Below are 50,627 nucleotides of genomic sequence, written 5' to 3'. Positions count from 1 at the left end.
TCCTTTTATGAAGACGTGCAATCGGCAAAGAACGCAGTACAATGTAGTAGTGTTCGACTTAGGCAGGTGAGAAGCAGGCCGGAGACCAGGTGATCGGTGGCTATGGAAGTGGCTACAAGAATACCACGGGGGAGTTATCCGGGTAGTTCGAAGTGAGAAATAATTTACGGATCATGAATACGTTCTTTCGGATACGAAAGAACCGGAAGTGGGCGTGTAAGAGTCCCAATGTCGAGACTAAAAAAAAATAGACTTAATGCCTTGGGCGCACCCTGGTATCCTGCAGCATATGGAGGACTTCGAAATGGCGCTTTGTAGAGACAACAGAATTGTAAGGTCACGAATTAGCTTTGGCCGGAATATGGAATACAACAAATTAGTGCAGCGGAATCCTAACTGTTAACGAGTTAGCTGTAAGAGGTAAGTAGAGGGATTTAGGTTATCTCTGCAGAGCAGATATTCAGTTCTAACTGAGGAAGACGCAGTTAATGTTTAAACAACGAATGATAATGTCACAGCTATAATTACGCACTGCGTAGTAGAAGTAGGCGGTAGGATGGCTCGACAGGATACCAGCGAGCTATCTCAGGAGACAAAAAATCTGATTAAGGAACTTAAGGAATGAGAGCGTCTAATCCTATGGATAGAATAGAAATGGCAAAGCTATCAAGGTGAATAATCGAGAGGCAGCCTACATAAGAAAATTTATTATGGAGAAAATCGAGCACGCTCTAAAGAACGGAGAAAGCTAAAAGCAGTGAAGAGTAAACTAGGCATAGGAAAAAACCGGCTTTATGCGCTACGAGACAAACAGGGCAATGTCAATTTGAATAAGATAGTTAATGTAACCGAAGAGTTCTACACAAACCTATACAGTAATCTATAGAGCTAATGAGATAACGAGATAGGCAGCAGGGCGCAGCAATGTGACATGCCACCACTAACCAAGGAGGAAGTAGAGAAAGCTTTATTAGGAATGCAAAGGGGGAAAAGAGCTAGTGAGGATTAGGTAAAACCTCTTGAAGGACGGAGCGGAGATTATGCTAGAAAAACTAGCCACACAGTACACGCAACGCCTTACAATTCGGAGCGTACCAGAAGCTTGAAAGAGTGCTAACAGTAAAAATCACTGTGTAGTTTCATCCTCACTCCTGCCTTGGCCATCAAAAGAAGCCTCGCAGTATTGAAGAACTAAAATAAATGAATAAATAAATTACCTCTGGTCAGTATGGCGACATGGCATTCATCTGACTACGGGGCAAAGCAATGATAACGCCTACACCAAAACTTTTTATGCTGCGTTTATGCTTCAGCAACTTTCACAGCTTAAGTTAGGCGGAACCGGCGCTGTGGTTCAGGGCGGGTGGCGCAATTGCGAATATGATTGGCAAGGTATGTTATTTTTCTGTGACTGCGCGGTTCTGTCCAGGTAACTGCCCGCTGTGAGGCTTCTGCGCTTGTGGCACACTTTTTTCTAAATTTTTTATGACACCTACGAAAACATGTCGCAGCTATCCCCCCCCCCCCCCCCCCTTCCCGATTGCACCCCCCGATCACCCGATCGCACAAAAGAGCTAGCGAGGACACGTGATCAGACGAGAGTGTGGCCGTAGCCAAAAATGAGTCAGGAAGCGCGAGGCAGATGCAAGAGCTCGTAATGTGGAATGTGGCTGCACCATCGCCAGCACCGGCACCTCTAAATCCTCAACTCAACCACTAACAGCTCCTTTGTAAAATACAGTAAGTACTGCGCCCGAAATACGTGTATTCTACACAAAAGATATCGTAGGGAACTAAGTTGTCTGCACTTGATTTGTGTTTGAACATAGGGCATTACTCTTTGCATCAAAAAAGGCAAACACCAGAATTTTATTCCTGACTTTAGAAATAACCGATTCTTCAAAGCATTTCTTAAGGTTATAAACCCGAGGGAGCGGCTAGAAACGTTAGCTCTACAAATCTGAGATGCATTTGATGGCTGAGGACAGTTGTCGTGTTTTAATAAGAAGAAAGCGCATGGAATGCGAGATTCTTGCCATCGAACCACGCCTGCTATTTTCTATTCGCATCCTGAGCCTGGTAGAATACCTGCACGCAATATACGTCATAGTTTACCCAGACTTGTGCGGCTGCGCGGACTCTGACGGCGAACAAGTGACAGAAAACGTCCCCTTTACTCCTGTGCCTAAGAAAGAACGCTGGAAAACAACGCAAAAGTAGACGTTCCAAAAAGTGCACCATTTCTGTCAGCCGCTGACGTCTAGCAATTTCCAAAGGAAGCGTTCACTGAAATAAGATAGATGAGAAACTCACTAAAGTCGACCCATTCTTTGAACAGCTACCAAGTGTACTTAGTCATCCGTGCGGCACGCAGCTATTTGCTATCCGCCAATTATTTCTGAAACATGAAGTATTTCTTTTTATGAACTCCTTAGCTTAGCTTCTTCAAGAGAAATACCTAACTTTTAACAGAGAGGCAATAAGAATTTCAACGACAGCTAGCGACTGTGCCTGGAAGCGTATGTGATGCAATGTAACCGAAGCTTTTTTATCCGTTCGTTCATAATCATCAATATAAGGCGGCTTTCCAGCGTCGCGGATGCAGCAAGTGTACAGGAGTCTGCCTAGTGAGAGGGGAAACGCTTGACAGCACGAGTGAGGCCACTGTGATTCTCATTCTTGCTAATGATCTTGCGGAGTTGTCATGACGTCATGTGAAACGTCACTTCGCAGGTTGTATTGCCGACAGTAAAGGCCGCATGAACAGAGAAATATGTCCTATAATACGTAAACAAGCTCATTCGGCCATAAAGCTGACAGTTGAGCAAGTTGGCACAACACTGCACGTGGAGCAGCGCAAAACAGACGAGAGACGAAGAGTAGACAACACGGGCGAGCACAGCTAACAGCTAAAAAATTAAAATTAACAGCTAAAAAATTTTAATTAAAATTAAAAATTAACAGCTAAAAAATTAAAAAAAATGAAGAATATACACTAAGCATACAAACAGAAGCGCATGCGCTTCCCCGACATGATAGAGAATGCATTAGTGATATGAATCCAGATACATAGTTTCACACTCATGGATAAGAACAGAAGGAGTGTTCACGTGTACGCCGCTTTTCTTGTGATTATGATACGCCTCGAAAATTTCTCTCGTTAACTAGTCTTTATAGCTGTACAGAACTTCAGTTTTTTTAAAGAGACTAATGCATGTATTTTACTCCAAGAAAAACAGTATTAAAATGTGTCAAGTGAAACAAGAGTTGCAGTTTGCACGATATTCTGAAGATGTGGTTTATGACATTCCTTTCGCTTGCGGCCCTGACTATGTAGGGCGAACCAGGAAATGCTTGAACACGCGACTACGCCAGCACAACGCATGTTTGAAAGCAGCGTTTCTTCCAACCTTGCTTTACACTACAGAGATTATTGTCGTAATAATTCCACTTCTTCGATTAAAATGCACGGACTCCTCTTCTTTAATAAAATTTAAGTTCTGTATAGCAATAAATATCAGTAGACAAGAGAAATCTGCGGGGCATTTCACATTCACAAGAAAAGCGCCAGGTGTGTAAGCAATCCATCTGTTCGTACACATGGTTGTGAAAATCGGCATCTGCATTCGCATCAGTAACGCGTTCTATATCATGTTGGGGAAGCATATGCACTCCTAACTATGGACTGAGTGTATATTATTCATATCCATTTTAATCAACTTTCAGTTGTTAGTAAGCGTTCATCCGTGTGGTTCTCTCTTCCTCTCTGGTCCGTTTTGCACTGTTTCACTTGCAGCCCAAATGAGAGATGTTGCGTGCTAACCACACGGAGGGTGTTACCGTAGAGGGAGTAGGGTATGGTGACAGTAAAGAATTGCGCAACCGAAGGGTCATTGCCCGAGAATCACTCGCAGAGTGGTTACCATGAAAGGAGGAGACAGCGTAACGCCTCAACAACTGCCGTTGACTCTCGCTTTGCAAAGCGCTAAATTTTTCTGCGAGTTGTCAGCGTTTTCTGAGAATGGCGAATGCTGTCCAAAAATTTACCAAAATAAAACATTGGATATGCTCCTTTTGTCGTTGGAGCGAAGAATAAGGGGCGATATTCGCACAATACTCCGCTCATGCAAAATGCCCAATGTCAACCTCCACCATATATTCTAGGGTAGGCGATTGTTCGCTGCCTTTACTTCGCGGACCGCACATCGTTTACAGCTTAGACCTGTTCTTTTTAGGCCCAGAAACCGTTCTCTGCATGAAACAGCTAAGCGCAGATGTTTACTCCTGCTACATGCTGCTGCGAGAACCATGGCAACAAAGGCTCGAAAACAGCCCGCTTTGTTTAAAAAAAAAAATCCTTCTCGTCACTGCTGCAGCGATTGTTTTCTTCTATGAATTTTTACAGTTGAACTTTGGTGGTTCAAGTTCATGACCGCTTGATATCGTTGATGGCTCCTTGTTAAATTGTTTTCTACATCATAATTTCTGGGAACAACAGTCTCCCTAGCAGTAACTCCGGCACAAAATACATTGCATATTTTTGTTTAATTCCGAGAACTTTGCAGCATATTTCAGCTTAATTCTTTGTTCTTAATATGTATAAATCTTCACGTTCGAATGAAGGCTCACGCGGGCCAGACAGCAGACAAAGATTTCCAGGAATTCTTGTTCGCAGGCTATTTGTTACACCCATATAGATTCGCACAGAGTCCACACAATGAACAATGCCGTTCGAGTTTCATGTACATGTGAAGCTTAAACCCATTTTTTCTCCTTTCTGCAAAAGCCATATGCAAATGAGGTGTCGGAGTGGTCTTATAAGTCAACGAAGAAGCAGCGACATTACATAAGGCTACTTCCACTTCGAGGCGAAACCATGGAAATGTACTCGGCATTGTCATTTTTTCTTTTTTTAGGGCTTTGCACTGCAGCAAGCCGATCCACGAAAGGTAAGCAAATTGCTCTGTATAACACTTCAGAGAGAGCAGTAGTTTCCAAGCGGTCAGTTAAAAATATGCGGCTTGAACGAAATCATTTACATTTCTCGTTATTTATATAAATAGCTGCAAAAGCTCTCGAATCTTGTTTCATCCTTTCGCCAGTGATGCAGAGAGCTTGACAGACGTCTTTGTGGCACGCATGTTAATTGCTGGAAAATACTAACCATGTTGCTGTGTATTTAGTGTGACCTACAATAGTGTTTGGATTTGGCTTCTTGCATTTTGTTATCGTGCTAAACGACTCAGTGAGACGATGTTACGAAAAGGAAGACTGACATTAATGGAGAGCAACTCTGAAACAAGCAGAGTAGTCGAAATTGATAAACTACGATAGGGTTGTGAAAATTTAAGCGCAAAGATATTCTGAACAGCGTGTCGAACCCTTTAAGGAAATGCGGAAAGAAACGCTTGTTGAAAAAAAAAACATTTTTTGCGTTAGCTGTGAAACTTCTAAAAAAATTAAGGATTCCTTATTTGGATCCAGGCAAAAAGACGCTTCTGCCGCAGATATAGGTCAGGATACCAGAAATTTACACATAACATGTTTGGCAGAATTCTCATTTTTCAAAAAGGTGCGAGAAAAAAGTTCTCGTAACAAGAAGGAGGCTGCCCACTAGCGCCCTCCCTTAGCAGGGCAGAGCGTTCTGCCGAAGCCATGGTGTAAATTTCTCTCACTAAACATACAGACTAAATTCTGATTGGCAATGGAAAAAACTTCCTCTTCAAAACATGTGAAGTTCTGGCAGATTCAAAGAATTTCGACCAAGTTTTCAACCTCTTCTATTTGGTAATCTGAACGCCCTCATTCTTCCTCCCATTACTAACTGCATAAATGTACTACGCGGTGTAGTGGGAATATACCTCTGTTGTCGAGAGTAAGCATTCAGTAGATGAGTAGAGTTGAACTTTATTTCCTTTCATAACAAGGAGGAGCCGGGACTAAAATCTGTGTCATCAGCTTCATAAGGATCCCGGGTTCTTTAAATAACTGACCGCACAGGACTAAGACGGCGGTTGCATAGTATTACATAAGATTTAAAAATAAGAACAACAATGGTTGTACAGCAGGCGTTATGCAGAAAACTGAACGACAAAACTTTTCCCCACAGTAATGCCAAATTATGAATTTCGATTTACAGGTTACATTAAAATTGTCCTTGCTTTATCTGTTTAACAGAACTGGAAGGTTCTGACATAAAAATTTATCCATGCAGTAAGCTCTTGGTGTTGGGTTAAACCAAACTTCTCTGTGTCTTGCGCCCCGGCAGCTACTGTCTTCTTTACGTTGTGCAAGCAAAATGAAGGGGTGATCGAGGTGTTCGAAATGAGCTTGATAACATAACTGACGCCGATAAGAATATAACGCAAATATTGGAAGAATATGAAACTTTGTAAAAGTATTTCTGCTAGTAAAAGTTAACGATACATTTGAAATGCATCGCACAGCTTTTTTCTGGAGAAAATGTAACTTGCAAAGATTTTTTATTCCTGTTGTGCCCCGATCTATAGTACAATATTAAAATGAGAAAGGACTAACGCGTTATAAAGCCTTATTTTTGCTCTTACGGGAAGAATGTGTCTAAACCCTGCAAGTATACCGACAGCTGAGGAGACCTTTGAACGAATGTACTCTACATGAGTATTCCACGTTAAATTGTTATAAAAGGTAACTCCCAGTGTTTTTACCGACTCATGGAGCCCTATAGGTTTATTACTGAATAGGACTTGAATAGGTCTTGATATCGTTTTCCCTTAGGAAGGCGCAATAAAATTACAGTCTGGATTTATTCGCCTTTAATTTGCTTCTGGCCATAAACTAATTTGAAGAAAGACAATATTTTTTGTTTAATAATCGAAATCTTCAGCATCATACCCTGCGCTTCTACTAGAGTGCGCTAGATGAGAGTTTATTCTTTTTTTTTATTGGTATATAAGCGTACTGGTATTTGTCTTCACTGCGCTTTCAAAGGATACTATGCAACAGAAATGGTTGGCGAGACAGCTTCCGTGTGCTAAGCCCAATTGTCAGTTCATGTAAGTCGGCTCGTCTCCTGCTACTTTGGCAGAGCAACCGGAGGCGTCCGCACGTCGTAATAAACGTTGTGTAAAGAGCGAGGTACAAGTAATGAGGAAGAAAATATGAGTAGCTGATAGAGGGGGTGTGGGTACACAAGAACTCCACGTGTCGCCGAAACGGCAGGTATTATCAGCGGACTGTTGCAAGGCGGAAAGGTACGTGGGTGCACTCAGTGGCAGTAAGGAAGTGAGCCTGTGCGAAGAAATACCACGGCGGCTGCTTTCACATGCAGGATGGCATAAGCTAATGTATGCGGTAGTCGCACTGAATTAGTTACCGTCTTTATCAAAAGTAATCGGGAAAGGGTGCTTTGTTTCTTAACCACGTAGCAAAGGACTTATAGCAGCTCTTAAGCTCTGAACCTCTATAGAGTAAGGTGAAGCGCTGTCCTCACGTTTTTACACCTTTCGGTGTTTAGGGGTGCTGTAAAAGCTCCGTCACATGGTTGAGAAGAAAAAAACCTGTTGATCGGTTACTTTTCCCAAAGGAGTACGTGAGGCGCAAATGCCGGTGTGGCTGCTCCGTTACAAACAGGCCTTAGCCTCCTGTGCCTACATCGACCTATTACGGGCTCAGCTGCAGTTGTTGTACTCGATAACTGAACAAATGGGTTCCGGAAAAACACCGTGCGAGCATCACATTTGCCTTCCCAGTGTGTTTATTAAGGGATACGCGTGCTGTCGCGAATAAGTTAGCAGAGATGGCTGCGCTCAAAGATATACGTTAATAAAGAGACCGTATAACGAGTTCTTGATAGTGGGAAACGATAAAATTGCTCTTGATGAGTGAATTGGTAGGGACCAAGCTTGGCATAGAAAGGCTGTGAAAATAAATCACAATGAATAGAACATCGACAAAGTGGGATAAAAATAATACTGTAGTGTACAGAAAACGCACAAGTGTGTTTTTTTTATGAGGCAGGAGGCGACATGCGGAGCATAATAGAGGACAATCGATCCTTCGTTCATACTACTTCCGCAAGAAATTATTAAACATCCAAATTATATTTATCCAGCACAAACACCGCCTCCTGGCCCTCTAGCTTTGCCTACAGCTCGTTTTTCTCTGTATGCTTTCAATGAGGGCCTAGGACCTGAGGGTTGACCTAGAATCTGCACATATTATTCGTTCACACGCGCTTCACGTTGTGTTTGCTGGTATTCAATACCGGAAATGGTGTTCACTTCCGCAATTTTAATGTATGAGAAACATACATTACGCAAAAGATGGGTATCTTCTCAAACGCGCGCTCACTGTTTCCTTCTCAAATCAACTTTTAACTATGACTCGCCCACAAAAACAGCTTCGAGCAGACGTGAAAGGTTACGTGAAACTTTCAGACAGATCCTTTTAGTTTAAAAAAACCTTCTACTCTATCTCTAGCCGTGGGGGTCAGATAGTAATGCTATACGCAAAAAAAAAAAATAGGTGAACATTTTCTTTGCGGCAGTGATCGCCAAGTCGCACCCCCCTTTTCATGCCCCCGTAAACTATTTGCTTTCAGCCGCTGACAACCTCTGTACTTTGTAGTTGCTCGTGTTAAGATAAAATAAGAAGGTTCGTTCATTTCCACACGCCAACGGATCCATTTCGTTGGGTCATTGTACTCACTACCCGGTATTAGGACACGGAACAGGTTATCAGAGAAATTACAGATCAAAAGGGGAAATTAATTTAAATATTTTGCTAGAAAAAATGGCAGACAAAGGTAGGAAACCAGGGGCTGGTTATCACACACGTATGAACCAGGCCAGGAGTCATCGAAACCAAGGAAAGCGTATATGAATGTTTTCTATAATTTCTGGAGTAGATCTATTGGAAATCAGTATTCAGTTTTTACCCGAAGGAGAATTGGTTTGACGGAGGACGAAAAAGAACCAGGTGCTGCAAATCGGATCCCAACCCGCGACTTCCGCGTCTCTCTGGAGGCTGTCCAACCTTCCACTTTGAAGTATATTTATGTTTATTACAACCCTATATTCACAGTATTCACTGACGCCTCCCTCGCCCAAAGCGACGTAATTAGAGCACCATGCAATGCCACATGTTCCACTAGAAACATGATCGAGGGCGCAAGCTGTGTGGCCACGCTGTACTTACTGCATAGCTTCCAGAACCGAGGCCCTTGTTCAGCGATCAGCACACAAGGATAGAGAAATGGGGAACTCATTGTGACATACGTGTTAAGGAAGGCAAGAGTCACAGGAAGGAAAACCAACAAGAACGTGTTTTTTGTGAGGTTAATAAATTAAAAATTTCTAGAGTACTTACTTTATACCTGAAAGCTGAATGATTAAAAAAAAAGGAAAATACTATCATATACCGCTGATGCAAAAACAGAACCCACGACGTCAGATGCCGCCTGAGGCATCGAACATTCTCAAGGTTAGGTTACACGCAAGATAAATGCCATTAAAAGTAAAAAGTTTGAAAGCCACCGCCTAGACCTCTCGACAAAGTACCTTACGCGCCGTGTGGGGGTCGTTGGTTTCGGATCCTGTTGGCAGTATGTAGTTGCTATTTGTACATCCTAATCAATTTCTTTTGTATGTAAACTGCCCTAATACCAATTTCAAGTTCATCGTGCCCACAAAATGAAAAAAACTGCCGACATTCTTTCCGTAGTTTTGTCGATTGATCGCTTCCAACATGTGCCAGAAATGACAGACACTCCTACACGTTGAAAAAAGTTACTGGCAATGACAGTTGCAACGAAGACAGGAGCATTGACTTTCCGACACGACATTTCAGAGAAGGCACTCAAGGTTGGTTGCAAGCACAAGCACGCGGTGATAATTATGTCTTCAGATCTAAAATCAGGCACGCTTGTTGGAAAAACTAAAGCATTTAAAGCAATTTGTTTTCTAATATTCACGACTATGTTCACCTCACCGGACACGAAATTGCTTGCAACTACATCTTATTTTCGATCTCCCATAGAATGCAAAGGAATATGATGGCTTCCGTGCAAAATAGTTTGTTAGCTAAAGTACTGGGCCCTCAAGGCGAGGCTTTAGGATTAATTTTTAAGATATCGCCGCCTGGATAGTCTGTCTAATTTTCGAAGGAAGCCTGGCCTACTCATCCTTACAAGATATATCCGAAAACCGCGCAAGATGTGCCCACCTTAAGTTTATCGATCTTCTATTAACCAGATGGTTAGTAATTTTGGCTAACCATGACGTACTCTTTCCGACCTCTCCCAGCACTCGAGCAAAACTTTGTGTACAAGCAGAAGACTGAAATTATTAGCCACAAAATGTTCTTAAATGCTCCTCTCTGAATGGCTTCCATCCACCGTTGTCCAGCGCCATCTAGCTGCGGAGCGTTCTTTCCGCTTTCTAACTCTTGCTTTTTTCTAACCTTTGCATGTCTGTAAAGTTGAGATCCTTTGCATCTTGCGGCTGCTACTGCTTCTCGTTGTTCTTCTGCAGTGCCGCCTCGACGTTTACAAAAGTCGATATAAGTATATACATGCGTTAAATTGAGAAATATATATGAAATGCATGCCGTATATATATAAATAATAGCGCGTTAAACCAAACACATGACTCTTCAGATGTGAAGACGTCCTTCATTTATACCTTTTGGTGCCTATCAGAAGAAAGCAGCGTCGGAGAAAACACTTCAGCTGCGATATACTCTCTTTGTTAGGAGCGCGCACCACCTGGCGCCCTCTATAAAGAAATCCATCGATGACAATCTTAACGACTGTTTAAGATCCTTCCCCTTTACAGCGACTAGAAAACAACAGGAAGGTAGCGTAAACTCAGTGCAAGAGAATCATAATAAAGGCTTTGTAGAAAAACCCCAGAACTTTAGGCCATTGTAGTTGGTGTTATTCATTCTTAAAGTAAAAACACGCTGCCGGCATTCGCAAACGGCCAGGTTGGCAGATTTAATCAGGTTCCTTTCCAGAATATTGTGCCCTGCCACAAAACAGCGCTCAAAAGAAGGTAATTCGGAGAGGTGTTCTATCAAGCACAGAACGTAACAGGCCAGTTCCTGCTCATGACCATATTGACGAAGTTGAGTTGGAAAGGTTAACAAGTTAGGCACGCTGAAGTGAATTTTAAACAATGCACGAACGCAACTTTCCCTTTACTGCATACTATACAGCAGCAAGAATAGCAGCGAAGATGAAATTAATTCTTGTACGATCAGATAATTAGCGCACAGTCAAAGTAAAAACAGGTGGTCAAAAAAAAGCATTAAGTGCTATTAAAAACGCAAAAACTACCAGGACGAGCGTTGATAGCCTGAACTTATCGCTGTGTAAGATATGAATATGGTAGTCAGAGACGGATCACTTATGTGTACGTAAAATGTTATGAGCTTCAGACGAATATAAAAGTAACGCTGAAGGAATTCAAGGGCTGCTCCCTGATCTTTCTTACTCATAGACTTGGAACAAAGTTTTTATGTGGTTGCACTTCAAACTGTTGTCCTAAGATATTAACGAGCTTGCTGAAGTCTCAATAATTCGTTGTTTTGAAAATTGCGGTTTCGTCACAATCTAATGACGCATTCTGTACGTAACTAATTGCACTTCGATCACTTCTAAACGATAATTCAGACACCAAATCCTTTCTGTTGTCATCATCCTCTCTTCCTCTGCAATTTCCCTGACACAGCTTCTCTTTAGTGACTGGTTCGGGGAAGAAGCAGCTTTTCGACTTTCGTGCAGAGCTTATCGTCACTGTATCGAGCGAAGCGAGTGTTTGCTGCACTCTAGCCCAAACATCACTGCTGTCTAAACCTGCTTCAGCGAGAGGAATCCGAACTTTAACTTCTCTTCTCAGTGTTTGATGGGTATTTGATTAATATTGGCTCGTTCATCTATTCTCCTTGCTTTGTAAGTTGTTACTTTTTCTTTCTATTATGGCAAGGTCCGGGTGCGTATTCTCTAATAAAAAGAAAAATGTCGATAAAATCAAAATGAAGTGACTGATGCCTCGGTAATGTCTTTTTTATGCACTCATGCAACAACTGTATTCAGGAAACAATTTGTGATATATGGACGCAGCACCGTGTTTCTAAACACAGGATTTCTTTAATATCACCCTTTGGTTTCGCGGTCCTTCATGTGCACTATGCTTCTCTGGGAACATTGAAACAGTGCGACTATTTAAGTCGAGTACGGTTCCCTGAGCCTGCGATAGCAACGAAACGATTCCGTTTCCAATGCAGTGTGGTGTAGTTTTAGGAGCCGCACAGCTTAGCGCCTTGACTGTACGTTGGAGCCACTAAGCTTGCAACGTCGATGTGGTACGACATATGTCTAAGATGTTCAACGAATACGATTGGTGATACATATTATTTCATATTAAGAACAAAGTTGCTTTAAATTGCTCTAGAAAAGACTTTCTGACTTTTATGATAATGCGCATTAAAAGGAAAAGAAGTGAAAGGAGATGCAACGTGTTTCCAGGGTACATGCGCCTCGCCAATATTTCTCCGGCTAATAAACCATGCCAGAAAAGTTAACTTTTAGATTTCTGCGCTTTTGGTCCGTTTTATCTGCTTCTGGTGTCTCTATGCTACAAAAATTCGCAGCAGGCTCTTATTTAGGATGCGGCAACTGTTTCACTTTTGACACTTTGACCGCACTCTCCTTCGTTCTTACAAGTGCGCGTTTCTGATTATTGCTCAGAGATCTCTTGTGCATAACACCCTGATATTTTAGATAATAAAGTGACAAGAGGTCGCACATAAGATGTCGCACATCCTACTCTTGGTTTAATATATATTCTCTTCTTATCTAAGGGAAAGAAATGCTTCATTATTAGTTCTGTGCGGGACAAACGACACTTTCAGGAACTCAGCCACAGGAGGACTCTTCCTTTAAAAGCCAGAACAAAGAAGAAAGTTTGCCGTCACGCCTTCACACTGGCCTCATTTCAGATCCGAGATGCATCTCAGACCAAGCAATCATTACTACAAGAGGATGCCCCACGCCAAGATGGCAGTTCAACTTTATTAACAGGACATGCATTCAGACATGCAACAAGGATGGCCCGTTCGATAGCAAGTTAGCTTGCGATGGAACCTGCCGTAGCGGTGAGTCCAAACGTTTTGTTCGCTTCTCTCGCCTTGTTTGTGTTATTTTAGTTCGCCGGAAGGGCGTTCTAAAAGCGAGCCCAGGATTAGGGGGTGGATGCGTCGCGTAAGTTTAGATGTAGATTTTGGCTTGAATTCTCCTAATTCGCTCACACCGGAAAAGTTCACATTTCTGCATATTTGTAAATATATGTGTATTAAAGATGTATAAAACGTTTAAGCCCAATACTTGGCGTTGCTGCCGTGGAATAGTCGAAGGCTGTTACACGGCAGACAATTTATCTTGCTTCTAACAAGAATATACGTTTTTACTGCAACTGACTGCGCCTAGAAAATTTCTCGCTGGAATACTGTTGCAGTGTATGTATATATCTAAGTATGTTTGGTTTGGTTTATTGGGGTTTAACGTCCCAAAGCGACTCAGGCTACGAGGGACGCCGTAGTGAAGGGCTCCGGAAATTTCGACGACTTGGGGTTCTTTAACGTGCAATGACATCGTACAGCACACGGGCCTCTAGAATTTAGCCTTCATCGAAATTCGGCCGCCGCGGCCGGGATCAAACGCGCGTCTTCGAGCCAGTAGCCGAGCACCATAACCACAGAGCCACCGCAGCCGGGCCGTATGTGTGTGTGTGTGTACACACACACACACACACACACACACACACACACACACACACACACACACACACACACACACACACACACACACACACACACACACACACACACACACACACACACACACACACACACACACACACACACACACACACACACACACACACACACACACACACACACACACACACACACACACACACACACACACACACACACACACACACACACACACACACACACACACACACACACACACACACACACACTCCGGAGGGATCACACCGCCGTCACGTTGCGAGAGAGGGAGAACGATGCCATCCACGTAGCGCAGACGCCGGAATGTCCATGAGCGGCGTTCCCGCGCATTTCATGCGTTCGAACGTGCGTTCGCACTCGGTGTAGGGGAAATGCTAGCTCAAAACTTCATCCGGGCAGACGGACGCGGCTTCCTGCGGGTAACCAAGGCGTTCACCCAATGTGCGTTTCGGGGCTAGTCGGCGTTCCGCTGCAGCCATGCCGTTTTCTTCCCGTGGGCGAAACGTAACACCGCCGGATTGTGAGCAAGTGCCCAGCGCTCCAGGCGGCAGTTCAAAAATTGCCAAGCCGCAAGAGGTTGCTCGGAAAGAGCAACTTCGGTCCCACAAGCCCCACTGGGGGCAGCACCTGCCATCGCACGGGAGTGGCGCATTGCTTAACTCCTGCCCCACTGCGTCAGGAGCAGGAGTCGTATAAGGACTCCCTACGATCTATGAATCTAATCGCCTAATTCAACTAAATAATGAAATAAAACTACGCACAACTTCTGCGTGTGCGCTCCTGTCGCAATTCTCCTTACCAAGCTCAGCCGCACGTCATTATTTTTTAATTTGCATAAAGATTGTGAAACGTTAAATAATTTACCAAACACTAAGTTCTGTTTTTATGGAAGGTACAATAATTTATAATAGGTTTTTTTCTCAGAAACAACTATCTACATCACCGTGTACTTCGAAGGCTGTGCATGGGGAATTAGAGAAATGCGTAAGCATTACTTGTCAAATTTCACGCCACGCTTCATTTACAAATTTGGCGCCACGCGATGGCTCCGCGCACACTTCCGGTAACGTGGTGCCACACTTTCGGCGTTTCAAGTTTGGCGCCACTATTGCTTCGGCGCCACCAACTTTTTAGACATTTCTGGCTCTAATGAATTAACTAACTAACCCACCTCATCCTCTTGATTTCCTATACGGGATTTTCTGATGCTTTATTCTATGGTACCATTTTTTTTCGCATAAACCCATCCGGTTAGACGTAATCGTGCGGACAAGGTCGTAATGACACGAAACCGCCCACTTTTCAGACATTTTTTTCTGTAATTAATTAACTACTAAAGCCACCTCAACCCCTTAATTTCAGGTACGAGTTTTTTTGATGGCCTATCTGAATTTATCATTCTTTTTCGCATAAAGTCATTCATTAACATGTAATCATGCGGGAATCTCCGCAAACATAACCATACAATGCTAACGCATTACAAATAACAGAGCTACCAAGTGCGAATCGCCATCAGACTTTGAAACATTACTGTCTCAAAGCCACAGAGAAGACTCCTAAATAGGGACTCCGTCAAAGTCGCAAAGAACATAGGATTGTCAGATTTCATTATTTTCGGCTTGATAAATCGTTGTCACATAGCTAATACTATGGAACCGTAATATTATTGAAGCTTGGACAACCCTTCTGAACTAGGCTCCCGCCCCGCCTCGGTGCCTCAGTGGTTACAGCGCTCGGGTGCTGACCCGAAAGATGAGGCTTCGATTCCGGCCGCGGCGAACGAATTCCGATGGAGGCTACATTCTAGACGCCCGTGTACTGTGCGATGTCAGTGCACGTTAAAGAAACCCCGGGGGGTCGAAGTTTCCGGAGCCCTTCACTACGGCGTCCCTCATAGCCTGAGCTGCTTTGGGACGTTAAACCCCCATAAACCAACCAAACCAACAAGGCTCCCATTTGGAAAATAAAAAGATCAAGACAAGGTGCAAAATGGTGGGAATAGGTAGTACACTGGGATTTAAAATATGCATGTGCTAACGCTTACACCGGAAGTTTCAAATGCCGATTTAATATTTTTTAAACCCTCTGGACGATCATAGATGTGTCTGGAAAGATCTGCAGACTGATGCCCGAAATAAACCACGGACGTCGAGATCCCCCTATGCAGCTTGACGCTACGTGTATTACACGATTCATCACTATATTACGGGACAATCTGAACGTATTTAAAAAGGCTAGTAAGCACGCGGCTTATGTTCGCGCGTAAAAGAGTGGTTCATAACGTATTATTTCGTTTTGGGCATATTGGTTTGGTTGGTTTAATTTATCTGCTGTACCGTTACTTCATAATGTATGTATATCTTTACGCTGTGTGCGTCTCTATGTCTCTTCCTGCGGGTCGTCCGTGTTTGCGCAATCTTCACCTTAACAGTAGGAGGCGGTACGCGTCCGGGCTCCTCTGGTTAACTCAATATGCAATTCCAGCGTTAAAACTGCCTTGAAGTGGCCTTGAAGTCAAAAGAAGTCTTCTCCCTACCAGAAAAAAGTCAAACCTACCAGTGCTGCTAAGCTGCTCAGAAACAAATCCGTTGTCCCCTTTGCAGTTTACAAATGTACGCGCACTATATAAGTCCTTTTAAAAAGATATTATATGCGACCTTAAATATTCATTTCAGTGCTGAGGTCAACCAAAGATATGTGAATTTTTTTTTAAATAGCATGAAAATATTTATACAGTTTTCTAATCACAAAGGGAACAAGGGGAGTTTTCTTTCCTTTACGTTTAGACAAGTGGACCTGCCTTCGTCTAGGAAAAGCGTTCATCATTAACAGGGTTAACCGGGTTTAATTTGGGTCAGCCGCCGCGGTGGCTCAGGGGCTACGGTGCTCGACTGCTGTCCCGAAAGACGCGGGTTCGATCCCGGCCGCGGCGGTTGAATTTCTTTGGAGGAGAAATTCGAGGCCCGTGTATTGTGCGATATCAGTGCACGTTAAAGAACCCCAGGTGGTCGAAGCACCAGTGCAGATGTAATAACTTCGTTAAAATCAATAAATTTCGTAAACTTCTATCATTTTCCTTGACGACCACCAGCTTTAAACTGTTAATAAATACAACGTAAACACCATATGTACAGATGCCAGCTGTGCACTCAATCTTAAATTACAACGCTAAAAAATACCCTTCCAGCACTCGCAAAAAGTAAAACTATCGATTTGTTGCCGTACTGAAGGGAGCATCACATCATTACAGTTCATTACACTTATTTGGGAGCTGCATATCGTAGTTTTCAATTTCTTTTTTAATAGACTTGGTAATCTAACATTCGGCACTGCTAGTGGTGGCGTACTCCGTCAAGGGTCACCTCGCGCTGGTTGTGGAAGAAACATGCTAATGGCGCCACTTACTTGCTTTAGCACGCGCTGCTCCACGGCCGCGCTGGCGGACTGCCGACTACGCCGACTCCGACAGACAACGGTGTGCGATGACGCTTTAGCCTGCCTGATGAGGTTTTTTCGGCGGTACATCTCTCTCGCTATAGAAGCTATGCGGTATAAGTGCGACAGATTGTGGAACATTTTCCCTATCAGAGAGCCGGAAGGGATGCCGCGGGCATGGTGTGGTCAGTGGCAGCGCCACGTCCGGGCCAGGCAGACCTGTGATTGGGTGTATAGTTCCTCACCTCCTCTTATTTTTTCATGATTGAAATTGCGACGAAATGAAAGGAAAACAACATAAAACGACTTAAATAGCGACCCCTATTGATAGTTTAGGACAGGTTTTCTAACGGGGTTCTGATATACATAACTGCTCCTTCGAAGAACACAGCAAAAAAAGTAGCTTGTTTTGGTCAAGTTCTATTAACGTGCGAAAGATTAATAGCATGATCTATAACGACGGCGTCGTCTAACAAAACAGGTAAAAACAGCGCCAAAATTAACTAAACCACATAGAAAGACGGACAGGACAGCGCCCTTCCTCTCGGTCTTTCTGTGTGCTGTATGTTAAATTTAGCGCTGTTTTTACATTTTGTTTGACAATGGTCCACCAACTAGCCCAGCAAGATATACTGCTATAACGACGGTGATGACGACAGGAAATTCCATGTAAGTGTCTTTGCGCCGCAGATGGAAGTCCATGAAGACATGTGCACTGCACAGCGCGAGAGTGTGTTGCATTTCAACACGAGCCGTGATCGGGTGCATTATGTTCATTTGCGATTGCTTTCTACATTGTTGTTTATATATTTCATCTACACAAAGCATTGAATCACTGGAATAAATACAATCTTCTTTATAAAAAAAGCGACGACCGCCTGGTGCCCCCGCGCACTGGCTAGCAAAGCTGATCTGTAGTTAGTAATGATGTTTAGTTAGCAAGTTTGCGGATATATTGCTGCCGTTGGATCGAAGCGCAGGCTATAAGCTGCTAATTGTCGTTATGCGATATTTCAAATGGAAAAGATGAGCTTTTAGTTTACTTTTAAGAGAATACGCTATCTCATGTTACATATCCCTTCATGTGGTGTGTAATGTGCAGTGTGTGCAGTTCTTCGTCATCCTCCATAGTTGACCTGTAAACTAGCTTCCTTCGAATGTGATTTCTGGGTTTGTGAATGTTCGAACAAAAACTGCACGTTCAAATTTGATCGAACTGCTCTCGGACACAAAACTCATTTTATTGATGCCTTGTTAGAGAAGTAAGCCAAGGTGTTTCATAGTTTTTTTCTCTTCGGTGAAATCCACTGGGTTTATTTGATGATTTCAAGGACTTCAGCTGCTTTTATTGTAACATATACTCCACTGTGAAAAACTTAACACTCACCATAAAATTTGAAGAACAGGGTAAAAACAAATGACCCTAGGATCCCTTGTACACATAACAAAACGAAAAACGGATCGGCCGTGTTTATACATATGAAGGTCGCTGTAATTAGCATGCGTATGCTGCGTACCCTGTTCTTCAAATTTTTTGTCGAGTGTTAGGTTTTTCACAGTGATGTCATTTCCTCGCAAAACGAGTTTTTTTCGTCGAACTCTGGACTACAACATGTACTCCGTTTGCCAAAAGTAACCAAGCAGCTGGTGTTTACTTCTTAAACGCACAATGGACCTTTTGCGGCAACTCTAAAGACCAAAATGTGCTAAAACATGAGGACAAGGGTTCATCCTACTTTACACAGATTCACACCTTAAGGGCTGCCATAACTGTTTCGCTACTCTGCCAAGAAACAAACCATCTTTGCCAGGTTACTTTTGGGAAAGACGGTACATCTGTGATGGCTTGATAGGGTGCCCAGAATTAAGCATTACAACGATGATTGGGAGCTCATTAACCCTATGTCTTTGTTACGTCAACTAAAGCTGTTTTTATGGAGCAGGATTACAAAATAAAAAAAAACGGTTTGCGTCGTAAAACTCGTAAGTTTTATGTTGGGACGAAATGATAGTGGCCCATGTACTCTGTTATAACAGTGAACATTGAACAACCTCAGCTGGTTGAAATTATCCGCAGCTCGAACACCATGGCTTCCCTCGTGCCCCGTGTCGCTTTGGAACGTTGAACTGCAAAAACTAAAGCAAGTAAACTGTGATCTTTTTATGTTTCGAATTCCAGTCGATGTGTGCACGGCTCCACGTGCTGTGTCTACCTGTGCCGGCGATGTCCACCCTGTTTACTACTACGATCCGAATACACGCCAGTGTCACAAGGATATTGGGTGCATATACTCCGGAAATAACTTTCCTACTATTGCGGAGTGCCAGGAGACATGCACGAGACGTAAGTTTACTTTATTTGAACTCATTGCTCTAGCATTGTTGCTCCAATAATTTCGAAGCTACATCTGCGGAATATAATAAGCATATTTTTAATCAGTGGGAACTAAACGAAACTAGGCAGCAGTGTTAAAATATTGAAATCAGTGCTCATTTCTACGTTCCACGTTTGTCACAAATTGGTAGAAAAACGTGTTGTAAGTCGAACCTCACGCTGTACAACGAGCTTCAATAACAGACAGTGCGTTGATTTAGTTATGACAGTTGCATTAGGGACATTATACAAGGCTACAACATGGCCATCAGTGATTCCATTGTACGACGGTGCATTCAAACACTCTTCATTCTCCTGCCGATAGAAACCATTGCTGTCCATGGCGTCTAAACAGTATTTCATCCTACGAATGACCCCTCTGTGGTCGGCCGCTCAGTGTAAGCAAGGCTGTTAGCCGATAGCCGACTTGAGACTGGTACTTTCATGGCATAGAACGACGCGATGCAGTCGACCTTGACAGTTCATCGGACAGAAAACTGGATAGTAGAACAAGCGGCCTGTACGCCAAATATATGCGAGCAAATGCTCGAAGAGAGGGCCTGTGTTATCGCATTTTTCTATATCCCGTGCCGTGTGCCACTCTGACTCATCGGATATACTTTTCGCTGAGCTGTTTAGATGGGGTTCCTAGCAGATGCCGCAAGAAAAACGTCATTTCGAATGGCACAATATGACTGCAATTTTTGACCCATAAAGTTTGCATCGCGAGATCGATTGCCCCCAAAGTCTTACCCCTGATACTGCGCAACTCAGGTGCTTGAGCGAAAGCAATATGCCGTAGGCTCTTAAAGTTTCACTACACTTTCTTGAATTTTACTCTCTGGTTCAGACATTGCAGCTTAAGTCGGCAATATATTCTTTCAGAACTGAGAATTCCGATAGAGCCTATTTTTCTCCGAGACCGCGGAGTAATGCTGTAGTTCACAAATTCTTTTGTTAGGTATTTGGAAATTCAATATTCCCATGACACGTATCACAATTCAAAGAAAACTATGTGAGCGCATATATGTTGGCAAATTGGCAAAAAAAGAAAAACAGAGGCGCAAACCTTTTTGTTATGCTCACATTAATTGGTCACGTACTTATGTTGAAACTACGCGAGGTCTAAGCAGCAGTAAAGCGGCTTTGGATTTTGCATAACCGAGTTGTGGGCTCTACCTAAATGATAATAAAATGACCTCAAATGACACAAGATTTATAGTGATAGAGGTGTACCGTTTTCCAATCCACCTGAAAACAAAAATTCAAGGGGGGCACTTTGTTGACCTAAAGTGCGGTGAGGCGAAAGCCTTAAGCGCGGTGATCTGTTTGTGTCATGCGTTGTTAAGATAGGCTTCGCCTCCAAGAGTGCAACGCGACAGCGTCTTGCAACGCTACCAGGGAGTCCATAGAACGCCATCGCCCGTTCGGTTCTGCGTCTTGCTCGTCGGTTAATTGGTTTTTGAGGAAAGGAAATGTATCTGTCTCACATATATGGTAGGACACCTGAACCTCGCCGAAACGGGAAGGGAGGAAGATGAGAGTGACCGAAGAAACCGTATTCACTAGACGCGCCATTGTTCATTGCAAACCATCGAGCTGGCATGGCGTAGTGCACGTGCCGAGAAACTGTGGGCAGGGGAATCGCCAACAAAACGAGCATTTGGCGGTGAAAAATGAACGCTTGTCAAAAAGAAATACGCCAGATACAAAACGGTGACGAGGTATCGGTCGATAGCGTCATTATCAAGGGCGTAATCAGAGACCATTTCAGTGACTTGCTGGGTCACACGCGAAGGGCGGAGGGCAGTTTCCATAACGATTTCCTACCATTTATGCCAAGACTCGTCGATGAAGTCAGAATTCGTCTTGAACAGCCAATAACCGTTACAGAGCTAGAGGAAGCAATAGATCAACTGCCATTGGGTAAAGCACCCGGTCCTGGTGGTTTAGGAGCCGCCTTTTACAAATATTTCAAGTCGGAAATCGCCCTAATTCTGCTGAAAGTTATTGTCGAAGCGTACGAGAAAAAGCGTACGCCATTGTCATTCACAACATCGCACACTGTACTCATACCGAAGTTTGCTGAGCCAGAAGAACGTCTGTTGGTGGGGTCTTATCGCCCGATAAGCCTCACCAACGTAGATTATAAGATATTCATGAAGGTTCTGGCAAAGCGAATTCAGGGTGTCATAACCATGCTAGTGGGGAGTCATCGAACTTGCGGTATCAAGGGTCGGAGCATAGCCACTAATATACACATAGCGCGAAGTGTGCTTGAATGCTGCGATGCACTAGGCGACAGGGTGGCAATAATGCATCTAGATCTCGCAAAGGCCTTTGACCGTGTATTTCATGAGGTTCTGTTCAGCTTGCTAGATCAGGCTAATGTGGGCTGTGTAATAACGGAGGGCGTACGAATGGCGTACGCGAACTGCACAACGCGCGTCTTTGTTAATGGGGAGCTGACTGAAAGCCTACACGTACGATCTTCAGTGAGGCAAGGATGTCCTTTGTCACCCCTCTTTTTCGCAATCTATCTTGAGCCCCTTTGTCTGGCTATACTAAACTCTGAGTGTATAACTGGCTTCAGGTCACTGTCAGCGCATGTTAAAATCTTAGCTTATGCTGACGACATCGCCGTGTTCTGCTCAAGTAAACAGAGTATCTGTGAAGCCACGGCTGTTGTTGAGAAGTTTCGCAAATGCACCGGAAGCGCAAATAAATTGGGAGAGGAGTTATGGACTCTGGCATGGTGACTGGGAGGAAACGCCAGACTATTACTCCCGACTTCGGTGGGCCACAACTCCGACAACGTATCTTGGAGTACCGCTGAACTCTTATAGCAACCCCGAACCATACTGGAATGAACAGGTGGCAATAGCAAAGGAAAAGGCCAGTGGGTGGCAGGGGCGACCACTATCAATGTTCTCGCGCGTCACTGTGTGTAACCTGTTCCTCATCTCCTTGATATGGTATAACATGAATGTGTTGAGCGCCTCGCGGATCAATATTCAAAGGATCCATCGGGTTTTTCCTGTATTTATTTGGGCGTCGACATGGGAAAGAACTAGTCGAACAAACTTATTCTTGCCCATGAAGAGAGGAGGTCTCGGTCTTGTTCATTTATTTGTACGACAAATCGCGTCCCGCTTTATGTTTCTTCGCGACCAGAACGATATTTTTCTTCGCACAGTTATGCAAGTTCGTTTATGTCGATCGCTACCAGGAGTTGTAGTATGCTCTGTTCAAAACATGCGTGGTACAGTGAGAGGTTATCTGCGTGAAGTTGTGCTTGCGTGCAGGATGTTACAAGTGCGATTTTCAATGCAGTACCTCTGCAATGTCACTAGAAAAAATCTGTATAAAGATTTAATTGAATCAATGCTCCCTGTACCCATTTACCGATTGTCAAACTGTGGAGGCCCAGGAGCAGATGTGCTCAAAAGGGTTAAAAGAATGCCAGTTTACCCATCTTTGAAAACTTTCTTCTTCAAACTTCATACCGGAACTCTGTCAGTCAAAACATGGAAGCATGGTAAAGGACTCTTTGTCCCTTGGTCAACAGATTGCTTTCTATGTAAAAAACCTGAAACAATAGATCACGTTTTTTTAGATTGTTGGGGTGAGAATTTTTTTCTGGGATGTGCTTCAAAGAACATTAAAGAAAGATTTACCGCTACACCCGCCTGGCATCAGGTTCTTACCGGTAGGAAAACAGGACATCCCTTATGACACTATTATGCTCCTTGGCCTCCATAGTTTATGGAAAACAAGGACACAATTCAACAATGCAGAAGTAGTTGTGAGATCTCCACGCGAGCATTTCATTGAAGGTGTCATACGTCTGAGAGAAGTGTATCAGGCACTGCCTGATCAGCCAACTTGGTTAAATGTGTTGGATGACTTGGTTGAACTGATAAAATTTTAACTTGCTGTGTCAGTGCAAGTGTTGCTGACAAGTTTTACATCTTTCTACCCGTTGTGAAAATGCAATAAAGAAAGAAAAAGCTGACATGGCGTAGTGGTTAGCATGCTCGCCTCGCACTCCGGAGACCAGGGTTCGATTCTCGAACTCGACTAATTTCCTACTCAGTTTGATTTATTTATCTTGCATGACTAGAAGGGCTAATTGGGTAATTAAGCTATTAACTAAACTCAGTCCCACTTACTTGGAGCATCATTATACGATCCCTTTATTTGGTTGCATGGTTACAAGCCAAGAACAATTGGCCCCGTTTGAAATTCGCGCACTGTGACATCACGACCGTTTCGACCAATTGAAAAGCGTGACATTTCTGTCAACAACTCCTGCTTACAACGATGAGGCATTAAAGGCTTCCGCCTTAATACATAGCTTGAGTGTGCTTGGCGGTGCAGCGATGAAGGTATTTCTTAATCATCTGAAAGTTTATTATACCTAATTTTTTGCCGAACGATACTTATCTCATTGAGATATAAGGATGAGCGAGCATTTAATGATGGGCGGTGGACGAAATTGTCAACTCTTTGTAATTTGCCAACATGACTGCATTAACACGCCGAATGAGGTACTGGTAGCTGAGTTGTAATTTGAATCTTCATGTGTTTCTCCACAGGCCGACCAACGCCTCCAAAGCCTCAGAAGTGTTTTCAGCCTCCTGGTCAAGTACTGCCTTGTCGCAAGGGTTACCGCTTACTACGTTTCTACTACAATTATTACACCAACCAGTGCGTACCTTTTGTGTACCAAGGTTGCGGAGGGAGTCCAAATAGGTTCCGCTACTACGAAGCCTGCATCAGACACTGCGCAAGTAAGTCCACGATAAATGGCCATTTCAAAGCATCGAAAATTGCAAGCGGTGGCTCAGCCTCCTAGCTGAATCATAGAATTTAGTACTGCTGACACTAACAATGCTGCAGCTTTTGGCTGAACACGGTATACGGTTAAGCACTGCACTGAACAGTTAAAACTATACTTCTGTCTGGCAGATTTTTTATATTTTATTCTTCTATTTTGCACAATACCTAAAGCACCCGCATGAGGGCATGAGTGTAGGGAGAATTATTATATATAGCATCAAACGTATAGTATTTAGAACAAATTAGAAATGATGCAATTTGCAAACTACTCAAAAACCCATGCAGTATGGGATCCAAAGCTAAAAGCTAAAAAGAACTGCTATGGAAAGACTAACACACATACAGTCGCACAACCATAACAGTTCAATAATCGGCACAACTTCAGCAATAATCAAGAAAATGAATGAAATGCACGAGGACGAGAAATATTGCACTCATATTGCCAGGTGGCTTTAGCAAAGCGGTCAGAATGTATGCGGGAGGGGCAGTAGCGGTTTCTGCACGCAAGCTAATTCAATGGCGTACTGTTTGTAGCAAACAATATTTCGAATAGCTTATTCGGCAAGAGTACTCGCGATTCTTTAGTGTATTGCCAGGGCGGGCATTAAGGTAGCTGGGGCCATTTATGTATTTAATTCCGTAAGTATATAAAATAAATACCCAGAACGGAGCTGACAGAGCACCTCCTGTATTCTTTTGAAACGCCTTTAGAGGGTGGCGGCTGCACGACATACAGAATCTGTGCTGCAATGTTTGGTAAAAACAAGGGCAACACATCAAAGGTTTCAGTACGAATTGAGTGAATTGCCCCCTCATTTGGGTCATGTATACGTGGTGATCGCTAATCATAAAGAAAGATATTACAGCGCTTTCCAGGCCCGTGGATATTCTAGCTGCTTAACAGAACTGGCGAACGCGCTTTCATCTGTCGACCTCAAGACGTTTTCCTTCCGCCAGTGTGCCGATTTACAATTAACAGCAATCCCATCTCGAACACTAATTGTGTTCTTGGAGAATCGTTCGGCACGAACACTTCTTTTCTAGTACCGTCACTTCTTCTCGACGATAGGTCAAAACTTTTGCGTACACGTAGCAATTCACAGGTAAAGCGCCTCTTGGCTACTGCGTGCGTGACATTGTATATACGTAACAATTTTTAAGAGGACCTCTTTGTTTAGAAATGCGTCCAAAAAGTGGTACAAAACTTGCCACCAAACAGAGTGTAGATAGTTGTTTTCTTTTTACAAACATAACGCCGTCAGAAAGCATTCCTAGGCATTCGTTGTGTTTTAACAGCTGCTAAAGTGCCTTCCCGTTTTAACGTTGCTAGGAAAGGTAGTGTGACTAGACGCCGATGCGTATACGCGATTCTTCCTTGGCCGGGCCATTATGCACCTTCCACAGCTACATAATAATATTAGGAAAAGCGAATTTTTACAGTTTTTAATGTCCTACTTTGCATGTAGCAGCATCACAACGAAAGCGCATTTCCTCGGTGGGCTTTGTACCTGAGTATCTGGATTTCTGGTAAAGTTGCCTGAAATATTTTTACCTTCATGATTCTTACCTATTTCAGGGCACTAGAGGCTGCTTGATGTCCCCGATTTTTTCCACTGATATAAGGTAAGATGAATTCAAAGCTGCCAAGAGAGCGTCTGGCTGCCTTTAGGACCTTTACTTCTTTGTGCTTGAAAGTCCTAGTTTGCAACGGATCCTGGAGCACATGTGCACCAATAACCAGCAGCCAGTTTTGATATTACTTTTATTTACCTACCCATAAGAGCAACATTAGCTGGCAGTTTGCATGCCGATGATTAAATTTTAAGAATTTCACTCGAATGCCTAAAAAAGCCTATGATACTACTGAACCAGTCATCAGGGCTACTTCTATATGGAAAGCATACACTGGTGGCCAGGTGAAAAATATTGCTAGCCTATGTTACTGATAAGACACGGTACAAACCATTAGGTGCATTGCACGAATTACATGTAACATTCTTGGTCGAATCCCTCGCCAAGAGGTTGGCTGCCACAGTGATGCCTGTTCCTCCGCTTCCTAAGAGACGTTCAGCGGCAATGCTGGTTTTGCCCAATAGCCCTGCGGTAGCGTTCGTTCAAGGTAAAAAGATATATCTTAGGTGCACATTTTAGCGGCACTAAGCGCACTCGTTTTCTAGGCGTTACGCGTCTGCTCCTCCTTGATCTTTAACGGGGGCAAAAACAAAACATTCATACCGCAAGCGTCCTCCCACCCTTCCCTCAGTATGCGTGCTGTTCCTGCACCGGGAATTCCGAGTAATATGTGTAAGAAATCGCAACAGCACGTCAAACGCTACGCTCTATCACCGTTGTCCTCTACGTCACAATCAGTTTGGATCCTTAGAACGCTCAAGCAGACCCCTTCCATTAAATGTGCACCAGTTCCGTTTGTTTGCAACCCAGTTGGTAACATCCTTATCAGCAGCTGCCTGACTACGCCCACTCCAGGCAAAGGCCTCCCTGATGTCCCTCTAATTAACCTTGTCCTTTGCTAGGTCCGGCCACCATATCCCTCTAAACTTCATCTCATCCGCCCACCTAGCTTTCTGCCCTCTCTGCTACGCTTGCCGTCTCTTGGAATCAACTCCGTATGTTCGGCCTTGGATCCGATGTCACATTCGTCGTCATGTTACTGACGTGAGTCTTCAGAGGATAGAAGCTATAAGAATTTTTGCCTTCAACCACGTTGAATTTGCACAATGTTCGTCGCTTCCTTGTTAGTCTCGAATCCCCAGCGATCGAGTCTTGTTTCCCGGGGTGCGTTTCTGCCTGAACCGGTGGAAACTGCCTAATTTTATAGGACCTTTACACCCAACGAACAGACTGAAAAATGTCGTCAAAATCCTTTTGGACTTAACTCCTTTCTCGCCGTGGTCGCTCAGAGGCTACAGCGCTCGTCTACCGAGCCGGAATCCCCGCGTTAGAACCCGACCGCGGCGCCGCGTTTCGATGGAGGCGAAACTCAAAAGGGTGCCCATGTGCTGTGCGATGTCAGTGCGCGTTAAGTATTCCAAGGTGGTCGAAATTATTCCACTACGGCACCACTTTCTCTCTCTCTTCTTTCACACCCACCTTTCTCCTTTTCCTTACGGCGCACTTCAGGTGTCCAGCGAGATACACAGAACAGTTACTGCGCCATTTCGTTTTCTCAAATCCAGTCTTTTTTAATTAGTTACTTCTAATTGATTTTTATGAATGAAGCCATCAGCCACCAACCACAAAGAAAGAGTTGAGTTGTTTTTTTTTCAAATATGTAGAGCTGAACAAAGAGCATCCATTAGGGCAAAATCCTTCAGCCGCATTGATAACTGATGAAAATAAAACCTGGCCACATGCCGCCATAAAAATACAAACATCCGGCCTCCGTATTTCGACTACGTTGCTTTATACGAACTCGGCAATGAATGGAATTGATTTTAATCAGTTTGGTTTAAGACCGCAATATCCTAAGCACCTGTCCATACTACATAGCAGTTTAGAATGCTATATGATTTGATAACGACGAATTGCGCTAACCATGAGCACCCAACGCGCTATCTGGGAAACATTTTTAACTTGTTTTCTGTTATTTTTGTTGATGTTACTTTAATTTTCGTGAGTTCCCAGCAATTGCCCTTTAAGGGCATAAAAATGGCTTATTCTCATCGGCGATTTGCCCTTCAGCGCTGCACATAACTATCGCAGAGAATGGAAGAGTTTGGACATGCTTTCAAGCTGTTGTCTCTTTCATTCGCAGTTGATGTAGTTCTTTTAAGAGCGCCAACTTTTCAGCATTAAACTTGATTGTGTTGGTGTTCGCGCCATATATGCGTCTGCCTTTCAAGTTCCGAAAGCTATATTATCAGTCTGGAGAAAAACTTTCGTACAAATAACTTACGAAACAAGTACTGCAAACCCGTCAAAGCCTGTATCAGATTGCAACTTCTTCAAACTGAAAAGTGTGGTTTGGTTCTCCAAATATTTTCTCAGCTTTGCATGCTATTTCTCATAATTCTGGGAATGCAGTTGATCGGACAATAAATATTTCCCGTTTCTTTCTAGGGACACATGCCGCAGCAGCTAATTCAGACAAGATAAAGAACATACCGCATTGGTTCCGTCACATAAAACGGTCCTTCGAAAATGGCCGACCTTGCTGATGATTTTTTAAAAATAAAATCTTCCTATACACATAGCATGTCGTTAAACCATCTGTCGTTAAACAGTTCTCTAAAAAAATAATAGAATGGTGTAACACCTGGCAAATGACAATAAACACGAAAACATCCGTTTATATGACAGTAACAAGAAAAAAAATCCCGCTTTGCTTTTCTTGCTCTGTAAACGGCGTTCCATAAACGAAAACTAAACACCATAAATACCTAGGTATTATGCTCTCTTCTGACCTGAGGTGGGACTCTCACATTGCTAATATCACGTCTACTGCTTTACGGAAACTTCTCTATATCAGGAGACGCTTACGGTCCGCACGAGTATCTTCTAAACTCCTGGCTTACAAAACCCTTGTAAGTCATAGAATACGCGAACACAGTCTGGTTCCCCCAATTAACAACTAACATCACAAAACTTGAGGCTATACAATGCAAAGCCCTACGAATAATTCACAATAAATAAGAGCGCACAGACTCCCCAACATTGCTTGCAGGTTCACCCGGTCTCCAAACACTATCCGCAAGAGCAAAACAAGCGCACCTAAAATTTTTATTTCAATTATTACACGAGCAGTACAGGATACATGTGCAAAAATACGTAAAGTACTCACAATCATCACCTTCACGGCACATACATACGAACACACTAACCGAGTAACCACCCTCTCCAATATACTTGAAGCCGTTCAGAATAAAGCCGCGCGATTCATCTTATCATCGTACTCGAGATTTCAAAGCGTTTCATCTTTGAAGCAAGAGCTCAACATGCCGCCCCTCGCAATGCGCAGAAAATTTGCCAGATTATCTTTTTTTCACACTCTCTTTCAAAGCAGTATATCATTTGCTCGGTCGCACATCTTACCGCCACCTCATACTTCACGTCGCACCGATCATATCTACAAAGTTAACCCCATCTTCGCTCGTACGGAAAAGTACAAGAATTCGCCTTTAACCTTGTCTATAAAAGAATGGAATGAGTTGCCCTCCAGTATCGCTACCATAACCCAGTTTTCTTTATTTCAGTCGGAATTGGTAACATATCTGAAATCCCAGCGCGTTCAGTAACTAGATCTGCTTTTATATCACTTACTAGCAAGCTAGTATGTTCTCTTTCTTTGTTATTTGTGCATTTTTTGTAACAGTTTTTACGTTGTTATGTTCTTTCTCAACATGATGTATTAACCACCTAAAGTGCTTTTTTGCCTTGGAAAATTGTGCTCTGATTTGTACCCCCTATGTAATGCCCCCAGTGAGCCCTTAGGGTATTTGAAAAAATAAAATAAATAAATAAATAAAATAATATGTGTGACATAATGACGCGTTTAAGCATTCTTTTTTCCCTCTCTCCATTAGTGAATGGAATCACTTCGATGGTAACATCACCTGCACTCAATCCTTATCATCATTCGTGTCACAGATAGAGCATTTGTCGTAATGCGCAGTGCCGATGCAACAACCGTGACCGCAAATCTAGGCAAGAAGACAACCCCTTCCAACTTGTCATGTATGCGATTTCGACTGCATTCTGAAGTTGTGCCTACCATTGTCGAAGATATGTTCTGTATATCCTTTTGCTATGGCCAAATCACTTTTCCCTACCTTCAGTTTTATGCCATGTTTGCTGCCTTTGAAGAATATGTGTATAATTATTTTCTTTTAGCACTGTACTAATTGCCCCTCCTATGGTCTTGGAATAAGACCGGCAGCATTGTAAATAAATAAATAAATAAATAAATAAATAAATGTAGTATCTGTTCAGGCTCATCTGGATCTGTAACATCATAAACCGTGGTTAAGAAACTAATCGAAAAAATAGAGATGTAATTTTTAAGCGCATCATTTTGTTGGCACTCTGGTCAATAGGCTAAATTATTGGTATGCAAATTAAAGTTTTCTCCGTTCGTACTTTTGTAAATTTCACCAGTGGCTGTCGGCCCTTGTTACCTCTAAAAAGAAAAGTGCGTCTTTTATTCAAGAGATGCGGTCGTAATTTGTTGACGTAATAGAACGAAAACAATGTTTTTCAAGCGTAGGTATTTCGTCACACAGACTGCAGACACTGCCCCCAAGTGCTAACACTCGGTTTTCCAATGCACAATAAGGTGTCTTACGGCAGGCATAAGGTTCCTTTATGAGTTCATGTTTTCATTTTACATCTGTGAGTATTTATAAACATTTGCGGCAATGATCAACATAAAAAATTAGTGTCTTGCAAACAACTGCATAGAAGGATGGAACTAAAAGCTGTACATCCTCAAATATTCGCCACTATTTACTTTTTATTTTATTTACAAAATACTGCAGGCTATTTTGGCGCAAGCAGGAGTGAGAATACAAGAACATCCTGACAATAAATAACAACACCATTAAAAAAACATAATATTAATAGAGCAAAAAACAAGCAACACAATACGATACACCAGGCACTGTATAATAAAAGGATGAAACTTCTAGCCAGAAAAGAACAGGCGTTCAATCTCAGCCACAAAATTTGTTGATTCGAAAATACTAGGAGGCAGTGAATTCCACACAGCCACCGTGTGCGGGAAAAACTTTTTAAAACATCTTGCAAGAGTGAAAATAGGTGTTAGAGAATATTTCTTACTATGTCTGGTCGCCCTTGAACTGAGGGGCTTCACTTGCTTTGGGAGATCTATTTCCCGTTTTGCAGTCAAAAAGTGACGTAGGAATGAAAGCCTGCTAATCTTTCTTCGTATGTCTAGTGTGGGGATTTTTTTAAGCTCCATCAATGATGTCGGCGAATCCACCCTCTTATAATTCGAAAAAATAAATCTGAGAGCTTTCATCTGAATATTTCCAAGTCGCTGTATATCCTTTTTTAAGGTGAGGGTTCCACACAACAGCCCCGTATGCCAGTTTATAGCGTATAAATGTTATATATACCAGAAGTGTAATGCTTGCTGGGCAATTTTTTAATTTCCTTTTAAGAAACCAGAGCTTATGTAGGACAGAGTAAAGCGTGGCCCGCATAGAGCGTTTTTCCGGGCGATTCGTCGGCGTCGACGGCACCGGGGCGTTTTTTTGCCGCCGGAGAGGACGTTTTTTACAAATCGTCGGGTTCTGTCGAAACAGAAAAAAACGTCGACGCCGCGCCGACGCCGGGAGAGGGCAGCGACAGAGGGCCAATGAGAGCCGGCGCGGGCGTCACGTGACTATGGACGGAGCCACGCCGGCCGAGAGACGCGCTCGCGAGCTCTCTCTGGCACTGTAGCTGCGTCGTGTAACTGCGTCGTGCTTCCCGGAAAGACGGGCGTTTGGCGCTCCGATGGTACTCAGTTCTAGTTCACTATAGTACCGAGGCTTGGGCTTCGGGTTTCTCGGCCGAAACGGCCGAGCAGCGTGTTGTCTTTCGGAGGAGTCGCTTTTAGCTGGCCGCGCCGTCCCTCGGGTAGCGCCATCTAGTGACAAGACGCCAAAGCACATCAACGCTGTGTTGAAGAAATTTTTATCCGTAATTACTGATAACTACGATGGGTGCATTGCGAGCCTTTTTTTCGTTACAAGAAGAAAAACTGCAAATAGATGAAAATGTAGCAAGTGACTAAAAGCTAGACAACTGCTTCACCAGGTGTTGTTCTTGCGAGGTAAACACACTGTATTTAGTGAGGCCTAAGAGCTTGAAAATCGCCAAATTTTCTGAAAAACAAGGGCGAGTTATCGCTTATACCTCTACGCGTGGGCGAGCTGTGCGAAGTAAAAGCGAACCGCTACCATTTGAGCGAGCTATCTCGTCGAAGAATACAGCGGTGACATGCATTTATTCCGAAGTGGGCGAGCAGGGCGCCGCCATCTTGTCAACGTATCCCGTAACGCGCCCGTAGCGCCCGCCGCTCGGCTGCTGACCATGCAGGAGTGAATTCGTCGACGCCGGCGCGGGCGTTGGGCGCGCGACGCGATTTCGCCGGTAAAAAACGCTCCATGCGGGCCAGGCTTTAGAAGGATGAGCAATATGATCAGACCAACTGAGTTTGTTGTTAAGCGTGACACCTAAATGTTTTTACTAACTACTAAAACAGGGATGTCATGTAGAAAATTTTCAAAAGCACTGGGGCTTTTCTTCCTGGTGACTCGTAAAAGAAATGTTTTGTCAGTGTTTAACACCATTCCCCAACGCGCACACCACTCATTAATGCTCGCAAGAGTTTTTTAAAAGGCAATAGGACTGTCCTCTCATATTATTTCTTAAAAAATAATACAATCATTCACCAACAACCTAATGGGGACATTTTCACGCGCAGCATCAACTAAATCATTTACATAAATAAATAACAAAAGTGACCCCAGATCGCTGCCCTGAGGAACTCCACATGTTACTGGAAGCACTCCTGATGCACATTTTTTTTATTTTTACGAACTGCTTCCTGTTGAATAACACCATCTGCCGGGCTTGTTGGTTGTGATCCATATGTATCAGCAGCACGAACACAACAGAGGAAGAAGGAGAAGATAGTACGGAGCGCTCTGTATTATCTTCTCTTCCTTCCCGTTTTGTGTTCGCGCTGCTGATACATATGCTTCCTGTTGTTTAGATACGAACTTATCTAACGAATAATGAATGGAGGTAGGGCTAGTAATTCTAGCTTATGAATCAGATTTGCCTGTGGTACCTTGCCGAAGGCCTTGTTAAAATCCAGGAATAGCATGTCAATCTGACCGGATGTGGCAAGTACTTGGGCAATCTCATACACTGTCAGGACAAGCGTAGTCATAGACATAACTTTACGGAAGCCATGTTGGAAGGACGACATTATGTTCCTTTAATCAGTTAAAATTCTGCTATGAAGTTTGCAACAAGTTCCATTAACTTACAACAGGTACTAGTAATCGACACTGGACGGTAGCTGACATAATCTAGTCTCTCTCCCTTTTTAGGAACCCCAACTAACCTCGCCATCCTCCAGTTGTCCGGTATAGCACCAGATTGGATGGATACGATAAATATATTAGCTAAAAAGGACCCAATAAGGCTCAGCATAGCGTCCTGAAAATGCATTTGGGAAATTGTCTGGCCCACCGGATTTCATAATATTTAATTTCAACAGCATACCTTCTATATCCTCATTAGTTATAGTCAGACCATCGAGCTGTTTTGAACAACCTAGCAGATTTGCACCTTCGTCTTCCTTTGCAAAGACGTGTGAAAATACTTATCAAAACAATCGGCGATTTCTTTTGGATCTGCGATGGCCTCTGAACTTACTTTCAACTACACGTATTCATCCTTAGATTCCCGCAGATGGCGCCAGAACTTTTGGGGTCCGTTTTAGTAAATTCTAGTAAAACAGTAGAGTTGTAATTTAGCCTTGCCTCTTCGATTTTAGCTGCTAAACACAGTTTTAATTCTCCAAACAGCGATGGTGCAGCTTTGTGACTATTCATTAAACACTTAAGTCTACGTTTCTTTCTTATTATCTCTTTGCTGATCCAGGGATTCACCCTGGATCTCCTTTTTTTACTCGGAACAATTTTGTCAGTGCAAAACTCAAATGCTGCACGAAACTTAGTACGTATGGTTTCAGCGTCATCTGCGGTATCCTCAAGGTGTAAATCCAGATGGTCCATTTTTTATTTCATCGGGCCTGGAAAAATGTTTTATCATGGTCGGTTTTGCAGCAACCCTCTTGCTCATCCACCTGGTCCAAAAACATGAAACCAGTTTATGGTCTAATATACCTTGTTCTACATAGACTATCCCATTCTTAAAATTTTCTGCGGTGAAAAAAAGATCGAGGATTGAATCTGCGCGAGTGCGCTGTAATACAGTTTGCTCAAGGCTCGTAGAAGACATTAAATCCATAAGATAGTCCGCTGAAATGGATAGTCCGTAGCTCATGTGTGACCAGTATATACCTACTTTCGTACTCTTGCTAGTAAAAATTTGGGAATGATCATACAACTTCTGCATGAAAGTATCATCTGCGTTCGGCGGCCGGTAAACAGCACAGAGAAAAAATGTGCGCTCTCCCAGCAATACTTTCAGGAACAAACTTTCGTGGTTGTTTATCTTTTCTCCAATGGTCACCTCAATATTCTGTTTCGCATGTACAGCAACACCTCCTCCGCGTGATACCCTATCCCGTCTAAACAACTGAGAGCCCGGCGGCACGATTTCGCCGTCTAGGACCAAATCATGTAGCCAGGTTTCTCTGATTAAGCATAAATGCGGGTCGTAGAGCAGTAGAAGGTCCTCTAATTTTTCTACCTTATTTAATATGGTCCTAGCATTTAAACTGAAAAGACAGTACCTTTGTTCCTGTGAGCGCTAGCTTGATAAATTAGGCAGTGTACTTAAGCTTGCGTCTGTGCTCAGCTGAAGTCTGTAGCCAGGGGTTTCTTCATGCTTTTGTCCTAGGGATTCCTCACTCCTTGTGTCTTCCAATCCGCCTTGCCTTGTTAGTGCCCCGCTGCCTCCAATTGTATCATTCCAAACAAAAAACTGGACGTCGATACTGATCTTATAACTGACTAGAAATACCTTCTTACCTGCATCTGTGTCGCTTTAGGCACTTGCCTCTAGCAGTTTTTTTTTTCTGAGTGTGTCAGCACAGTACTCATTTTAAATGTATATTCTAGAATTTTTTTTAGTTTCTTGACATTTTTAAAAAGGGCTTGCTTTCCCTGCTACTTTGAAAGCAAAAAATTAGAGCTCGTTTTGAACTGCACGTGCCCAGCCTGTGACTTCTGGCCACTGAAGAACAGTGCACGCCCACTTTTCCAAGAAAGACTTCGGTAATAACATTTTCACGGAAAACCTGTTCAGATTCATCCGGATCTTCGGTCATGCCGAAAACCAGAAGATTTGCCCTACGGCTCTCATCTTCCATATTCGCTAGCTTTGCCTGCTGATTATGCATAGCTTTCTGCATGCTGTCTACTACTAACTTCAGACCGCTGACGCCACTAGCCTTCTTTTGCAGGTCGAGCACATCCTTTCCCAACGGCTTAATATGCATACTGAAATTATTCATTGCGTCCCTGGTTTTTTGCAGTCGATTTTTGATATCGGCCTTATAGCTTTTTGCACGTCCAAAAGTTCTTTAAACATTTCGTCCATAGAAGGCCCTTGAATTTTCTTCAATATCTCTGCAAACAAGCAGCCCACAAGCACAAAAGCATACATAAGCAATAGACGAACACTTGCGTAGACACTGCACATTTACTATGAATCGATTGTCCTTGCGAAAACAAGAGCCTCCAGGCACCTCTACGAGAAAGAACAGGCGCATGGTGAAGGTACTGCACCGAGCACTTTCGCCGTGTCCACTCACTTGCACTGCGGGGCAGCCCACAAGCTCTACTTCTTGTAGAACACTCGGCCTCTCTGTATGCTTGCAAGCCCAGAAGCTAGTGCAGCAGACAGAACTGATACACTTTTTTTTGTACATAATACTCTGTTTTCTACCCATCGACTCTAATAGGGCTGCTGATATTGTCGACGATGCTCGGGAAAACAAGATTATTTATATTTCATTTATTTTTTCATTGATTTTACCCTCAGGGCTTTCGCAGCGCTTTCGCATTTTATATTTTTTTATTGCAAACTCTGTGAACACGGGATCTACTCTAATACTAACAAATAAGTGGTCCGCTAGCTGTAAGCAGGGAAATATAAGTGCAGGTTAAGTCACTGCGAGAAGCTAATTCTAAAATAGCCAGATAGGCTGTCATTGCTGGAAAACTAAAGAAAAATATAAATTTGTCAGTTGCAGCCTAATACGGTTTTAGCGTGTCCGGCTAACGGTATATCTCGCTTGTTAGCACATTCTCTCTGCTAATGGATGGAGTAAATGCAACTGTGTTTTCACAAAGCGAAGAGAGATTTTAGCCTCAGTTTCGGAGTCAAGCGCAGGATCAGCCATCATAATTCTGAACAGAGAGGCGACAGATGGTATTAATGCAGACATGCTTTTAACCGTTACGTTTCATCTGCTCTTCGTCCAGAAGTTTCTTCCAACCGGTTGTTGTTGTTGTTGCGACTTAAAGAGGATGAAAAGGAAATTGCAGAGGCCTCCCGACTGGCTCGAGCAGAGCCACCACCGCTGCCACATGCAGATAGAGGAGAATACAAAGATAGAGGAAACGAACAGACGCGCGTCACAACAACCGCGTCCGCCGAAGCGACGCCGCCGGCTGTAACAGATACCCCAGTGCCCTTCCCAGTGCCCTCCTTCCCTTCCGACCGGTTCCCGTTCGTGCAACGCTGTACTTCTAGGACCTGTTAGATGTACGAGGTCTTGCTGAAACGTGATTCAAAAATTTTCATTTCATTCAGAAGGTAGATAGATACCCAAGGCATCCCAAAGGAGCGTGCTTGAAGGTGCGCGTGATAGGCGGTCCTCTGCGCATGAATCAGGCGTGTGCAAGAAGGTGGGTGCATGGCTGCTGCGACACAGCTAATCAGCGCATGCACAATGGAGGCTCGAGAGCGTCAACCACTCAGCTCGAGATACAACGACCATTTCTCCTAACCTCTGAAAATTTCACACCCTAACTGCGTTCCTATGTCCTAACACAATGGCGCCCACATCGAGTAACGTTCCACAAGAACTGTTGCCAGTTACTGAGAATGCGAACGCATTAGGAAGCGACAGTCGACACCTTAACCATGGAAGACCTACAGTACGATCGCCTTAGGAAGCGTCCGACGAAATTTTTGAGCGAAAGCATTAATACCTTCGGAATTGAACACAGAGGACACCACGCGTGCATTCCTGCCGAGTGGCAGTCTAGGAATAGCATGGATTACACCTGTCCCTTTAAATATTGTAAACGTGCTTCTTCGAAGCGCAGGTCGGCAGTCGTTGATCGAAGAGCGTCACGACTAGCATACTCCCAGGAGTCACTGAGGAACCAGAACTGCTCGAACGCCTGCCGTTTGACTTACGGGAAAAAAAAGGATGGCCGGATCATAGTAGGGCTTAAGAGGTGCGACCTGTACACTTTGACGCCTGCGGAGACGATGATCCGGAAAGAGCGGTCAAGGGGCTAAACTATGCAATTCAGTGGAGAAGCTTGTTGTAGAAAGAGCCACGGGCCGTGATCACGGGAAAGCAGTTTCGTGGCGATGCCGGGAGTAGAGGAAGGCACCCAGAGGCAAACGAGTGCGCCGCAGGGATATGACGCGGGAGGGTCCGAGGAGTCCCGACGGTGCTTGTGGTGCCGTAGGAGGTGTGTGACAAAAGTGCGTTCAAGTTGCTGACATTCGTCAGCATACGTGTGAGCTCCAGAAAGGGATGTGGTCTTGGAAGGCTCAGGGCGATAGGGTAGGATGGTGTCTATAGTGGATGCAAGCTATCGACCTATAAGCTATAAGATGAAGTTATAAGATGCAAGCTATAAGATGAAGAAAAGGGAGAATACCGTCGTTGTCTGCGTAGAAGCGTCAAAGTAAAGGGTTACAATTGTTTTGATTGTGCTTGGAGGGTGCTAAATATCTGCAGAACCGATGTTTCTAGCTGAACCAAGCGAGTGTGGTGTGCCTTGTGGTGGTTTCGACAAGATCAGCCAAAGGGGTGACCTGGGCGGTGGAGGAGGGAGTGGTGAACGTGGCAAGGTGCTCATTTAGCTTCGTAAGCTGGGAGGTAAGAGAAAAGGTGGTTGTCTGGAGGGTTTGGGTAAAGGCATCGATCTGCTGTTGTAGATCGTGGGAAATGCGCTGCTGCTCTTGCTGCTGGCGTTCCAGCATAGCGAGCCGGAGGTCGAAAGAGCGGCACTCGTCAGTCAGGTATGGAGAGGGTAGTGTAGTGGAAGAGAGGGACGCTGGAACCGAGGATCCTTTAACTTTGGCGGCGTAGGAGCCTGGTGGTGGCGTGATCGGAGCTGATGCAGGTTCATGATTAGAGGAGGAGGAGGGGGTGGTTTGCGTGGCCCGGCGCAAAGCTAGGCGTCGGAGGTATCCACCTTTGGCACACTCGCGTTGTTTAGCGAGGAGGAAGGGGCAAGTGGGATCGAGAGAGGGATGGGTGTTTACCTGGAAACGAACGCACCACGGCTGGGCACATACATGAGCAGAAGGGTTGGCGGGTAGAGGAGCAGCACAGCGACGGCACTTGGCCCGAACGCTGTGCTGGGGGCATTCGTGGGCGCGGTGCCCAAGAGCGAGACAACCGGTGCAGGTGGGAGGCTTAGTCTTATGGGTACTGCACCAGAAGGCAACGCGTTTAAAATACAACAAAGGGGGGGATGGCAGCTCCTGCGAAAGTTATGAGCACCGACTGAGAGGTGCCCATCATGCGAGCAGCAAGAATATCGGTGTTGAATGATTCGATATCATACATGAGGTCATCAGGGGTGCAGTGGCTACCGACGTTATGGATGACGCCGAAACATGAGATGGGAGGGTGGGAGGGGGGGGGGCATATATTTTGATGCTGATAGGCTTACCATGAAGGTGAAGATGCGTGATCGAAAGAAGGTGGTGGGCGGTGAGGTGGGGAATGAGTTTTTAAAACAACAAGGCTTTGGGCTGGCTTGGACTGAAGGGTGATGTCTGCACTGGTCTTGGGGGAGAGTTGTGCAGCGGAGATGACTGCGGCGAGCACGTCGTAGAGAGGCAGCTTGGGAGTGAGGGTACCAGGGGTGAGTTGGATGCCAACAGTGATGAGCTTGGAGCATGGTCGGGTGGCTGAAGCAGGCTTACGGCTGCCACCGATGGTGCTCCAGCCGATTTCCGGGGATAGAGTGCCGTCTACCGGGGACGCCGTGAAGTCCATGTCTGCCGACGAGTCGTCAGCCTTAGACGCAATCTGCGACTCGGGTGCCGGGCTGCAGGTATTGCTGTCAGCGGGAAATGTGGCTGTGGTAGGCGTGGCGGCACTAGCAGAGGTGACGAACGCAGGCGGCTGCGGCGCGTCTATGGGCCCAAAGGCCTTGGCGTCCTCTAGAGCGTGGACTAGGCTAGCAGTGGACGCTGCGGCGACGACGAACGCTGCCAGCTGCGCCGCGGCCGTCGATCCGGAGCTCCCAGCGTCTCTCACAGCGTTGATTGCGACAGGAATGTGCGCGGTGGCGTGGATGGCGTTGAACGTGGCCGGTTGAGACATGGCTATCGGCGTGGTTGGAGAAGGCTCCGCGGCGGCGGCGTCGGAAGTAGCTGATGCCGGCGAGGCATCGGTGGGTCTGGGCTGCAGGGGCTTGGTCAGACGCTGCATTGCAGAGGTGCAAGCGCGGCGCGTTAGGGTTAGCGAGGCGGCGCGCCGCTTCAGAGGTTTGGAGGCGCTTGGAGGGCCAGTTCGGCAGCGGGCCGTGATGCCGATGGTGTGCACGTGCTTCGGAAGCCTTCCTGAATCGATGGAGAGGAAATCCAGGGGCGGGCGAGGCCCTGGACCAGGCCAGGGGCAGGTTAAAGCAGAGCACGATTGGCAGCCAGCTAACCAGGGCGGCGCCACCTCCTCTACTCATTATACTTACTAGCTTTGGACAAACAGTGTTGAAAGGGTTTGATGCCCGTTAGCAGGTTTGCAACTGAAAAGAGCAAAAAAAACTGCAAAGGAGACTGCTTTTATTAGGTAAAGGAAAGTCTCGCTCTAAAGAACTTTTTTGCAAACGCACACTATTAGCTGCTCGTATGTTGATAGACACCTATAGATAGAGAACACAATACAGGTTGCCAATGATCTGCTTCCAGCAAAACAATGTTTTTGAATGTGCAGATACCGTAATTTATCGAAGTTAGTTTACTCGAGCCAGTATTCATGAAACGAAATGTCTCGGAAGGTTTCTTATGCATTAGAACTTTGAGTACCTCAAAGCAGCTCGAAATGATGCCTAAACTTAAGTAATAAGGCGAAAGGTAAAATATATGAGCTATGCCTTTATTACCATAGTTATTACACTCCAATTATATCTGGTTGATTTATAATTCATTTATATTTTTGCTCCCCTCAGTGGTTCGTATTAGATTACTGCACCGGCCTCAATCTGAAGCCCAAGCCCGGCCCGGGCCCGAGACTTCAAGCCCGAGCCCGGCCCAGGCGCGCTAAATTATTGCTCTGGCGAGCTGGGCCCGGCCCGTGAATCCCGGAGTAGAGCCCAGCCCGGGCCCGGACCGGCCTGTTTCACAATGACGCTTGAGGTATACTGCTCACTCTGAGCAAGTAGACTGCTACTAGACCGATAAGAAACTGGCCGACAAAGGTTGTGAAACCAAAGTTTGACTTGCAGAAAGTTGGTTCTTTTTAACCCAGAAGTAAATGATTAAGAGTAATGCTCGCCAGGCCTGTCTTTTGGACAGCGATCTCGTGTAGGTGCGCAAAGATAAACTCGAATGTTCCGAGAGCCAAATAAAAAGGGCTGCATACGCGTGTAATAGACTACTTTGCATTCTCCCATGATTTTAAAGTTATATTTGGCCGCCCGGAATATAAACATTAAAGCTGCCTAGCAAGCAGTGGGGCGACATTTTTGAAGTAAAAAGCTTCACTACGAGGATCGGAGCCGAGCTTCGCTTATGCCGGGTATGCCGCTAAAGCCATATTCTGCGCATGCGCGAAACCGAGTGACGTCACGCGCAGCGCAGGTGGCCGCTGACTCTGTCTCCTCACCTTTCACCGCAGCCGCGCGCTACTGCGCATTTGCGCCGCCGCCACTGCTGCGCGCGCTGTTCCTCCTCGCCACCGTTTGACCATTCCAATGCAGCCGCGCGCTACCGGGCTACAAATGTGCTTGTGAGAGAATAGGCGCTCGCACTCGCAATGGAAGGAGAAGCACCCAGACGAGGCTGCAGAAAATCTACCGATCCAGAAGTGTTAGTTTGGGAGTTGGCCAAAAAGCAGCGAAGAAATGAAAAGAGCAAAGCTAAACGTATGGCCGAAACGCCAGAAAACCGGGCGGAATGTCTCGCAATACGACGTCAAAAGGAAGCTGAACAGCGTCTCTCGGCCGCGTCAACTGAGAGTAGCCAGATGAGCGACGACGGCGAAACAACTGCTCAATTGCGATTTGCTTTTTGCTTCTGATATCCAGGCTTAACCAAGCTAACCCACGCCTAATTTTTTTAGTGAACACGATCTCACAGGTTGAACTTATAGCCGAACTGGTCGCCTTTCAGCAGAAACGAAAAGCTAAAATGCTTGAGTATTTCACGGTGTGTGTTTTAAATGCTATAAGTGTTCTAAACTAATATGTTCTTCCCGAATTTATTTCTAATAGTGTATAGGTATTTTTTGGGATGACGAACGATAAATGGCCAATGAAGACCGGCTTAATTTCGCTCTTACTAATGGAGCAGAAGATAACGAGCGAGCCATGGGATAACTTACAGGGCAAAACACTTGTCATGACAACCAGGCTGAAGAAGCGAGGAAGGATAGATGTGGTTATGAGATGTGATATACAATCTCTTGCGAGCTTTTGTGGCTATTTCCTTTACGAGATTTTCCGGTCAGCTGATCAAAAAAAAAACCAAACGCGCTTTAGTTAGTGAATTTTCTCATATGAGCAAAGTATAGCTATAAAATAAACACTATGTTTTGGGGGCTTAAGGGCCCAAGGGGAGCAGGCTGTGAGAGACACCGAAGCAAAGGGCTCCGGATCATTTCGACCACCTGGGTTTCTCCAACGTGCAATGATACTGTAAAGTACTGTAAAGTTCTGACACCAAGTTGCATCGTTAATAGAGGCGCTGCGACTAAGCGAAGCACAGGTAGTGGTGACACTAGAGCACATAGCAGAAATGAAGGAGCTATTTAATAAAAAGTGACGAGTTAAAGAGGGCTAAATAACCCGCCATCATAGATGTGAATGACGCAAACAGTGACTGAAACTGGGAAAGGAATAAAAAAAATGATCTGCCATCTGGCGTTCATTGATTTAAAATTGGCACTGTTCTTTTTGATATCAATCTTTGGTCAGCACAATATATTTCCAATTATGTTTGCACATCCGCAAGGTGCGTGCAAAATTGTCCCCGCTGCCTATCAAGAGAGTGTAAAGTGCGACCAGTAATTGCTTGAAAACATTTATTGGGGCGGTTTCGAAAATTCAGAACCGGAGATTTCCGTCGGATGATCACGACAAGCGTTGAAATGTGGGAGCAATATGGCCAGCCTTAAAGAAAGTTGCAGGGGACAGCGCGCCACCGAATAAGTTTTTAAAAATCGACATATTTCAGTACTTACGCATCGTGAAGGCAATGATGAGCACCTTATGCAAATAACCAGTAGTTTTAGAACACAACGTTTAAAAATCTCATTTCCACGGCACTTGAAGTGTCATAAAGTCTCCTGCGAGCTGCAATGGCGTGGTTTCCTCCCTGTCGGCTTTTTAAACTGAAATACGATAACTCGTGCCCTCCGATTGCTCGTGCGACCGCAAAAGCATATAAAAAAGCGTTTATTTCCAGTTCCTGCCGCGTCGTTCCCACCATCAGTTCAATATAAAAATCTTTATGCCGTAGATGCTCTAGGCCCTATCCCGCTCTTTATATCTCGTTCCCGGCACCTACCGCACATTTTTGCTGTTCAATCGAAAATGCACTAGAAAAAGAATTCATCTTTCAAGAAGTCATACGGTTCCCAGTATGGCAGTGACACATGCAGAACAAAGATTTTTTTCTAAAGCAATCCACACTCTTTAGAATAGCTGGAAGGCTTGTACTGAGCGCAGCGGACAATACGTCGAAATTAGCAGAATTCGGTACTTATTGTCGCCAACAAAGTTTACAATGAAATGTGCTCAGCGATGATTTTTAAAATGGAAACACGGCATTTTTTTAAATAGTGAGAATTTTCTCTTTCCTTGCCAACTAGCCTTCGTCGTTCTGCTAAAGCTCACCCACATATCTCGTATTCTCCGTGGCAAGGTTTCCGCAGGACGTTAAAAGCAGTCGCCGTTGCGAACTGCATTTCTTTTAAGGTGTATTCTTGTTCTTTTAATATTACAGAAAACTGCTGCCTAAGGTCTTTCCTTCCAAACACGTGGGGCATTGTGTGGGGCTAATCAGGTTCAAATTTTTCCGTTTATTGAGCCTTTCAAACACAAAGTCTGTATCAATAGCGAACATTAATCGAATTTTCAGGTAATGTTCTTGGGAAGCCAGTGTCTGTCCAGCCAGTCAGTTCATTTTGTACACCGTTTTTGTTCTCGTTGTGTGCTTGTTTCCTTTTGTTGGTTGTTTTTTGGCTTTGTTTCATAGTGTTTAGCCGCCTGTCTGCTTGACTGCCGAGGCCCACCATTTTTGGGTGCAGTTATGAAAGCCTTTTTTTATAACATATAATGGTAGTGCTCTATCAGATGTCCATACGTGACATAAGGGCGGGTAATATTCACACTGTCTCTGGTGTGCCGTGCAGCACACAACGTATTTAGCAAAGACATTATGCACCAATAGCCCCAATAAGATACCCCGTTCAAACACAAGAAGATCAGATTTTTTTATCTCGATATTTTGGAAGTCCCCCTGTGAGTTGTTTCCAGAGATGGAAGAAATCTAGCGCTCAGTGCCTACTGCTTCCGCTTTGTATTAACTGCCACAATTTTTTCTCTCTGATTTAGTGCCTTCCGGAACAAAAAACAGGAAACAAGTGCACTGAAGGCTGTCGATGTGGCCTCAGATCGGGGGGGAATTATCAAGGGTGCTTTTTCTGCTCGCATGCTGTCACTTCCAGATCTCCCACTCCAGCCAATATGAAGCCAGCAAACCCTTTCGACGTGCCTAGTAAATCAATAAAGATTAAGTACTGACAAGGGAGGTGTTTTAATAGTGTTTTACAGTAGCACGAGATGCGCTTGCGCTTCGCGGCTGCCCGGGTAATTGAGATATCTTTGCCTTTCAAATTTCTAATAAAAGATATCTTTGGGGTTACTTTAACTGGCACTAAGCTCTTTTTCTACAAACAGTGGGAAGGAGGGCGTACATGAAACTTTTCTAGCAGTAAATTTATTCGCACTCAGCCGCTTTATTACAAGATTTACAGGGTTCCTAAATTTTGCCATTTTCTTGCCGCAGAATCGATGTTTACGTCAGGGCGAGACGGGGCTGCGAGGGATTCACAATAATACTTCTTCTAATCTAGCGGACGATATTGTTACGTGCTTGGCACGCACGGGGGTTTATTCACAGAGGGGATCGGTCGGAGCAGGATGGAAGCAGGAAGCCTACCAGCGTCCTTCAGCTCTTTCTCTTCCTTTCTCGTCAGTCCATCTTCTGCTTCTTCCGTCGAGGTTCTGTGGATGCACGTGACATTTCCCTCCTCGCAGACGAAGCCCGTCGGGCGAGTTAAATAGACCGTCTGGAATGGAATCGCTTGAGGCGGGCTACATGCACCACCTGAGACTGGCGTGACCGTCGACCACTAGCAGTTACTCGTGATATAACGTAATTAACGTCACTTATGCACTGCAACACAACAAACGGTCCAGTGTAGTGGGATAGCAGTTTCTGACACAGACCACGCTTGCGTAGAAGGGTCCACAACCACACAATGTAACCAGGAACATAAGAAACTTCTTGGTGTTGGACGTCGTAGCGGTTCTTGGAACGCTCTTGCGAAGATAAAATTCGAACACGGGCAAGCTGGCGAGCTTCTTCAGCTCTGCAGAGTGTGGTCGCAAGAGAAGGTTCATCGTGGATGAAAAATGGTAGAATGGTGTCAAGGCCGCAGCGAGGCGAGCGAGCATAGAGCAGGTAAAAGGGGCTGTAGCCAGTTGTCTCATGTTGCGATGTGTTGTATGCATGAGTAATGAACGGGAGGACGCCATCCCAGTCCTTATGATCTGCAGCGACGTACATAGCAAGCATGGTGGTGAGCGTCCGATTAGTGCGTTCTACCACACCGTTCGTTTGGGGATGATATGGCGTGGAGTGGCGAAAACTGCAGCTGCTGAGACGGAGAAGTTCTTCAACAACGTCCGCTGTAAATTGGCGTCCACGGTCGCTAATGAGAACTGCAGGAGGGCCGTGCCGAAGAATGACGAATCGAAGTAAGAAGTTAGATACTTCAGACGCAGTAGCAGCTGGTATCGCGGCTGTCTCACAATAACGGGTTAAGTGGTCTACGCACACAAGAATCCACCGATTTCCTTTAGAAGACCGTGGGAAAGATCCAAGGAGGTCAATGCCAACTTGCTCAAACGGGGCTGTTGGAGGTGTGATTGGCCGCAGTTTGCCCGGTGGACTTGAAGTCGGCAGCTTAAAGCGCTGGCATTCCACAGAGCTGGCTACATAGTGCTGGATGGTTGAACGCATGTTAGGCCAGTAAAATCGTTGTTGTGTGCGGTGGAGTGTGCGTGTCACTCCCAAGTGCCCAGACGTGGCGTCGTCGTGCATCATTTCAAGAACTGTGATGCGTAGGTTTTCGGGTACGACAAGAAGCATGCCTGCTCCTCCAGAAGCGAAATTCTTCCTATAAAGCAAACCGTCGCGAATGCAAAAAGTATTCTTTACAGAATCTTGAGCGGCATCAAACAAAGAGGTTAATGTCTGGTCTTTGCGTTGCTCAGTTCGGAAAACTTGAAGATCGGGGAAGGCTTGTGAAAGTGACGCCAAGTATTCATCAAAGTTGTCTGCGTCGTCATCAGTCGTTTGAAGCGGCAAACGGGAAATACAATCGGCATCTGAGTGTTTACGGCCGCTTTTATGCAACACAGTGAAATTAAATTCTTGTAGGCGCAAAGCCCATCGAGCAAGCCGGCCACAGGGGTCACGAAGACTGACTAGCCAGCAGAGCGAGTGGTGGTCGGTCACGACGGTGAAAGCATTCCCGTACAGATAGGAGCGGAAGCGCTGTACAGCGAAAACAACGTCGAGACATTCTTGCTCAGTAACCGTGTAATTTCTTTCGCTCTTACTCAATGAACAGCTGGCATATGCTACCACGTGCTGATCGTGACCATGGCGTTGTATAAGTACAGCGCCGATACCGATACCACTTGCATCAGTGTGCACTTCAATTGGTGCAGATGGGCAGAAGTGGCGTAGGATGGGGCCCGAGGTCAAAAGAAATTTCAGATGTCGGAAAGCTGCGTCATATTCGCTGGTCCAATTGAACGGTGCATCTTTATGCAGCAAACACGTGAGTGGGTAAGCGATGTCCGCAAACCAAGCTATAAAGCGTCGAAAGTACGAGCACAGCCCTAAAAAACTCTGCAGCTCTTTCACTGATTGAGGCACCGTAAAACTTTTGACAGCTTCAATTTTCTTTGGATCTGGTCGAACACCTTCTTTATCAATTAAATGACCAAGGACAATTGTTTCACGGTTCCCAAAATGACATTTCTTGGAATTGAGGATAAGGCCAGCTCGTTCCATGCAATCAAGCACAATATCCAGGCGGCTGTTGTGCTCACTAAACGTTTTGCCAAAAATTACAACGTCGTGCAAATAACATAAACAAATTTGCCACTTGAGGCCACGCAGGATTGTATCCATGAACCGGTCGAATGTTGCAGGTGCATTACATAATCCGAAAGGCATAACGTTAAACCCGTAAAGTCCGTCTGCTGTTATGAATGCCGTTTTTTCCCTATCTGCAGCGTGCATGGGGATTTGCCAGTAGCCGGATCTCAAATCAATAGAAGAAAAGTATGAAGCGGAGTGCAGACAATCAATTGCGTCATCTATACGTGGAAGCGGGTAGACGTCTTTCTTCGTTGCCGTATTTAAGCGACGGTAGTCAACACAGAACCTCCATGTGCCATCTTTGTTCTTAACAAGGATTACTGGAGCTTCCCAAGGACTGGAAGACTCTCGAATTATGCCTCGCTTTAGCATCTCTTGAACTTGGTCATCTATTAACTTACGTTCAGTGGCTGAGACTCGATAGGGCTTCTGGCGTATAGGAGGTGCGGAGCCGGTGTTGATCGTGTGATGAATACGACTGTTAGGCGGTGGTGTTGAATCGTCTTTGGCAAAGTCGAACACAAACACGTGCTTCAGAAGGAGTTCTACAAGAGTGCGACGCTCGGTTGTGGGAAGAGCCTGATTAATCATAGCCTTAACTTGGGTCTCCATATCTCTTTTCACGTGCTGCTCACTGACGGAGTTGGTTAACGTCGCGACGGAACCTGACACACCTTCCTCGAAACGGGCGAGTTTGAGGCCCCGGGGCAACACAGCTGGCTCTTCAGAGTGGTTCAGTGTCCACAGCTCGGTACGGCCTCTCACCATGGGAACGACGCAACGAGGCACGACGATACTCTTCTTAGAGCAGGCGAGTGTCGTAGGCTCTACCACAGCTTCAAAAGATTCGCACTGATTGTGAATAGAGGAAACCCGCACGAATGCTGCGGAGAAAGCTGGTACAATAGTGTCTTCTTCCACCGCAAATGCTCCAAAATCCGGTGCTCCAAAATCCGGTGCACTAGTTCTTTATCATATAATTTGCCTTTCTTTTCTTATAAGCATCTGTGCTGCGATTGGCAGGCAAATGGAAGTGCCAAAACGTTTTCTACTGCTGGCTTGTTTCTACGCTCATGTTAGGCTACTCTAGCAGTCCGTGCGATAAACGCCATTCATTTTTATATACTTTTCATTTTCTCTAGTATAGATTCTGGTGCATATACTTTTTGCCTATCGCACCATTTTGGCATAACAGCATCAGTATTGCAACCGGACCGTCTGTATATTTAGGTTCCATTGGTAGTGGCGCAAAATACAGCTGAGAATAAGCAACAGGAGACACTCCATATTTTAAAAGCGTCCTTAAAGGTGCAATGAAGAGGAATCTGAACTCTTCTTTTTACCGCTGGAACTCGATCTACACGTTGCGAGCATAGTTAGAAACTGCCACTTACATCTCTGTGTGGCCGATTTCTCTAATTAAATTGAATTAACGTCCGGCTCCTGCCTTCTTTTTTTAAATTCTTCGCGTACGGTGGGCGGGGTCGACCAACGCGTGCCGTGCCTTGAAGTCAGCTCCGTGGAGGCTTTCCTTTCGCTTTATCTTGTTTTTTAGGTTTCGTGAATAAATAGTTTCATTCGCAGATAATATAGCCGCAAAATAAGCCTCCAGAAATAAAAATACCCGCGGACTATTTGCTACTACGGATTACTGCGTGTTGCTTCGTCGATGGCAGAGCGGCAAGTAGCAGCGGAGCTGGTTGAAAGGCACTCCACGCGTTGGTCGACTTCGCCCACCGTACGCGGAGAATGAAAAAAAAAGGCAGCAGCCGGACGTTAATCCGACTTAATTAGAGAAATCGGCTACACAGAGCAATAAATCGAAGCTGCTCAGAATGCTCGGAACGTGTAGATTGAGTTCCAGCGGCAAAAAGACGAGTTCAGGTTCCTCTCCACTGCACCTTTAACTCGCCTAACGTTTTTGCAATAATCATTTTGTAGGGTGCAGTGCACCATAAAAACAACGTCGTCCTTCGCCTATCCCCTTCATATCTTGTAAAAAATAATTATGCGCGCCAAAGAGAATGAATATTGTTAAAATTCTGCTTCCCATCAGTCCCTGAAACGCACTTATCTCCATTTTTCTTTAAGTTACGTCACAGCCAGTAATCTATTCACCGACATCAAAACTTTCTCCGTTGCTGGAAACGGTCCGGCTCTGCTACTCTAGCTCAAACGGACAGTCCACTGCCCTAGACGAGTATAAAAACATCATCACTTGCCGATCTTTCCGTAGGTTGATGGAAGCGAGGGGTGGTGTCCCACCACATTAGAAATAATTTACACTTTAAATCAGCGCAGAAAATTGATCAGGAACCAATGACGGACTCGTTGAGCGCTGAAACTTCACGGCTTTCCAAGTACTGGGGCTACGCCGCCTGGTGTTGGTGCGATTTATTCGATGAGTAGGACTGAGCGCAATATATGCTGTTTCTTGGCTGTGAGCAACTCAGCCGCAATAATGTTTTGTCATACAAAAGTCGCTGTTTCATACACAGTGTATGCGTACTTTACATATTGTCGTCTATTGTTCCTAAAAGGCATAGTTCCACAATGTTGCCTCTGGATAAGTGAACGGCAGCACTGCTGCCGGCAAAGGTAGAGCTTAGTATTTTTAATATATAATATCAGCATTATCAGTCATCTTTACTGATGAAATATTTAAAATAACTCTACAGGCCTTAGCTACTGTCGGCCGCCGCGGTGCCTCAGTGGTTATGGTGCTCGGCTGCTGACCCAAAAGACGCGGGTTCGATCCCGGCCGCGACGGCAGAATTTCTTTGGAGGAGAAATTCTAGAGGCCCATGTACTGTGCGATGTCAGTGCACGTAAAAGAACCCCAGGTGGTCGAAATTTCCGCAGCCCTTCACTACGGCGTCTCTCATAACCTGAGTCGTTTTGGGACGTTAAACCCCAATAAACAAAACTAAACTTAGCTACTGTCGTATTGAAAGGTGCATCTGTATTACCTGGATCAAAGTCGCACTCATTATAGCCACTGCACGCCGCCTTGGCCTTGCGACGGTGTTCAGCCAACGGTCAGAAACACGCTAACTACCTCGAGAAAACGACTCTCCCGTATAAAAAATTAGCCGATAATTTTTCTGCCTAGCTTCTGAACGTCATAGCCGGCTATTTGCTCCTTTAGTATTTCGGCAAGGATCTTTCAGTCACCGCAAAAAATGCATAGTTGATAAAAGACACAAATTTCATTAGAGCTGCAGCACAGAATGCTGCGTTATCTATTCCGGGTGCTCACAGCAAAACGCCAACGGCAGCATTACTTCGTCAACACCGGCCATAAATTGTAGAAAGAGGGAAGACCTTTATTCGGCGGTGTGCTTGCCCGCCGAAGAGATCGAGAAAACATTATTTTGCTTCCCAGGCCCGGGTCACTGGTTCAACAAGGTAGGCCGAGTGTGGAGCTTGGTGTTGTGGTGCTTGTCGAACGCATTGATTTATTTCTTTCGGTTTCATAGTCAGCGGGACCTCAGTCCAGAAAAACGTGCAGATGTGAGTAGGGATGCTACTAAGTGTTCAGCTGTCCGCAGATATGACCTGAGAGCATGCTCATTGGCAAGTAACAGATAGCGTTCTGGTGGCCGTGCACACTTAGATGCTGTTAGTTTGG

At 44.7% G+C, this 50,627-nt stretch overlaps 1 protein-coding gene across 1 annotated transcript; it reads left to right on the top strand.

The window, feature by feature from the left end:
* The first annotated feature begins 4,874 nt into the window (after window positions 1-4,874).
* LOC149328629 (carboxypeptidase inhibitor SmCI-like) lies at window positions 4,875-28,612 on the top strand. Its single transcript, XM_089558904.1, has 6 exons — window positions 4,875-4,949; window positions 12,982-13,137; window positions 19,412-19,576; window positions 24,205-24,399; window positions 26,025-26,071; window positions 28,529-28,612. The coding sequence occupies exons 1-5, from the start codon at window positions 4,877-4,879 to the stop codon at window positions 26,030-26,032; spliced, it is 597 nt and encodes a 198-aa protein (XP_089415030.1). The 5' UTR covers window positions 4,875-4,876; the 3' UTR covers window positions 26,033-26,071; window positions 28,529-28,612.
* Window positions 28,613-50,627: the final 22,015 nt, after the last annotated feature.

The sequence above is a fragment of the Amblyomma mixtum genome, chromosome 9 (assembly GCF_055824585.1).
Source record: "Amblyomma mixtum isolate Tamu chromosome 9, ASM5582458v1, whole genome shotgun sequence".
NCBI lineage: Eukaryota > Metazoa > Arthropoda > Arachnida > Ixodida > Ixodidae > Amblyomma > Amblyomma mixtum.
Note: the sequence above shows the minus strand (reverse complement) of the source record. Positions and strands in the feature narration are given on the sequence as shown.

Excerpts from the sequence above, each read along its gene's own strand:
- LOC149328629 (XM_089558904.1), top strand. The coding sequence starts at position 4,877 with ATGGAAATGTACTCGGCATTGTCATTTTTTCTTTTTTTAGGGCTTTGC. Across the intron at positions 4,950-12,981 it reads AGCAAGCCGATCCACGAAAG|ATCCGAGATGCATCTCAGAC; the intron begins GTAAGCAAATTG and ends GCCTCATTTCAG. Across the intron at positions 19,577-24,204 it reads CCAGGAGACATGCACGAGAC|GCCGACCAACGCCTCCAAAG; the intron begins GTAAGTTTACTT and ends GTTTCTCCACAG.